The following is a 72,089-nucleotide window of genomic DNA, read 5'->3' on the forward strand; positions in this document are numbered from 1 at the left end:
ACAGTTTGGCAGCCTAGTCATTTGTGATCAGACAAGGCCTAGGGTGCACTATGCATACCCATATCATAGTCGACCTTTGATGTGTTGGGAGTGAGACAGCATGGTGGATGAAATATGGCTTGGAAGTCTCACCATGACTCTCACAATCTACTAGCTTTAAGCGGCTCCTTTGCCTATGACATTGGTGCTGGTGGCACTTATGCTTGTCTTCAAGTTTGGCTATTGGCATAGGATGGTTGTAGGGTCCTGTCTGCTGCACACGTGACACCTCTAGAGAGATGTGTGTGTGTGCAGTTTTCAGGGCATGCTGCCCACTGTCCATTAAGGCAGGTAGCTTCTCATGTTGCTCATCCTCTTAGCACTTGATCAGCACTTGGCTTAGTTTTTGGGGCCATCGATTTTTCATCAGAATCTTCATGGATTGCTGGCACTTTGTTGATGATCTTGGAGATCTTGTCAGTCAGAGTAAGGCGACCATACTCAATTTGTGCTATTTCGGTGTCTCATTTTGCTTGTGGCTATGGTTTGAGCAGTGTCTCCTGAAGATCATCTAGGATGATTATTATGATGTCTAGGCTCTTGGCCTCTCAGAATTTGACAGTTTTGTAGTGGCACTGTCATGGAAATCCAAAATTTTTTGAGGACAGTTTTGACCTTCTCAACATCTGCTTTTGAACTCTTTTTGATCAGTTCAAATAGCAGACCATAGAAAACCATCAATATAACGCCCCGAAATTTTAACCCAAATTTTTGAGGATTATATATATATATATATATATATATATATATATATATATATATATATAGCGAAAACAACTAATAATTCCAGGGTTAAGCACTTTAAAACGATACAGGAAGGTAAAAACAAACCACGCCATTTATTTTCATTTCAATAATAATAGAATCAAACATCAGAGTTTTCACATTATGAGTCTCAAAACAAAGATTTCAATCTGAAAGAAAGTAGGACCGCCAGGGAACAAGTAGATCAAGTCATGGTCAACGCCTCATCCCGCGTCGCTCGTCGGTTTACTCTTTACATGTAAATGATAAAAATTATAGGAAGAAGCTTATTAGACTGTAGCCTATTCAATTTTCCCACAATATCATGCATACAACTTGTATAAGATTACACATGATCACATGTACTTAGATATGATCAAAGCCAACATAACCACTTGAAGTCAATGCTGATGATGAGAATTAAAATAACTTTGAACTCAAGTCTAATAATAGGTAGTAAAAAAACTCAAAATTAAGCATGATAATAGGTAATGAAAACATATGTATTCATATTTGATATCAGTTATTACACCAACATTGAAATAGATTTGATATAGTCAGTAAAATGACAAATAGTTATCTTGGATATCAATCACTATAATAATATAAGAAAAATCAGATTTGGTGTTAAAACACAACAAGATATCATATAATCAACTATAATCACCGTCAGCAAACTATTAGGAAATCAGATTTGATAAAATCCACAAGATAACATATTACTCAAGTATTAAAAATGTCAAAATAATATAACATCTTTAGACTATCACGCATTTCTGATTAATTGTGTTAATATGTCAACCACAAAAACTCACAATTTACTGTTTAAACATATTATAAATTCTGATCAGCCGTTTCAACCTTGAAAATAGGCAACCGGATTTTAATTTTTTCTTGAAAGCCATGCAACATTTCCGCATAACCACAATCTGTGTTTTATTATCTGACCATTCACAAATATATTGGTAAACATAACAGAACCATAAACTGTGTGGATCCGATGCAACTTTGAACATTCTCAAACAACCAGTATTGCAGTCAATCATTGTATGTGTCAAATGCTAAGGATTTGACTTACTTCAACTTGTGATACATATACGCATTGAACAAAATGGGACTGCACGTATTATCTACTAACCAATGATATTTCATGCAAAAGTTTCCTCGTTAATCAATTGAATCCCAATATGCTCGTAATATTAACAGAAGGAACTCATAAAGAAAACAATCGATAGGCACCAACTCATCCGGTCGCATGTTCAACAAAATAACTTAATGTACACAACAATTATCTAACTTTATTAATATAGTAAAGAAAGGTGAGTGACACAACAAATTTTAAATGGTACCTCTAATAGTGATTTTCCATTCAGAAATATAAGCTTAGACAAGGAGAACTAGACATGATTCGGTTCACAAAGCTCACACCCAAATACACGACTTGCTAAGCCCCCTTAACATAAATCGAACTTTCTTGGCAAAGATCGAAAATAAACCCTTAACTGAAAAAAACCCTTTTTTTTTCATAGCAGTGGGAACCCCCAAATCGGTTGATTTGGGTTTTCCGACAACCCTCATATCCTTCTCTCATCCCCTTCATAAAAAAAAATCCGAAACCCCTAAATCAAATATTTGGGGTTTTCGGCGTGGGATTTACTGAAATCCCCCAATTGTCAAAAAACCCCCTCCTGATTTGGAGATTTTCGATCCCCCACTCACACACCCCGAGCACGCGAGCTACCTACGGAGAAGAAAAACAATAACCTACCATTCTCTGGCGAAGGGGTTGCGGCAACCACGAGGGAAAGTCGGCCTTGACAACACCACCACTAGAGGAGAGGGCAGCGTCTCCGACGAGTGCTTCGATCAGCAAGCCGCAGCTCGGAGGGCGATCCGAAAGATAGAGAGGCAGAGGAGAGTGAGAGAGGGAAAAGAGATAGAGAGAGAGTGGAAGGAAGAGGGGTTCAGGGTCCCCATTTGTAGGAGGGTGGCCTTCCGAAAAGGAAGGAACCCGCCCCCCCCTCGGCGGCTGCGCTGTGCTCCCCCACCCTCAACGTGTCAGGGTTCAAATGAACCCTAACAGATGATTTATCGGGGGAGGGGGTTTTCCCCTTCTTATTTTTATCGGGCAACCCATATTGGGTTTCCCTTTTTAACCCCCACTTCATTTCCTTTTGCAGGGTGTGGGCTGAATCCGGGTCCGAACTGCCACCCGCGACGCTGGATCCGATCACGATTTGGATCCGGATGTTTAAAATGTGGATCTGAGTTGCGTGAATAACAATGGATCCATGGGTTGGATCCACTTGGGTCCAACGGTGGATTTGACAAGTTTATAACAATAAATCTTATTTATTTATTTATTTAGTATTATTATTATATAAATACTTTAATATGCATATATATCTTCCTTTTGGATCCGGGTAACGGATCCTAGGCCCAAATCACGTTAATTATAAAATATATATATAAATATAATTTCTATGTACTGGATGAAATTTGCGATTATTACATCCTTTCATCCTAAAAAGAATTTTGTCCTCAAAATTTACCTGTAGGTGCTGATTTGAAAAGATTGGGGTACTTTTCCCGCATATTAGCCTCTGGTTCCCATGTGCTTTCATCATTGCCATGGTGTTGCCATCTCACCTTGACGAGAGGAATGGTCTTTGATCTCAAGACTTGCTCGCTTCGTTCCAATATCTCCACTGGTTTTTCTTCCATTGTTAGGTCTTCCCTTATATCTAAGTCCTCATACTGGATGACATGTGATGGATCTTGAAGATATTTTCTTAACATAGATACATGGAATACGTTATGTATCTGTGCATACTGGGGAGGTAGGGCTATTTGATAGGCCGTTTCTTCAATCCGTTCCAAAATCTCAAAAGGTCCGACATATCTGAGACTTAATTTTCCTTTCTTACCAAAATGAAACACACTTTTGGTGGGTGATATCTTCACAAAAACCCGATCCCCCACATCAAAAATGAGTTCCCTGCGCCTCTGATCTGCATAACTCTTTTGTCGACTCTGGGCTGTGAGCAATCTATCTCTTATCATCTTGATCTGTTAGGTATAATGTTGTAACACGATTGGTGATTCTACCGACTGTTCACCAATCATATCCCAATACACAGGTGATCTATAGGGTCTTCCGTACAGAGCTTCGAAAGGAGCCATGCCGATACTCGCATGGTAACTATTATTGTAAGCATAATCAGCTAAAACCACATGCTTGTCCCACTCACCTTTCCAATCCAGCATATATGCTCACAGCATATCTTCTAGCGTCTAGATAGTCCTCTCTGATTGTCCGTCGGTCTGGGGATGAAAAGCGGTACTCAGCTTCAGTCTTGTACCCAAGGCCTGTTGCAACTGCCCCCAAAATCGAGAAGTAAACCAAGGATCTCGATCTGATATAATAGAGACAGGTACTTCATGCAGTCTAACAATCTCTCTGATGTATAAGTCTGCTAAGCTCTCGAGGGATTGATTTATTCGTATGGGTAGAAAGTGAGCCGATTTGGTCAGTCGATCCACTATTACCCATATAGCGTTATGTTGTTTCTGTGTTTTGGGCAAACCCACCACGAAGTCCATGGTGATTTCTTCCTATTTCCATTGTGGAATCTCCATTTGCTGCATCATACCGCCAGGCTTCTGATGTTCCACCTTGACTTGCTGACAGTCAAACACTTCGAGACATAACTTGCGACCTCACACTTCATTCCATTCCACCCATACCCTCGTTGTAAATCTTTAAACATTTTTGTACCCCCTGGGTGTATGGTGTACTTGGACCTATGTGATTCACCCAATAGTTCTTCTTTCAATTTGGGATCACTAGGGACCTAAAGTCGCTTTTGCATCCAGATACTGCCATCTTCTTTGAGTGAGAAGTGTGAATTTTCATGTTGAGCTAGTGACTTCAGTTTATCATACTAGGGATCCTCCTTTTGACCCTCAATAATCTTTGTAAGGATCTTCGGTTGGGCAGATAAATTAGATAACTTGATACTTCCCACGACATCTGCGAACGGTTTCCAATCAATGAATTCCACCACCAAATTCCACCCTTTTGTCAATAGACTGGACACACTGCAACCAGCTTTGCGACTGAGAGAGTCAGCTATAACATTTGCCTTTTCTGGATGATAGGAAATGGTAAAGTCGTAATCCTTTATAAACTCCAACCATCGTTGTTGTCGCATATTCAACTCTTTCTGGGAGAACAGGTACTTGAGACTTTTATGATCCGTAAATACCTCAAACTGTTCCCCATACAGGTAATGTCGCCATATTTTCAAAGCGAACACTATGACTGCCAATTCGAGATCATGAGTTGGATAGTTTCACTCATGAATCTTTAATTGGCGAGAGGCATATGCTGTCACCTTAGCATTTTGTATTAAAACACATCCCAACCCAGTACCTGATGCGTCTGAGTAGACCACGAAACCACCATGACCTTAAGGTAAAGCCAACACTGGTGCGATGGTAAGCTTCTTTAAGATTTGAAAACTCTCCTCTTACTTATCTGTCCATTCGAACTTAATTCCTTTCCTCAAAAGCTTGGTCATGGGCATGACAATCCGTGAAAAGTCCTGAATGAATCTTCTATAATAGCCTGCTAATCCTAGAAAACTCCTGATATCACCGATATTTTTCGGTTGATCCCAATTTAATATAGCTTCAACCTTAGCCGGGTCCACAGCGACTCTGTCTCGCGATATGACATGGACCAAGAACATGACCTTCTCGAGCCAGAATTCGCACTTGGAGAATTTGGCGAACAACTGGTGTTCCTTGAGAGTCCCCAATACAATCCTCAAATATTCTCGATGTTGTTCTATGCTTTCAGAGTATATAAGTATATCATCAATAAAGACAATCACAAAGGTATCCAAGTACACTCTAAATACCCGATTCATCAAATTCATGAATGCAGCAGGAGCATTTGTCAGTCCGAATGACATAACTACGAACTCGTAGTGACCGTACTTTGTTCTGAAGGCTGTCTTGGGAATATCATCGTCCTTAATCCGAAGTTGGTGGTATCCAGATCTAAGATCGATTTTTGAAAACACCTTCGCCTTTTGCAGTTGATCGAACAAGTCTTTAATATGAGGTAGGGGATATTTATTTTTGACGGTCGCCTGATTCAGCATCCGATAATCTATACACAACCTCATAGAACCATCTTTCTTCTTTACAAAAAGAACTGGTGCTCCCCACGGTGACACACTAGGCCTAATGAAGCCTTGCTCCATCAACTCCTGGAGTTGTTTCTTTAGCTCCTCCAACTCTACTGAGGCCATACGATAGGGCGCTTTCGAGATCGGTGCCGTCCCAGGCACTAACTCGATATGAAAATCCACCTCACGTTGTGGAGGTAGTCCAGGCAACTCATCTGAAAACACTTTCGAGAATTCACGAAGCACTTTAAGTTCTTCTAATGGTGTGACCTTCGGCTCGCAAAAAGATACATTCACTAGGAATGCTCGACACCCTTGTCGTATATACTTATGAACCTTTAGTACCGATACCATTCAGGCTTTTACCGTAGGTCTGGAGAGTCGAAACTCAACCTTTGGTAATCCTGGTCGGGACAAGACAACTTTCCCTTGGCGACAGAGAACATTTGCATAATGTTCATATAACCAATCCATCCCCAATATGACATCATATTCTGTCATATCGAGTAGGATCAGGTTGGCTGGTAAATTCTGCCCCTCCAACATAATTGCTACATTAGGGTGTAGTTTACACATATTGAATTATATCCTATAGGATTATACACCTCTAATTCATGTTTCAGAGATTCAGTATGTGCACCTAGTAATTTTGCAAACTTTATAGATATGAACGAATGTGTATCACCACAGTAAAAAAGGACAAGTGCATAATGGCCATTAACAAGTACTGTACCATGTACCAGATTTTCCTTTTCCATCTCTTCTGTAGTGGTAGCATATACTCGTCCCTGCACCCTCTTTTGTGTATTATGTCGCGGTACCTGCTGTGGCAGAGGTGGTTGTTGCTGCTGATATCCTCCCCCGGCATTCCCCTTCTGCATATCCGCTATCTTCTTATGGCACTTACGAGCATAATGACCCATCTTGCCACAGTAGAGACATGCATCGGTGTCCCTGGGGCAAGGTTGCCCGTAGTGGGACCGGTTGCACTTCTAGCAAACCCGATTTTGTCCCTGTTGCTGCCGAGGACGAGCACCGCCATTGTACCTCTGCTTCTTATGAGGAGACTAGTGTTTCTTGCTACCCTGGTGCTGCTGCGGACCGGCTCCACGCTTCCACGGTGTGTCCTTCTGACCCTTCCTTGATCGCTCCCATTCTTCGTTCAGCAATGTAGCCACTTCAATGGCTTGTGTGAGGGTGGACGACAGATTAATCATCACTCGTGGTCGTAATCCATCCTTGAGTCCGCGGACATACCTAGTTGCCCTGACTTTATCATTCGCGAACAAATTTGGGCAATAACGCTCCAAGGTCCGAAATTTGGTAGTGTATTCTACAAAATTCATATTTCCTTGAGTAAGCTCCAGGAACTTTTGATGCTTCCGATCACGAGCGTACTGGGGAAAATATGTCTCTAAGAACGTCTCCTTGAATGCTTTCCATGGAATAAGATCCATTCCGGCAAAGTGGATGGTTCGGGCTGTGTCCCACCACTTCTATGCATCTTCCGTCAAGCGGTAGGTGCCAAAGTCTGTTTGCTTAATATCAGAAATAGACAGAACCCGAAAAGCTCGTTCTGTCTCTGCAATCCAACTCTCGGCTAGTTCTGGATCAGCCTTGTCTGAGAAAGTGGGCGGATTCAACTTCAAGAACTTCTCATATGTGATTATGCTGGTATTATGCCTTTCACTTATGGCTGCGGCTAACTCCGTCTGGTTGCGCATTTGAGTGTCCATTGTCTGAGCCAGATTACCGAGAGTTTCCATCACGAAACCCTTTTGTTCCTGCCATTCATTTGTCGTGCTCGAACTAACTTGTGATCGACGATACATCTAATAATCATTTCAATACACACAATTTTACTATCTTTGAATTGCAGTGTTTCTAATGTATATATCTATACTTATACCGAAAAACAATGCAATTATCATGATTGATAAAGAATTTATTCTTACAGAGCGCTTGCAGGGTGTGGCACGATCGTGATCCTTGATTTATTGTTCCCAGGCTCTGATACCATAATTGTAACGCCCCGAAATTTTAACCTAGATTTTTGAGGATTTATATTTACATATATATATATATATATATATATATATATATATATATATATATATATATATATATATATATGTAATAATTCCAGGGTTAAGCACTTCAGAACAATACAAGAAGGTAAAAGCAAACCACACCATTTATTTTTATTTCAATAATAATAGAATCAAACATCAGAGTTTTCACATTATGAGTCTCAAAACAAAGATTTCAATCTGAAAGAAAGTAGGACCGCCAGAGAACAAGTAGATCAAGTCATGACCAGTGCCTCATCCCACGTCGCTCGTAGGTTTACTCTTTACCTGTAAATGATAAAAATTATAGGAAGAAGCTTATTAGACTGTAGCCTATTCAATTTTTCCACAATATCATGCATACAACTTTATAAGATTACACATGATCACACGTACTCAGATCTGATCAAAGCCAATATAACCACTTGAAGTCAATGCTGATGATGGGAATTAAAATAATTTTGAACTCAAGTTTAATAATAGGTAGTAAAAGAACTCGAAATTAAGCATGATAATAGGTAATGAAAACATATGTATTCAGATTTGATATCAGTTATTACACCAACGTTGAAACAAATTTGATATAGTCAGTAAAATGACATATAGTTATCTTGGATATCAATCAATATAATAATATAAGAAAAATCAGATTTGGTGTTAGAACGCAACAAGATATCATATAATCAACAATAATCACCGTCAACAAACAATTAGGAAATCAGATTTGATAAAATCCACAAGATAACATATTACTCAAGTATTAAAACTGTCAAAATAATATAACATCTTTAGACTATCACGCATTTCTGATTAACTGTGTTAATATGTCAACCACGCAAACTCACAATTTACTGTTTAAACATATTACAAATTCTGATCAGCCGTTTCAACCTTGAAAACAGGCAACCAGATTTTAAATTTTTATTGAAAGCCATGCAGCATTTCCGCATAACCACAATCTGTGTTTTATTATCTGACCATTCACAAATATATTGGTAAACATAACAGAACCATAAACTGTGTGGATCCGATGCAACTCTGAACATTCTCAAACAACCAATATAGCAATCAATCATTGTATGTGTCAAATGCTAAGGATTTGACTTACTTCAACTTGTGATACATACACGCATTGAACCAAATGGGACTGCACGTATTATCTACTAACCAATGATATTTCATACAAAAGTTTCCTCGTTAAGCAATTGAATCCCAATATGCTCGTAATATTAACAGAAGGAACTCATAAAGAAAACAATCGATAGGCACCAACTCATCCGGTCGCATGTTCAACAAAATAACTTAATGCACACAACAATTATCTAACTTTATTAACATAGTAAAGAAAGGTGAGTGACACAACAAATTTTAAATGGTACCTCTAATAGTTATTTTCCATTCAGAAATATAAGTTTAGACAAGGAGAACTAGACATGCTTCGGTCCACAAACCTCACACCCAAATACACGACATGCTAAGCCCCCTTAACAGAAATCGAACTTTCTTGGCAAAGATCGAAAATAAACCCTTAACTGAAAAAAACCCTTTTTTTCATAGCAATGGGAACCCCTAAACCGGTTGATTTGGGTTTTCCGACAACCCTCATATCCTTCTCTCATCCCCTTCATAAAAAAAAAATCCGAAACCCCCAAATCAAAGATTTGGGGTTTTTGGCGTGGGATTTACTGAAATCCCCCAACTGTCACAAAACCCTTTCCTGATTTGGGGATTTTCGATCCCCCACTCACACACCCCGAGCACGCGAGCTACCTACGGAGAAGAAAAACAATAACCTACCATTCTCTGGCGAAGGGGTTGCGGCAACCACGAGGGAAAGTCGACCTTGACAGCACCACCACTGGAGGAGAGGGCGGCGTCTCCGACGAGGGCTTCGATCAGCAGGCCGCAGCTCGGAGGGCGATCCGAAAGATAGAGAGACAGAGGAGAGTGAGAAAGGGAAAAGAGATAGAGAGAGAGTGGAAGGAAGAGGGGTTCGGGGTCCCCATTTGTAGGAGGGTGGCCTTCCGAAAAGGAAGGAACCCGCCCCCCCTCGGCGGCTGCGCTGTGCTCCCCCACCCTCAACGTGTCAGCGTTCAAATGAACCCTAACAGATGATTTATCGGGGGAGGGGGTTTTCCCCTTCTTATTTTTATCAGGCAACCCATATCGGGTTGCCCTTTTTAACCCCCACTTCATTTTCTTTTGCAGGGTGTGGGTTGAATCCGGGTCTGAACTGCGACCCATGACGCTGGATCCGATCACGATTTGGATCCGGATGTTTAAAACGTAGATCCGAGTTGCGTGAATAACAATGGATCCATGGGTTGGATCCACTTGGGCCCAACGGTGGATTTGACAAGTTTATAACAATAAATCTTATTTATTTACTTATTTAGTATTATTATTAGATAAATACTTTAATATGCATATATATCTTCCTTTTGGATCCAGGTAACGGATCCTAGGCCCAAATCACGTTAATTATAATATATATATAAATATAATTTCTATGTACTGCATGAAATTTGCGGTTATTACAATCAATCTCCCTGAATTTAGTGAGGAGCTATGGTTTCTGGATTTCCATCCCTGCTCGACATCTTTAGGGGCAATCAACAACCTTTCTGTATGGATTGGAGCCAGAACAACCATCTAATTATGGTCTTTCATTTTTGCATGGTTTTGGTATCAACTCTATCAGGATGGGGTCCTTGTGCTGCATACTTGTTGGCTTGGTTGGTTAGCAAGTGATGTGGATGTATAGTGACAAAGTGTTAGTTTGGCACAAGGTTCGATTGCTTGGTCCATTATTCACCATATAGTCAATCCTTCAATATTTGGAGAATGATATCGACATGTGTGTTAACCGCTTGCCTTTAGCTTGCAGCTATTGACTATAATATTCCAAAAGACATGGTGGGGATCTAAGGAACATAGAACTTTGATACCACTTTGAACAATCCTTGGTCCATATCTGGTTTTGATTTGAGATTCACATTTGATTGCGGGTGCAATTCTCATACAAGTCGCTCTCAACATCAGGTTTGATTACGAGCTCAGGCCATGCAACTTGATGATAATCTCAGCCAACACCGACTCAAGTGCTTTGCTTGAGGGTATTAAATTTTAGAGTTAAGGCTTGAGTTGTCCACAGTGAAACTTGGTGCCAAACTTAACAGTTGGCCTGAGGGCACAACTTACCCTTTATGCTCCTTAAGGATAACACAAAAATCAAGACTTGATGTGTGGATTTTTGATGGACTTGTGCCTGATTTTTACATGTCTAAGATGCCAAGAGGTTGAAGTGGAAGGGTTGGCTAGTGGTGATTTGGTGGCTCAAGCCTTGACCTATTGCTTGAGTAGCCAAGGAGAGGAGAGATGGTAGGTGGGGGATGCAGGTCAGAGAGAGAGAGAGAGAGAGAGAGAGAGAGAGAGAGAGAGAGAGAGACTAGGCCAGCAGTGTTGTGAAAAGCGTTGAGGCGTAGCAAGGCGCTCTACCAAAAACCGAGGTGAGGCATAAAGGGTAAGCCTCAATTTTTTTTGAAAGCTTAAAAAAATTATAAAAAAATATCTAAAAATACAAATAAATAAAGAAATGCTTTATTGATGAAGTAACAACCAATAAGAAATAGGAAATCTCAAATCAGTACTAAAAAATATGAGATTAACATATAAAACTAACTAAGAAACTGATTACATAACTAGAAAACTAATTATATAATTGAAAAATATAATGTGTTATAAAGCAACAACCAATAAGCAATAGAAAATCTCAAATAAGTACTAAAAAATCTGAGATTAACATATAAAAAGTAAAATAAACTCATTTAAAACTAATTAAAAGCTTACTAATTACAAATAAAAGTAAAATAAACTTCTTCTTCTTCTTCTTGAGCTAATGTGAGTTTGAGGGTGGAATGAATTGGTTAGGGGGATAGTGAGTGAGGGAGAGTAGGGACAATGAATAAGGGGTGAATGGAAGAGGTCAGAAGAAAGAGATGTGCCAGGTTAGGGAAGGGGGTGGGGTGGCGGTGGGGGTTGGGCGGAACCTTTTTTAGTTCCAATTTCAAATCACCTGCACAAGAGGGGCGTAGCCTTACTTGACCTGGCCTCAAGCTGCCCGATCCTAAACTTGGCATGGGTTGATAAGGGTGCACAAACTCCAAGGTGAAATAGTAAATCTCTACCATCTTTTAGCTTAGACTCTTCTATTCTTAGGTAGACCTTAACTATTCAAAGCTTAGCCTATCTATACTTAGCTTAAGAACCCCTTTTAGTCTTGCACATTAATAGGTCTATGCTTGCGTTGGTTTGGAGTTTCCTAGGTGTTGTTATAATTCTCCCCATCTATACATCCTTTTAGATCGAATTATGCATTCAAATCTAATCCAGCTCTTAGTTATTTAATCTAAATCTAGGCTCATTAGTACTAGATCTCTAATCCAAACCCATTTACAGAAAAAATCATAGATCTGATCCAATATCCAATTATAAAATAAAAAATGACCATACTGTACGGATAATTTAACACGTTTTTTGAAATGCTCTATAATTTTTGATATTCTCCCCATGTCTAAAATCACAAATAACCAGCTTTAGAATGTCCTTTTACGCTTTGGATACGCAGAACTCATGAAGTTTCCGTGAAATGTCACTTCGTTTGTCGAGTGCTGTAAATTTCCACTTAAAATGACTGCACATTTTTTTTTCTGACTTCACGAAGTTTGCGTAATAATATTTGTGAACATCTTGTCAAACTCGAACAAAATGAGGAAGTCCAGATATATTATATGCAAACTTCCTCATTCTTCAAGTCCGCATAAAATATATGCAGACTGCCTTAAGTCTGCATAAAATATATGTGGACTTCCTCAAGTTCGCGTATATTTTATGTGGACTTGAGAAAGTTCGCATATATTTTATGTAAACTTGAGGAAGTTCGCATATATTTTATGCAGACTTGAGGAAGTTTGCATATATTTTATGTGGACTTCTTCATCTTCGCCTATGTTCGTTGTTTGCATGTTTAGGAAGAACAATCTATTTTCAGGGAATGTTTCTCTCTAACCGCTTATCAGATCAAGGTAATCTTTGTGAGCTAATGTCCTGATTTGTTTCTTTGCTTTTTTTTATTTTTCTGAATTTTTGGTGTAAGGGCCAGAAAATAGCATAAAACAGACAGAAAATATGCAACCACACTTGTTCATCTCTTGTTTTTGGAACACTGTCGGAGCTGTATCTCAGCGCCTCTTCGTCGTTTGTATTTTTGTCTAGTTTCTTTTTTCTTTTTTGTGTTTTTTTGGAATCCTTCATTTTCTCAGTTGAAACGTCAAAGATAGATTATTCGATTGTTTTAGTCTAGCGAGCATGTTTCTATTCCAGTTTTGAAACTCATAAATGAGAATCCTAGAGGGGTTTTCAGTTCTGACTCAAAATATAAAAGCCTATGTCACCTAGGTACGGGTGTAGGTACGAGCACGGGTACAGAGGACAACACAACAATTCCAAAAAATGTGGGTACGGCAACACGGCTAAATATATATTGAAAAATATATATTATGTATCTAAAATATATACTATATATCTATAATAGATAATAAAAATATAATATATATCTAAAATGTATATTATATATCGAAAATATATACTGAAAATGTAATATATATCAAAAATATGTAGGACACGACAAATGTCGTGTCCAGGTGCCAGTACCCGTGTCGACACGGGTACGACACCTAAAGTGCCATGTCCCAGTTACATAGATTAAAGTTATAGGCCTCTCAGCTTTCCAAAAACTGTAAAAACACAAGTTTTTGATGTCGGATTAGAGAGATACAAATCTAAGAATAGAGGCTGTTATGCAAAAAACAATCACATATTTGGGAGAAAGTTTGCATATATAGAAGGAAATTCACATGTGTGATGGGTAAAAAGGTCATTTTAAATCCAAATATTTGCGACTTTGGACATGGGGAGAATATCGAAAATTGTAGGTTTTTTAAGGAACATGTCAAATTAGTCGTTAAGTATGATCATTTTTTGATTATAAAATAGATCTTCTCAAAGATCCAAATCCCAATCTAGCCCCAATTTCCCAAAACTATTTCTACCTTCCTAGTCCGCCCTAAAATGGACTCTATAGCTTCAACTGGATCTTAGTAGTTACTCTATAACACTTAGACATAGGGCTGGTAAACAAGCCGAACAGGGCATGTTCGGGCTCTGCTCGTTTACTAGTAGATTGAGCTCGTGGCTCGGCTCGTGTTCATGTTTACGAGCTGAACACGAGCAGACTCATGTAAAAACATTTCATGTTATTTATACATAGTACATGCATTTTTATATATTATACTTGAAAATATATATAACTTTTTATAAATTATACTTAATAGTCCATATTTTATGTATATATTTTTTATTCATCCTTCTTTTTTATATATATATTTTATGTATTATTTCTTTTATATATTACACAATATATATATATATATATATATATATATATATATATATATATATATATATATATATATATATATATATATATATATATATATACGAGCACTATTGAGCCGAGCTGAACACCTTGTGTTCGGACTCGACTCATTTAAGCTAAATGAGCTGCTCGTGGCTCGGCTTGCCAACTATATGAACCGATCACGAACGAGTTCGTGACGAGCCGAACCTAGCCGAGTCAAGAGCTGCTCTGCTTGTTTACCAGCCCTACTTAGACATTATCTTGAGAACATCTTTACTTGCTTCGGCTACTTCTGGAGCTCTCCAAAGTTGATCAGAATATATTTGCCTTCACCTTTGACCTATTTGGAACCTACTGTCCTATGAACCCTTTCAAATCTCTCACATCTGTTTAACGATTAAGTGGATCATAGCCTTTACAAAATGGATGATCTGGTTCAACCCTGGATTACTTGGATTACAACACAGATTACGCTGTCCTATTTAAGCCCCAAATACAAAGAATCAAGTCCTAATTTCTTATTTGGATCCTTAAATACGAGTTGAGGTTCAGATATGTGTATTTTTGGTAGCTCAATCCGCTCCATTATGGTTAAGTCTGTTACACAAATTTAGCCGAGTAATGAGTGGTTTGATTCTTTTATTAGCGCTATGTCCGTTGTAAGCATATGAAACAAAATAGGATGGAGTGGTTTTGTATCATTCACCACTTCTCTCAAACAGTCTATTAGGGAAGATTCTGGCATGTTTTCCATTTTCCAGGGTCGCACTAGTAGTTTTTCTTGATTTTTAATTTTTAATTTTCTTTTTATTTCTTTTTCTTGCAGCTGTTAGGCATAGTTAACTATTATTAACCTTATGTGGAGAAAAAGGTACCTTATGTGGAGAAAAACTAGCCCTAGAATTTTTGATGTTTGTTAAAATTGAGAGAAAATCAATTTTATGGTTGTCTGAAGGAATTGACATCAAATCATAAGACAGGGCTCCAACCATATTTTCCACCAGAAAACTGGTTCTAATTTCTTTCGAATCATATGAAATAAACTGTCACATAGGTGCAGGTACGGGTGTGAGACACTTTATAAAAACTTGGGTGCGGGGAGGGTATATATATAATTTTTAACAGTTTTAAGTTAACACTATGTGTAGGTGTGTCTATATATATATATCACAGGGATTCGGCTAACAGGGTGCCGCACCAGCGTCGACACGACTCAACGCGGGTGCGGGTGCGGCATCGGGTGCGGTCAACCCGACCCTGGGTGCGTTGACCGCACTTAGGGTCAGTTTTGTCCATTTTTTTAGATTTTTTAACCCCCCCCCTCCCCCGACCCCTCTTCCTGCAAGGGCAAAAACAATGACCATAAAATGCACCCTTGAAGTTTAAAAATGACTTGGCGGTTCGATGCATTAATGGACACCAGTAGCCATTTTTGCAATTTTGTGTAAAAATAAGTTACACACTTATTAGGTGTGCATTCAAAATGCACAATTATTAATATGTTTTCCTAATAAAAATTACTAAAATGTCCATAATTGTGACAATTAATACACCTAATCACCATATCAATTTTTAAATTTGTTAGGGGCATAAAATTGTGGTGAACTTGCTAACATGCATAAATGTCGTGGACCTTAACAGCTACTAGCTTACCATATATATATATATATTTCACATTTTTGCCCCTGCCGCACCCCCGCACCCAGGTTTTTTGGAAGTGCCGAATCCTCGCACCCGCACCTGCACCCATGTGACATAGTATATATATATATATAAATGAACTTGATTAGGGTTAACTGAATCTACTTTTGGATAAAAATGGACCTTAGTGTGGTGGACTTCACCTAACACAAAGGGAGCTGTGTCCAAGTGTCGCACCGGCCTGGGTGCGGGTGCGACGCAGGTGCGGTACCCTGTTAGAAGAGTCGGTGTGACATGGGAAATAAATTGCAATGAACAGCTGGTTTATTCAGTTCTCAAAACTTAACACCTAGCATTTGAGCAGTTTTAATTGTCATTGTCCTTAAGGGTATGGCTACTAAGTTGCTTCTGTTGTCAGGTTCTGGGAGAGGCTTACCAAGTTCTAAGTGACCCAGCACAACGAGTTGCTTATGATGCCTGTGGAAAAGCTGGAGTTTCAACGTCAGTTTTCTGCTTTACTTTTTATTGTTGATGAAGTATTTAAAAACTGAACTAAATTTACCTGCTGGAAACAAATTGATGAGATATGCTAAGTTGTTCACATACGTTTTTCCTCCTTTCTAGAAAGGGGAGTGACATTTGGTAACTGTCTTCCTGTACTCAGGGAGGCTATTATTGATCCTGCGGCAATTTTTGCCATGCTTTTTGGGAGTGAGCTTTTTGAAGATTACATAGGCCAGCTTGCAATGGCTTCCATGGCTTCACTTGACATTTTCACAGAAGGCGAACCATTGGATTCAAAGAAATTGCAAGAGAAAATGAGGGTAAAGTTTGCTACATTTTAACCTGTGAATATACTGTGTGATGCATCACTGAGTATGCGTAAATGAATAATTGAGAAATTCAGTTTGTCTATTAAATATATATTACCCGTTTAATCTTTTTGACATCAGTTCTTATTATACTAGATATGTGCTTTTCAAAACAATTTTTGTTTGTCATTTCTAACCATCATTTTCAGTTAACTGATTCTTCATTATTGTGTAACAGCACTATTTGGGGGTTCACAATTTGTACTTTTTATTACAGACCTTTCACATTTATCTTTGGGATTCACACCTCATGATCTATATAGGGCTATGTCATTACATGGTTCTTCTCCAGCAAAGTTGGATGTTATCATGGGCCAAGCTACCCTAGAGAGTCATGGTTAGCTGTCCCATGACAGGGGCAACCTTGTCCAGCGGAAGCCATGCTGGTGAAATTTTCTTGTAACTAATCCCAACCCAATAAAAAACTTTTGGCAGGCCCACCAACCTGTTAAGGCATAGTCTCTCTCTCTCTCTCTCTCTCTCTCTATATATATATATATATATATATATATAGATATATAGATATATATGATTACATGGTTCTTCTCTAGCAAAGTTAGATGTTATCATGGGCCGAGCTACCTTAGAGACTCATGGTTAAACTGTCCCGTGACAGGGCAAACTTGTCCAGCGGAAGCCATGCCGGTGAGATTTTCTTGAAACTAATCCCAACCCAACAAAAAGCTTTTGTCAGGCCCACCAACCTGTTATGGCATAGTCTCTCTCTCTATCTCTCCTTTAATTATGACAATGGGCTTTCCTTGAATTGGTAGTTACTTCAGGGTCTGAGTTTAGGACTAACATTGAGCTGAAATAAACTCATTCATAATCTTTAGTAAAGACTATTTTGAGATAAGAGATATTGGCTTAGGCCCTGATTTATGTAAGCCATTTTTTATGGACCAGTTCACTCTTTAGTGCAGATTGTGCAGAAGGAGAGAGAAGAAAAGCTTGCACAGGCATTAATATGCCGGCTCAATGAGTATGTCCAGGGAGACAAAGATGGATTTATTAGTCATTTCAAAGATGAAGCTTCAGGGCTCTCAAACGCAGGTTATTTATTCCTGCTTTGTTCTGTTGCTTTAAGCATTAAACTAGTTTGTACTGTTGGTAGATGATTGGATGTAGAAAATACAAACCTTGTATCGTTTAAGGGATGCTTCAGTTTTTAACAATATTCAATTCAATAGTTGACTACTTTTGTTCAATGGGGAAAACGTAATTTCAGGTAACCGTGATGGATTCACCTTGCTCTAGGCAGTCTGTTTTGCATTCTTCCATGCGCTTCATGATAAAGGAGAAATAGTTGAGCTGTATTCAATTATCTTCAGATCATAATCCTGTTACCTATCATTCACCATGATAAAATTTTTGTCATCACAAGTTCCACGCTCTCTGGAAGTTATTTCACCTGGTTTTGAGCTTCTTCCCTTATTTAGGAGAAAAGATGCAACATATTGGAACCTTTGTCACATGGGTATGCCAAATCACCCCTTGACAACATGGCAGGGTACGGCTGTGGGTTCTTGGTGTATACCCAATGCATTTTGGGCTTGGCTTCATCAAACCTGACCCCGACTTGACCGAGGAACCAGTTTTTTTTTTTTGAGGTTTTTTTCTTTTTCAGCTTTTGTAAGGCTTGACTGGGTCAAAGGGATCCACCACTACTAATGGCACAAAGGAGGAGGGAGGAGCAAGGGAGAAAGAGAGAAGAGAAAGAAGAGGGAAAAATTAGGGAGGGTTAAAAATAGAAGGGAGGAAGAGAAAGAAGAATTAGGAGAGAGAAGAGGGAAAAAGGAGGAAGGGTTAAAGAAAAAAGGGAAGAGAAAGAAAGAAAAATTAGGGGAGAGAGAGAGAGTTGGTTGCCCTTCTCACCTGTTTTTCTTTTAATGAAATAAAAAATCTCATTTAGGCCTCTACTTATTTTTTTATTTTTAAAAAGTTTCCTTTTACCCTTTCCTGTATTCAAAATATCACCTTCTTCCTCTGTTTTTCTTAAAAATAAGAAATATGAGATATGGATCCTGACCTGATACAGATCTTTAAAACCAAACTTTAAATAAATAAGTATATATTGTTGTACCCTCATACCAACATTTTAAAAGATTGCTGTGTCTTACCACCCACAAAACCCACACCCACCGCTGTACCCATACCTATGTGACATAAGTTGAACATATTGTAGTTTCTGTACTAAATATGCTGCTGTTTCATCTCTAGTTCACTACCTGTGTGGCAGTCTATGTCACAATGATACGGGTACGGAAGCTTACGTGACAGGGGTTCAGAAAAATTTTCAAAAGATACTGCAAGACATATATATATATATATATATATATATATATATATATATATATATATATATATATATATATATATATATATATATATATATAATGTATGAAATATTTTGTATTGTTTCTTTAATTTTTTTTTTATTTAATACTTATTAAAGCATGTTGATATTAATAATATAATTAATATAAATATTTTATATCACCCACCTAAAGGGATTTTTTGTAATATTTATTGAGATGTCTCTCTCTCTCATAAATCATAATATAATCATGTGATTGATAAAATAGGGATATTCCATTTAGGGGCCACCTTTTGACCCTAATTCCAAATATGGGCCAAACTTTCCCTGAAAACTGCAAACCAAGGGCCTGCATTTAATATTATCCTTTAACTCAGGTTATATCACAAGCCAAATTACTACAATGACCTTCATTAATGAGAGTTCAAACTAATTACTTTTTCTCTTTTTAAGAGGATGAATGGGTACTTTTCAATTTTCAAAGGACGTTACAAGAAATAAAAAAGGAATCACGTTTTTCAAGATGACATGTCATCTCTCTCTCTCTCTGGACCAAGGTTGTAAGTATCTATCGTTACTTGTATTAGTTGGGCTCAAATTAAGACCATATCGTATCGTGTAAAATATTGTAAAATTTTAATTAAAAATTTATAAAAAATTAAAAAAAAAAATGAGCACAAATTCTAAAAAAATCATCACATGAAACAATAATGAATTGCACAAAATAAGACATCATAAAACATAAAATAATATATAATCATAGATAATATTGCATACATATCTCACAAGAACAACGAAAAATATTAAATATCTTGCAATTAAGAACATGCCACGAGACTCATACTTTCATATTACATAAAAAAAACAAAACAACCAAGTTTATAAACAATTAAGTGTTAAATAACAAGTTTTTTTAAAACATATTATATAAAACCTCAATAATCATAGTCATCTTCATTATCATTATCTTCTTCTTCTTCTCCTCCTTCGACATCCACATTGTCCCCAAGATACGTGGGGTCTTCATTATTTACATTCTCCTTCCACGTTGATCTACTGAATGTCCTCTTTATTAAAAAAGTCCCTGCCTCTTGTTTAACTCATGTATTCAATTCATAAAAAATGTTCCAAACTGATGGGATCAAATTGCTCTTTGTGCCTCCTTGATGATAGCTTTTCGATTTTCCTAAAAAGATGTCACGAAAAAATTAAAATTAGTTGAGTTTTGAATTATTTATTTATTTTTTAGATAAATACATGAAAATAACAAATAAACTTTAGAATTTTATATACCTATACCCCATTCGTAAGTTGTAGCGAATGTAGACGAGGTCATTGAGCATTTTGTGGTCCGATCTGTTTCTTTTTATATGGATTTGCTCAAAGACACTTTAATTTCACTCGCATTCACTTGCACTACACATTTGACTAAGAATGCGAATGACAAAAGCTCTCAAATTTGGAACATCACTTCAAAACCTAGGCCACCACATGTATGAAAAAAAAAAGAAAATGAGAAATCAGTAAGACAATAATAGATACAATCATATAAAACATTATAACTAAATAACAATATAAAATTAAAATTGAAATAAACAAAATAAATTACCTAGACGCATTATGACACGGTTTCGTAGTGTTGTAGGTCTCCCCATATCATATAATGTATTATCATAAGTTTTCATTTCCTTATGAATTTGATCTTGAATGCTATACTTATGGTTCAACATTTCGTTGCAATCCATAAGTCATTTATTGACTTTCCTGTCCATTTTAAACGTTGGAGAGTATCTAAATACAAGATTTAAATAATATGCTGCAACATAAAGATGTTGATGAAGTTACCTAGTCTACTTATGGTCAATGATGTTCTATATAGGTATGTACATTTTTTTCTTTTCCTTCAAATTATCTTTAATGACCTCTTTTACCTTATTCATAGCCTCATATAGATAACCCATAGCTGGTCTGTCTTCATTGTTAACCAATCGAAGCACCTTCACTAAAAGTATAGTTATTCTCAAAAACTTCACGCATGAATTCAAGAATTCACTTATGAATACAATATCTACAATTTCTCTTAGGCGTTCTTTTTTGTGCATGAGGATATGCATTTTACTCATCTAATGAAAACAAAATTTTTAGTGCAACTCTATTCTTTACTAGACTTTGCACTGTAAAAAAACCCGTAGCAAATCTAGTAAATGCACTATGAATCGACTTAGCACCACTAGTGTACTTTTTGATTAGGCTCAAAACTCATTCATGATTGTAAATAAATTTAATAATTTCAACTTAGCACCACCAGTGTACTTTCTGATTAGACTCAAAAACCATGCATGATTGTAAACAAATTTAGTAATTTCTTGGTAGCATTTAACTGTCTACTTTATCTCATCCATGCTGTCGTTGTCTTTAAGCATGAGGTCTATGCAATGGGTAGCACATAAGGTCCAACATAATGACTCAAAATTTTTTGTCAATTGTTTTTCTGTTACTCTATAATTTGCTGCATTATCAATAATAAATTGTATAATATTTTGAGGTTAAACCTTTTCCACAACCTGATCAACAACTTCGAGCAATACGTTCGCTGTCTTGGGCATATCAGACATATCAATTGACTTAAAAAACATAGTTACTTTGGGACAATAGACAAAAAAATTTATCAAGGTCCTTGACTTTCTGTCTGCACACCCATCTCCCATGAAGCTACACCCAGTTTCTCTTCATAACTGCCTCATCTAATCACAATATGACTTTACTTCTTTCACATTAGTATCTAAAACTTTTTCTCTCAAAGCATGATATGAAGGCCTAATTATATCTAGACTTGATATTGGTTATGACATCTGCCATTACCTGAAAATAAAAAAAAAATGTCGCATTGAAAGGAATACAGGCATCATAGAAACATTTCTCAACCGCGACATTGGCCTGCTTGACTAAATGTTGAGTGGTTGTAGCAGTACGAATGTCGGGTTGCGCCCCAAGGGCAGTCCTAGAAGGGAAAATTCTCCAAACAAAGCCTCTAGATCTACCTCCTTTTGAATAACTCTCTCATCTTCTTATTTCTCCTCATCATCTTCTTTTTGTGCTCGCGATGACATTATTATTGGCATTAGCTATACCTTTCTCCTTCGCTGCAGAACTTTCTATTTCTGATCCTATGCTAGGGGTTGTAAGATCAGAAGTAGAGAGCTCATCTTCATCATATACATCCTCTCAGAGCTCCACATACCCTATTTGTGCCTCATTCATCTCTTTTTCTTGTCTTTTTCTTCTCAGGCCATCAAGTAATTGCCGACATTACCATTTCACAACATCCGACAATTTCCTTGACGTGCATGCAACAACATTAAGATGTGTCACAGCTAAATGATGCTTCAACTGAGAGACATTACTCGAAAAAGTATTTTGGTAATAGTTGCACTTGATTTTAAATCATTTTTCACTCATTACTTGAGTGCTCTATTACCATGCCGGATACTCTGATACCATCTTTTTCCAAAAAAACTCAATAAGAAGCAAATAATAGGGATTTTTTATATTAACCCACTTGAGTGAAAAAATAGTAGAAATGCACTCTTATTCGAGCCAATCACAAAAATCCTCTCTAGCGCACAAATCGGTCCCTAAATCTCTCTCACGGCTCATAGGGTGCATGAGTTCCCCTTTACTGGCCAAATGAGGGAGTTGGCCCTCAAAAGGTATGTAAAACCCAAAAGTTAAAAAGTTTCAACCCCTTAAGTGTGTCGATACCGTATCGAGCGATACAAGGGTGTATCGTACTTATCAAAAACCTCAATAGTAATGATACATATCGTATCATATCGTACGATACAACACAATACTTACAACATTGCCCTGGACAAGTATCTGCAATGTCTGAGACATGGAGTTGGACACGTTTTGGAGCGTGTCACCAGCGTGTCGCACTTCGTGTCCGAACATGTCATCTGTGACACAAGCTCATTTGGGAGTGCCATTGTGACATAGGTGGCAGTGCTTTAAGAGGTGTAAGTCTCAAGTTATTGAAATGAAACAATACAAATACAATAGAATGCTACTAAGGGTTACAAGAGATCACAATTACAATAGGGCTACTAATGGTCTAATCACAATCTCAACAAAAGAGAGAATCACCAAACACAAGTCACTATAAAATGTATTGAACCAGAACAATGCTTAGAAAAACACATATTCATACAAGAGAGAGCTCTATTTATAGAGCCAAAGAGGAGAGAAAAAAGGAGGCAGTCCATCTAGTAGTTGGACTGCCTCCAACAGTCTACTAGCCTGTCCCTATTACATGATGTGAAATGACAAAAAATCCCCTTATATATATAATAGAAGGAGAAAAGAAAATAAAAAAAGGAAAAAAAGAAATGAAGAAGAAAAATGAGGGGAGAAAAAAAGGAAAGAGCGAAAATGAAGACCCTGACTCCTAGTTGCCTAGGCCTAGGCAATGGGCCTCAACTAGCCAACTAAGCACCTAGTCAATGCGTTTGACTACATAGGGTGCAATTCAGTATTTGTCCATTATGAGGTCTAATATTGCATTTAACATGGGATCAAGTATACCATTATTGCATTTAACATGGGATCAAGTATACCAATTTATGCACTCTCCGGTAGTGGTTAATGTGGGAGCACTTAAAGGTACTATGAGGTATGCCAAGGGCACTCTGAATCAAGGGTTAATTCATTTCAGAATGATCCCAAGGATATGCATATACATCAAATGGTTGGTTTCTCTGATGCGGATTGAGCTAGAGATCATGATCAAGGAGATCAATTTCAGGCCATGTGTGTTTCTTGATAAGAATTTGATTTCCTAGAAAAGTAACAAGCAAAAAAGTGTGGTAAGATTGAGTACTGAAGCTAAGTAAAGAGCTCTCGTAGATTTGGTGGCTGAGATTATGTAAATAACGGGTCTTATGAATGTTTTAAATATCAGCAAGAGTGACCTAGCATTAATATACAATCCGGTTTTACATGACAGAAGCAGGCACTTTCAGATTGATTATCACTTTGTTCAAGAACAAGTGGAGCTCGGCAAACTAAAATTGAAATTTGTGGCCTCACAACATCAAATTTCTGACATATTCACAAGATGATTATATAAAGAAAGGCATGATATGCTGAAGAACAAGTTATGCATGTTCAATAACCATGCACAACTTTAGGGGAAGTGTTAACGTGAAGATTATATTTCACAAGGGAATTTTTGGCATTTTATTTATTCTTTATTTGGGTCTTCGTATGGACTTGTATGCAATTTTATTTGGGTCATGTTTGTATGGCATATGTTGTAATTTCTTTTAAGTTTTAATCATTGCTTGTATTCTGTCCTCTTAAGGAATCATTATATTAATGAAATATGATTAGGTGCCACCTCTCACCTTGAGAAGCAGATGGGTTTTCTGTTCCTTAAGACATTGCAGTTGCATGGTATCCAATCTCCATGAAATATAGTAGCTAACTTGAACACAAGGAATCCATAAGCTGCTACTGTAACCTGTTGGCTGTTACACAATCGAAAAGTACACAGATACATGAAAAATAGAATGGTTAAAATTGTAATTTCACTCGACAGTTTCCATTCAAGATTTGGACGTAGGCTGACTTAGGCACTTATTTGAGGCATTTCATAAAAGGTTAAGTGTGTCATTTCAAAATTTTGAAATGTCAGGTGGTCAGGCGTTCATATGTAAATTACCCCTCTAAAAACGCATGCACATGATTTGCATGAAATGGACTATGTTAAATCCATTTGTGCAGTCTGATCTACTTGAAAATGCATGAACAGGTGAGATTCCACTCGTTGACGCATTTTTTCCAATTTCAGTTTGTCTAGTTTTTCTGTTACTTAGACATGTATTTTTGAACAGCTATTGGAGTTGGTATGTTGAACACTATCGGCTACATATATGTAAGACAGGCTGCAAAACAGCTAGGAAAGACGGTAAAATATCTGGGGGTTCCATTCATTGCTGAATGGTTCAGAAATAAAGGCCACTTCATCAAATCTCAAGTGACAGCTGCAACTGGTAAGGGCTTTTTTGAACTCTTTTAGATATTGCCATATCCAACACGTGGAAACAACTGCCAGTTTAATTTATTTTTTTCTCCCATTTCAGGTGCAATTGCTCTGATCCAGCTGCAAGAAGACATGAAGCGTCAATTGAATGCAGAGGGAAACTATACAGAAGAAGAGCTTGAAGGGTACCTAAAGGAGCACAAAAAAGTTATGATAGATTCTCTGTGGAAGCTTAATGTGGCCGACATAGAAGCAACACTTTCTCGTGTCTGTCAAATGGTGTGTTCTATTTTATTTTTTTGTGCTTAATGAAATGGCCCTGTATTTGTCTGCTGAAATTGGCCATCTATGTTTAAGAACAGGTGCTTCAGGACAACTCTGTTAAGAAAGAAGAGCTTCGAGCTCGTGCAATGGGTTTGAAAGCTCTTGGAAAAATATTTCAGGTGGTTTCTTATGGTATCTGTTAGTAGGAATTACAATTAGATTAAGGCAAATTCTTCCATTACCAACATCTGGATCTGTTGCTTTGCAGTCTGCAAAATCAGCCAATTGCAGGGATCCTGATGTTACATTGAACTTTGGACGACAGAGATTGAATGAAAATGAGCAGAACAATGATTCAAGTTCTCCAGATTCATCACCCAAGGCTTCATATTCAGAATATCCATCTTATATGGCTGCTTCAGCCTCCTCTCAGGTGCACTTGAGATCTATCTCTAATCTTCAGTGCTCTTAGAAATTCTGGGAGCATCCTCTGCATAGTTTGTATTCATAATGTACTGTTTTGTTGGTAACAGAGCCCGTATGTGAAAAGCCCACTTGCTTTTGAATCCCAGAATAGTTTCCCAATATCGGTTGCACCTCCTGGTGCTCAGAGGCAGCCTTTGTCAACAAGGAAGGAGTGAGTGTGCTTTCTGTATTATTTCTTACTGTACATCTTGCCTCGTTTCAGTGGAAAGATTAGTCTGTAAAATGGAAGGGTATTAGGGTAGTCGATTGTGGAGAGGTAGGTGGTGGACAGGTATAAGCAATTTTAGTAGTGACCTTATGGCCCTGCCTGTATCTCTTGTTTGTTAATGAGTGAGATCTCTCCTTGCTTCATCAGGGTTGAAATTGGCATCGTGCGTCCAACTTATCGATGATTTTCTTCATCTATTTGTAATATTTATTATCTGCATGTGTTTTATAGAAGAATTCTTCATTTCTTTTTTCTGCACTGATTGTTATGTTGCCCTTGGGACTATATACGTATCTGAACAGCTGGTCAGCGTAAAACCAACATTTGAGCTAGCAATTTTTATTTTTTGGGACTTGCCTTGGATAAAGTTGTTTGTGGACATTTTGATTTGAATTAGGGGGAATTGCAATTCTTCATGATCAACTCACGCACCAAAAGGAAAGAGAAACAACTTTTGATTTTTTCACCCTTGAAGATGCTTGGACCGATGAATTTTTTGGCTATGGGTGTGAATATCTTGGACCTCAGATAAGTGAATTTAATCTGTCGTGGGCTCATACTTGGGTTTGAGATAAACACACTTTATCTTCACCAACCCAGATCAGCTTCATTAAGCACCACTGGAGCTGATCCCATTAGGTTCAGACCGGATCTATAACCATACTGTGCCAACCTCTCTAGGGTTGTCAATTCTTAATGGCTTTCAACTCCTTGAGTAGCGAATTGAGCATGTTGTCGTGGTGATGGAAAAAATGATTGAAAGTTGGCACTCTAAATAGGGGAAGAGCTAGAAATCTAAACTAGGGTGGTCACAGATGCACTGTAAAAAAGAAAAAAATATTTAAAAAATCAAAAAATTATTGTAAAACTTACTTTTGCCAATTATGCATATCGACACAATTAATGACGAGCCTCATTGATCTAGTCTTGTAGGACCTTTTGATAATTGAAGTCCCAAGTTCACACCAAGTATGCAATATCAATCTAATATTTACATTGTAGAAATATTTGAAAGGGAAAACAACCTCCATAAAAGTATAGCAATATGAAAGTCCAAAAAAAATTAAACAAAGAAAAAAACCTAAAATCACAACAGAATTAAACATGCAGTTATGAATATTACTAATTGAAAACACAATGAAAACCCTAAAATTTGAAAATCCTAATAAAAAATAAAATAAAATCAACGTTATTGCTAATTGAAAAGAAAAAAAAGCAGAGAAAACGATAACCCTAATTAGACATTCATGTCATTTGAGACAATGCAAATAAAAAACCTAAATCCTAACAAAAGTCATAGATCTCTCATCTATACGAATTTATTAAAAAAACCTTAATATTCTAACAAAAAACCAAGCACTCATTATTGATGGTTTATGCTTAATGCTAATTGAAAAAGAAAATCACAATAAAACCCCAAAACCATGATTAAACATTTATGTCATAAAAAAAACAAATCAAAACCCTAATTTCCACAAACATCATAAATTATGAATTTATGCTAATTGATAAAAACTCTCTAGTATTCTAACCAAAATCAAATCACATAATAGTCATTGATTCTTACCTAATGCTAATTAGAAAAAAACAAAAAATCCTTAAAATAATAACTAAACATTTGCCATTCTGAAAAAATCAAATCAAAACCTTAAATCCTAACAAACATCATACATAGATATGCTAGTAGAGAAAAAAACCTAAGTAAATGTTTATGTCAATTTTTTTGAAGGAAAATATTTGTCATTTAAAAACTAAAATAAAAACATAAATATAAAAAAAATCAAAGATTTAAGGGTTTGATGACCAAAATCAGACACTCATTAATGGAATCATGATTATTGATAATTAAAAATAAAAATACAAAAAAAACCGTAAAACCTTAATTAAATATTCATGACATTTGAAAAAAAAAACTACCCTAAATCCTAAAGTAAATTATAGATTTATGCTAATTGAAAAAACAAAAAAACCAATATTCTAACCAAAATCAAGCATTCATTATTCATGACGAATGCTAATTGAAAAAAAATAAACCCTAAACACTAATCAAACTTTCATGCTATTAAAAAAAATTAAATCAAATACCTAAACCTAATAAACATTAAACATTATGCTAATTGAAAAAAAAAACTCATAAGATCAAAATCTTATCAAGAATTCATCCATGATTCATGGAATACTTAAAAAAATAGAAACAACTAAAAAGACAGAGAACACCGAAAAAACCTAATTCAGCTCTACGAAGACCCGGCCACTGAGCCACCAGGGAGTGCATCTGAGAAGGCATTGGATGTTGAACAGCCAGAGGCAGCTCGGCAAAGAGAGAGAGAGAGAGAGAGAGAGAGAGAGAGAGAGAGAGACGAGTCGGGAGGGGGGGGAGGGCATGCTGAAAACATTGGGTCAGGGCGGGTGGGAAACAACCTGACCTTTCAAAGGGTTAGGGTGGGCATTGCCACCCAGACCCAACGTTTGACATTGTCACTGTGGGCACTGCCCACCTTCACTGTCACCCCTTAATGGGGAAATTTCTGGGTCAGGGTAGGCACGTGCCCACTATGACCCTAATGTGGCTCCGCCCCTGCCTCTAAATGCAACGGTATTATTTCTTTTTTCCCTGGAATGAGTAGTGGTGACGGTCTCAGCCGTTATTTTTTAACGTTCTCAATTGAACTAGTGACGGCTATAGCCACCACTGTATATCTATCTATAATATATGAGTTAGCATGACAGCTAAAGCCGACCCCATAAGTAACAGTGATCCTTTGAACCGTGAAGAACATCGGGCCATGACTAATCAGGGCCAGCTGGCCTCATTGATATTTGACGCCACCGCCTAGGAGAGGGTGGTGTATGTTCCCGCTGGAACACGGGGCCGCGTGTTCAGGGGTCCGAATGAGTGCCACGTGGCACTCATTCGGCTGGTTATGTCCGAAGGAAGATCTTGGGTTTCACAATATATCTTCCTCCGTACACAACCAGCCCAGCCGAATGAGAACACGGGGTAACATACAACCTGCTCGGACCGCCTAGGGCCTCAAATGAAAAAAAAATATAACACTTATATTTCACATGCATGAAAAAAAAAATGAAGAAATATGGGCTTTCAATGAAATATGCATAGTGCCTCAACTTCTCTTGAGCCTCCCGTCACTGATTGAATTGGTGACAACTCCGAGCGTCTTCTATGACGGCTCAAGGCCATCCCTGTTTCCTAGTTATGGTGCACTGAGATCTCAATCTAAAGGGAAGTTCCACAAAAATGTAAATTTGGTTCCTGAATTAGAGAGAGAAGAGAAAATCTCATATACTGGTTGTAATCATCATTCCAACTTATAAATGGAACCGCACTTACTCTAAAGTGGAGAGAAAGAGAGAGAGAGAGTAACTTTGGTTGGTACCTTTGTAGGAATGTAGAGTGTGACGGGAAGGAAGAAACAAAGGAACTGGGCCAGAGAGAGAGAGAGAGAGAGAGATGCCATTTTCAGAGCACCACCACAAAGAGAGCCAAGTCTCAATTTCTATTCCAAAACATTATCTCAAATGAAAAGGTTGAGCCCGATCTATAATTGAGGCTATTTAGTTCTCAAGGTGGCCTTGGTATAAAATGTAGGCAGGCTAAGAAAGGAATGAGGTGTGCTCAAACCATCCCTAATCCATAATTTGAGATCCAACATGATAACTCAATCCAAACAACAAACAAATATCCATGTTAAATGGGTATGGGCACGTCTGCTCATTCAAGTACATTAACCCTCCCAACACAATAAGGTCGCACTGCCGCCCAATAACCGATTAGCCCTGGAGTTACAAAGTTGATTCCATGAACCAATTTACAAAAAAATATGAGAGCCCTTTTTACAGATCGGAACTCTAAGTCTAAGTTCTAAATAAGTATTCAATGCTCCAACAAGGTCCAATTTTTGGGTTCCGATCTGCACGATCCAGGGCCCACCGGATCTACTATACTGGGTGATAATATCGAGTGCATTGGTTCTATTATTGCAGAGTTTATTGTTATCCAGATGATGACTACCATTATTGATTAGATTTTAGTCGTTCATGGATAGATGTTTAGGAAAAGACAATGTGTTGCCATATGGAACCTTGTCATTTTCTTATATTTAGGATTACATCTAGTAATGATGAAGTGTTACACTATTCGGGTTCAATGTAGTGTTCCAACTATAATACCTGCACTTTTTCATGAATATTTTTACAAATAATAAATGGATAATGATAATAAGAGGTATGAAATAAATAAATTAGATTTCAGAAAAAAATAAAACAACTAAGTTGTCCTGCCAACCCTAGTGAAAATCACACTCAAAACCAATTTCAGTAAAAATGTCATTTCTAAGAAGAAAATTTAGATAATTACGACAAATTAGCATTCGAAAGAATTTCATATGAATTTGAAATAATTTGGTCTACATGTAGTGTCATTCCATTTAAAATTAAAATTTAATTTTAAAAATTTTGAAATCCAAATTACCAAATAAAGTTAATTAATAAAATAAATATTATGGAATAGAAAATTAGATTTAAACAAATTAAATAAATTAATAGAGGTCCATAGGTGGGGAGTCCCCTATGGGGCCCATCCTACATGGCACCTCAAGTTAAAATTGAAACTTTTTAAAACTTAAAAAAGACAAAAGAGGATTTTAAAAGTTTTTAAAAACCAAATAGGAGAGGGTAAAGTCAAAAGTTTCCAAATTCCATGGAAACCCTCCCAAGGAGGGCCGTCCCATCCTAGAAGATTCTAGGATGGGATGATAAGCCAAAGAAAAAAAATAGATATGGAAAGTTTGAAAGAAGGAAATAAAAATAAATAAATAAAAGAGAACAAAAAGAAAATAGACCAAGTTAAGTTGTTTGCCAAGAGGTCTAGCCTTGTGGACCCCCTTGCTTAGCATCCAAACTATATGATATACATTAATGTATATCATATGAATGCTAGAAGTAATTAAGTAAAGAAAATAATATATTACGTATAAAAAATAAATAAATGCTTAAGGAAATTAAGGAAGAGAAAAGAAAGAAAGTAGAAGGCTTTATTCAAGGGCTGAGATTTAATCTCAGCACCTTGGAAAGAGATAGAGGAGGTAGGGCTTTATAAAAGAGAGGGAGTGGCTCACGCCCCGCCTATTTGCCCTTTTTGAAAAAATGTATCTCTTCTCTCTATCTCCATCTTCTTCTTCTTTTTCTCCTTCTTTATTGAGTTTTTTCTCTTTCACATCATAAGGAGGGCTATACCACACGTTGAAGTGAGGCCGAGCATCAGGCTAAAACCACCTTACGAAGTGGAGGAGGTGAATCAAGTAGAGAAACCGGTCTCTCGATGATCGAATTTGGGTTTTTTCGTAAAAAGGTAGGGGTTTTTATTCTTTACGCGTAGATTGAAACTCGTATGCATGAGTTTGTTTTAATTCTAAATAGATAAACCCTGCATCAAACCTCTCGTATGAGTATTCAATGTTGGATCTATCATATTTAGAGTAGAGGCAATTTTAGAGATTTATGACCATTTCAAACACTCGATTTGCACTTGAATCGATTTTAAGGATTTAAAACAAAATCAGGTTGTATACACATATGCGTGTATACATATCGAATCTGATATGTATACACACATATACGTGTAAGAAAGACTTTGGTTTAGAGTATTAGCCAAAAAAAAAATCATGTATATGCATTTTAGCCGAATATGGGCAAATCAGGAAAATCGATTAGCCCGAATTCGATGCATGAAGGGTTTTCGAATGAAAATCCTTTGTGGATCCAAAAGGGTGTTAAAGAAGTAGGGACTGATCAGATCCCACAGTGGGGGTCGGTTCAGTTCCTAGAAAAAAAAGGAGAATTTTGAAAATGCCTAGGTTTTATACAAAACGTGTGTATTGGATTAATTGAAAAAAAGAGGCTTTCAAGTTCTATAGGAGGATAGGTAATTGTTTTTTATAAAATAAATTAGCATCCTTGCTTTATTTCTCTCATTCATGGTATATACTATTAATAATTTTTTTTTGAAAATATACAATATTTCCTGTGAAAAAAATATCATGAATGCATGAAATTAAGAAAACTGCAGAAAACTTTTATAAGGAAATAGTTTTCAGAAGAATTGATCAATTTTCCAATTTAATGACTGTGGAAATGAAATTTGTTCGCAATGGAATATGTATTGTTAGGAGTTAAAATTTTTATAATGATGTATGACATGCTATTAGTGAAAAATAACAAAAATTTTAATTCATTTTTTTTTCTGCTCACCCGAATGCATCTTACCCATTTTTATGCATATCTAGTCTGACATCCGTCCAGTAAATCATGCGTATCTCCTCCGTTTGGAGTTCTCATGAACATTTTGCTGCATTGGATAGCTAACAAAATTTTACATAACCTATGAAATTTTGGACTCTGTTCCCATAATGTACACAAAACAATGACAGTCGGAATAGAAAAGTATAGGGGAACACTAAACCGATCGTATCTCCCTCATTCATAGGAATTATTTTGAATGGTTTATGGCATTGAAAAGTTGACAAAATTTCCTACAATCCATCAAAAATTGAGCTCTATCCACAAAGTGTACATAGTTCTTTGACAGTTATAACAGTTAGATAGCTTGAGGGTCCGACGGATCAGGAACTGGCTAAGGACCAGGTTAGCGATCTATGTGATACCTTGCCGATACTCAAATATGGTTTTATGCTGAAGTGAAAGGTACTGCATATGTAATTCCATATATATTGTATGCAGGTATTGAGTGTCCACATAGGGGCACAATTTGAATATGGTGCTTATGGCACAAATGACTTTTATTGCAAATTGATATCAAAGTAAATGAAATATGCACAAAATGTGCATGTTTGTAGATGTATCTATTTATGTATAACCATTGTTTATTAATGAATGAATGTTAAAGTCAAAAATTTATAAACGAACATTGATACATTACTATTAATTTGTATTTGAAATATATACATCCATGATCTCAGAAGAGGCCCAAATCTTTAAATTGGATTCATAGTGTGAGTTGCATGGACTTAATGCATTAAAAAGGTTAACCATGTGACACTAAATTATGATGCTTACAAGGAGAGTGTCAGCAGTAGGCCTGGCTTTACAGATAATGTTTTTAAGCATGAAAGATTGCTCCTCCCCAGCCATAAAGATAGGGAAAACCTCCATAGTAGATTGCAGGGTGGATGGTAAGAAACTCGTGAGTTGGAAATTGATGCATCAGTATGACGGTGTTGGGAGCGCTCTCTCAATATGATCATCTCTCACCCATAGGACTGATGAAAGGTAACTAGCTAGGTCCACAACCACAATTGTATGAATACACTACCTGCACCATGGTTCTGATCCAGGTTTAATCCTGTGTTCGTACCCACAGGACTAAGAAGTGAGAACTTAAATTGATTATGCATTTAGTTACTCATGACATGCATCATTTAAAAAGAGAATCTAATAAAAAATAGTAAAGAAACTGAGGCATAAATAGCTGCTCATTCTACAATGGTAAGTGCTTGCATTTTTAACTACTTATGCATATTTAAATATTCATGAATATGTAACTGCTTATGATTAAAAAAAATATACAAGTATGTATGATTGATAATCATGTAAAGCATTGCATTTTATGTATCCTTAAATTAGTGATTGATGTCTGCATGTGTGAGTTGTAGGAATATCCTCTTGCATGCTTGTTTGAATTTACGAGTATCAAACAACATATTCCTACTGATGACTTGTTAAGTTTGACCCTATTATTGAAGAAACTACAAGAATTGATGGACAAATGATTTATTAGGCGGAGCATCTCACCGTGGGGTGCTCTTGTGTTGTTCGTTAAGAAGAAGGATGGAACAATGTGCTTCTGCATTGATTACCGCATGTTGAACCAGGTAACGATCAAGGATAAGTATCATCTTTCATGAATCGATGATTTGTTCAATCAACTCTGAGATGCCAAGGTTTTCTCAAAGATAGATTTCTGATCTGGATACCACCAATTGAGAATCAAGGATTCAGATATGCAGAAGACAACCTTCAGGATGCGGTATGATCACTATGAGTTTTTGGTGATGCATTTTGGGCTAACCAATGCTTCGATGACATTTATGGACCTTATGAATAGGATTTTTTGTCCTTATATGGATGTATTCGTGATAATATTAATTGATGATATTTTGATTTATTCAGAGAGTTAGGAAGATCACACAGAGCACCTGCGAATTATTCTCGAAACACTTAGACAACATCAATTGTATGCAAAAATTTTCTAAGTGCGAATTTTGGTTGAAGCATGTGATGTTTTTGGGACATGTGATCCCAAAAGATGGGGTGTCAATAGACCCTACTAAGGTAAATTCATATCAATGAATATGTTTTAAGGAAAATCTTAAGATTTTTACACTAGTTTAAATCTTGTGTTTTAAATTGGAATCGTATTAGGTGGAAGTAGTCTTAGACTAAAAACAATTGAAGAGCGTGTCAGATATCCACAATTTTCTTTGTTTTGTGGGATATTATAGAATTATTTATTTAGGACTTCTGTAAGATAGCGACACTGATGACCAAGCTGCTTCACAAAAGAATAAAGTTTGTATGGATTCAACAGTGTGAATAAAACTTTCAGAAGCTAAAGAGGAGGCTTACTTCAGGCCCAATGTTCACTCTACCTTTAGGTCATGGAGGATTCATCGTTTATAGTGATGCATCAAGTACAAAACTTAGTTGCATACTGATGCAACATGGCAAGGTCATAGCGTATGCTTTTTGCTAATTGAAAGTGCATGCTTATGAGTTGGAACTAGTAGCTATAGTTTTTGCACTTAAGGTATGGTGACACTACTTGTACGATGAGCAGTTTGAGGTTTTCTCTGATCGCAGAAGTCTCAAATATATTTTCTCATAGAAAGTTTTAAACATGAGACAAAGGCGGTGGTTAGAGTTCTTGAAAGATTATAACTTTTTCATATCCTACCACCCAAGGAAAGCCAATGTAGTGACCGATGCATTGAGCAAGAAAGCTGGAAGCCTAGAAAACATGATTAGCAATGAGTGGAGACTATTCAAGGACCTGATCGATTGATGAACCTTTGACATAGATACAAGTAGCATTCGGATCTTAAGTCTCACTGTGCAAACCGAACTCATGGATCGTATTATAGCCCAACAGAAGAATGACTCGAGCTTCTCAAAGATGCTTGCAACGTGCAAACAAGATAAGTCAGCCCTACATCTAAAAAGTATGGTAGCATCTGGTATAATAAGAGGATATGGGTACCAGAGGATCAACAACTACGAAAGGAGCTACTTGATGAGGTACATAGAACTAAGTATACTATACATCCGAGTGTCACCAAGATGCATAAGGATATGAAGCAGAACTACTGGTGGAACAGGATAAAAAGAAAATTTGTAGAGTATGTGTCAAGGTGCTTAATATACCAACATGTCAAGATAGAACATCAGAGACTTGGTGGAACACTACAGATGATTGAGATTCTCTAGTGGAAATGGGAAGACATTACCATGGATTTTTTGGTAGGTCTACCCAAGACACGACACCAATATGACACTATATAGGTAATTGTTGATCACCTTACAAAGTCAGCAAACTTTTTGCTGACTAGGGTGAATCAGACTCTAGAGAGTCTAGCAGATTTATATGTAGATGAGATTGTCAGGTTACATGGAGTACTTGTCTCGATTATTTCAGATAGAGATATGATATTTACGTCCAAGTTTTGAGAATAATTACAGAAGGCTTTGGGGACAAAGCTTAAGTTTAGCACAACCTTTCACCCACAGACAAATGAACAGTCAGAGAGGATGATCCAAACGCTAGAGGACATGTTGTGTGCTTGTGCATTATAATGGAAGGGTGATTAGAGTAAGGAATTAAAGCTACCAGAATTCACCTATAATAACAGTTATCATTCGAGCATCAATATGGTTTCACATGAGGCTGTATATGGGTGACCTTGCAGATCTCTCGTATGTTGGAGCGAGGTTGGTGATCGATCTATCATGTCACCAATAGTCCTGCAACACTACACTGACCAAGTGCAATTGATACAGAAGTGACTTCTGATCACTCAGAGCCATCAAAAAAGCTATGCAGATCTAAAGCATTGCGAAGTCACTTTTGAAGTCGAGGATCACATATTTGTTAAGGTTTCGTCAACCAAGAGTGCATTTCAGTTTGTCAAAAAGGGTAAGCTCAGTCCAAGGTGTGTAAGACCTTTTCTCATCCTCAAGAAGATTGTAGGCACAACATACAGATTGGCACTTTCGCTTCAGTTCTCAAACATCCAGTATGGATCCGACATATATCATCCAGTACGAGAAAATAGAGATACATAAGGATCTCAAGGTTAAGGAGCGTCCGATAGAGATTTTAGACCGACGAGAACAAGTGTTGTGAAACAAAATCATTCTCCTAGTTAAGGTACGATAGTAACACTAGGAACTTGAAAAATGTACATGAGAGCTAGAAGTAGAGATGAAAGCGAAATATCCAAGCCTATTCGGTAAGCAACCCTAGTTAAATTTTGAGGACAAATTTTTTTTAAGGGGGGTTGAATGTAATAGCTATGATTTTTCATGAATACTCTCACAAATAATAAATGGATAATGATAATAAGAAGTATGAAATAAATAAATTAGATTTTAGAAAAAAGAATTAAAATGACTAAGTTGACCTGCTGACCCTAGTGAAAATCGCACTCGAAACCAATTTCATTAAAAATAACATTTTTGAGAAGGGAATTTAGATAATTATGACAAATTAGCATTTGAAATAATTTCATATGAATTTGAAATAATTTGGTTTACATGTAGTGTCATTCGATCTAAATTTGAAATTTAGTTTTAGGTATTTTAAAATCCAAAATACCAAATAAGGTAAATTAGTAAATAAATTATTATGGAATAAAAACTTAGATTTAATCAAATTCTATAATGAAGTAGAAGTCCATAGGTGGGGTGTCCCCTATGGGGCCCATCCTATGTGGTGCCTCAAGTTAAAGTGAAACTTTTTAAAACTTTAAAAATAATTGATTTTAAATTTTTCCAAAAATATAAAAGAAGGAAACCAAGTCAAAGCTTTCCAAATTAATGAAAACCCTCCCAAGGGTGGGGGTGGGGGGGTGTTCCATCCTAGAAGATTCTAGGATGGGCTGATAAGACGAAAAAAAGAGACATGGAACGTTTGGAACAAGGAAAAAATAAATAAAAGAGAAGAAAAATAAAATAAACCAAGTCAAATTGCTTGCCAAACAAGCAAGTTTGGATTTTGGAAATTGGAAAGTATCTACACAAGAGGGAGGCGTACATTAATGTATATCATATAAATGCCTAAAACTTAAAAAAACTAAGCAGAAAAAAAATACATTGCACATAAAAAAATGCTTAATAGAATTAAGAAAAAGAAAATAGAAAGAAAGTAAAAAGTTTGTCTCAAGGGTTGAGATTTAATTTCAGTGCCTTAGAGAGGGTTAGATGATGTATGGCAATATAAAAGAGAGGGAGGGGCTCACACACACCCCCTATTTGCCCATTTTGAGAAATTTTCTCTCTTCTCTCTATCTCCGTCTTCTTCTTCTTTCTTGGGTTTTCCTCTTTCATATCACAAAGAGGACCATACCACACATGGATTGAGGCTGAGCATAGGGATACAACCACCACACAAAGGGGAGGATGCGAATCAAGTAGAGAAACTAGTCTTTTGGTGAGCGAAGTTGCTATTTTTGCAAAAAAGGTATGAGGGTTCTATTCTTTACCCGTAGATCAGAACTCGTATGCATGAGTTTGTTCTCATTTTAAATAGATAAACCCTGCATCAAACCTCTTATATGAGGATTCAATATTAGATCTATCATATTTAGAGTAGAAACGGTTTTCAGGATTTAAGACCGTTTCAAAAACTCAATTCACACTCGAATCAGTTTTAAGGTTTTAGAATAAAATTGGGTTGTATACACATATGCGGGTATGCATATTGAATCTGATATGTTTACACATATATACATGTGCGAAAGACTCTGGTCTAGAGCATTAGCCAAAAAAAAATAACACGTCGATGTGTTTTAGCCAAATACGGGCAAATCAGGCATAGCCGATTAGCCTGAATTTGATGCACAAAGGATTTTTGAATGAAAACCCTTCACAGATCAGAATGGGTGTTAAAAAGGTAGGGACTGATCAGCTCCCATAGTGGGGGTCAATTCAGTCCCAAGAAAAAAAAGAAATTGAAAATGCATAGAATTGTGCAAAACATGTGTGTTGGCTTAAATTGAAAAAAAAAAACTAGTTTTCAAGTTCAATAGGGAGACATGTAATTATTTTTCATAAAATAAGCTAGTATCCTTGCATTATTTCTCTCATTCATGGTATATTCTGTCAATACAAGGAAATTTAAAATATAAAATATTTGCTAAAAACAATAAATGCATCATTAGTAAAAATACCAATTTTTTTTTGAGGAAATAATTTTTGGGAGAACGCATCGATTTCCCGGTTTAACGGTTGTGTAAATGAGATTTGTGTGCAAGAAAATATGTATTGTTAGGATTTATTTTATCATGATGTATGACATGCTATTGGTGAAAAATAATGAAAAATTCAATTCGGTTGCTTTTTTTCGCTCACCTGAATGCATAGCTAGCCTGACATTCGTCTGCTATATCGTTTGTATCTCCCTCGTTCAGAGGAGTTTCGTTTGCTACATCGTTCGTATCTCCCTCGTCTGAAAGAGTTTTTATGAAAGGTTTGTTGAGTTGGAAAGCTAATAAAATTCTACATAGTTTATGAAATTTTGGACTTTGTTTCAAGAAGGTGCACAAAACAGTGATAATCGGAACATAAAAGCATAGTCGAATACTAAACAGGTTGTATCTCCCTTGTTTGGAGGAATTTTTATGAACGGTTTATGACATCGAAAAGCTGACAGAATTTTCTATAACTTTTCAGAAATCAAACTTTGTCTACAAATTGTACACAATTCTATGATAGTCATAACTATAAGATAGTTTGAGGGGATGATGAATCTTGAGCCGACTAAGGATCGGGATAACAATGAATGTGATACCCTACTAGTATTTGAATATGATTTTGTATTGAAATGAATGATACTGCATGTGATTCCAGCATTGATTTTATGCATGTATTGAGTGTCCAATTAGGGGCACGACTTGAATACGGTGCTTGTGGTACCAAAGGGCTTTCATTGTAAATTGATATTGAAGTGAATGAAATATGCACATAATGTGAATGCTTATGGATGCATCTATTTGTGTATGACCATTACCTATTGATAAATGAATGTTGAAGTAAAAAATATATAAATGAGCATTGATGCATGAGTATTAATTTGCATTTAAAATATATGCATGCATGAGCCCGACATATACCCAAATCTTTAAATTAGATTCATAGTGTGAGTTGCATAGACTTAATGAATTAAAGAGGTTAACCATGTGACACTAAAATATGATGCTTATAAAGAGAGGGTAAGCAGTACATTTGGCCTCGTGGATAATGTTTTTTAGCATGGAAGCTTGCTCCTCCCCAGCCACAAAGATATGGAAGCCTCCATAATATATTGCATGATGGTTGGTAAGAAACTCATGAATAGAAAACTGATGCATTAGGATGACAGTGTTGGGAGCGCTCTCTCAATACAATTGTCCATCACCCATAGGACCGGTGAAAGGTGCCCGGCCAAACCAAAACCATAATTATATGAATACACTTCCTTCGCCATGGCCCTGATAAAGGCTTAAGTATGTGTTTGTACCCATAAAGCTAAGAAGTGAACACTTAAATTTATTATGCATTTAAATAGTCATGACATGCATCATTTAAAAAGAAAATCTAATTAAAACTAACAAAGCCACTCATGCATAAATGACTGCTTGTTCTGCAATGGTAAGTACATGCATTCTTAATTGCTCATGCATATTTAAATGTTCATGGATATGTAACTGCTTATGAATGAAAAAAATATGCAAGTGTGTATAATTGGTAATCATGTAAAGCATTACATTGTATATATCCTTAAATTAATGATTGTTGTTTGCATGTGCGAGTTGTAGGAATATTCTCTTGCATGCTTATTTTAATTTATGTGTATCGAATAACACTTTTCTACTAAGGACTTATTAAGTCTGACCCTATTATGAAAACTTTTTTTAGGTAATGAATAGATGACTAAGGCAATGGCGGGAGGTTGCGGCGGGACCTAAGCCAAATCTTTTCCACTTATGTTAGTATTTGAGATTGTGGACATTTACATTTTTTTATAGACTTTGAAGAAACTCTGATATTATTAATTTAAATTTGTAATGGACTTTTATTAATATGTGGATGTTGAGATTTAAGTTGATATGTCGAATGGACTGATGGTTTTGTAACTCACCCAAACCTTTTATCCAATTTTTGAAATTCTGTTGTGATTTCTAAAACCATTTAAAAAAAATCCATGATTTTTTAAATAAAAATTTAGAGCATTACAACTTTTAAACCAAGTTGTAACACCCCAAATTTTTGACCCAAAATTTGGGGTGTTGCAACTTTTATACCAAGAGAATTTTAAAAGTTTCCAAAAACCAAATAGGAGAGGCTAAAGTCAAAAGTTTCCAAATTCCATGGAGCCCCTCCGAAGGTGGGGGGGGGGGGTCTCCCATCCTAGAAGATTCTAGGATGGAATAATATGACAAAGAAAAAAAAGAGATGTGGAAAGTTTGGAAGAAGGAAAGAAAAAAAAGAAAAGAAAAGAAAAAAATATCAAGTCAAATTGCTTGCCAAGCAAGCAAGCAAGCTCGACTATTTTCGAAAATGGAAAAAATCTGAACAAGGGGTGGACATCCAGCCTTGTGGACCCCTTTGCTTAGCATCCAAACCATATGATGTACATTAATATATATCATATGAATACTAGAAGTAGATAAGTAAATAAAAAATATATCGCATATAAAAAAATAAATAAATTCTTAAGGAAATTAAGAAAAGGAAAAGAGAAAAAAAATATCAGACATTTTTCTAGGGCTGAGATCTAATCTCAACAACCTAGAAGATATAAGAGAGAGAGGAGAAGGGTATAAATAAGGGGAAGGAGCTCACCCCCCCCCCCCCCACTATTTGCCTTTTTTAGAAATTTCTCTCTCTCCTCTTTATCTCCCTCTTTCTCTCTTCTTTATTCTTGTTCTCCTTCTTCTTCATAGAGTTCTTCTCTCTTTTACAATACAAGAAGGACCATACCACACATGCAGTGAGGCTGAACATAGGGCTGCAGCCACCGTATGAAGGGGAGAAGGTGAATCGAGTAGAAGAACTGGTCTCTGGGTGATGGGAGTTGTCATTTTTATAAAAAGGTAAGAGGTTCTATTCTTTACCCATAGCTTAAAAATCATATGCATGAGTTTATTCTAATTCTAAATAGATAAACCCTATATCGAACATCCCATATAAAGATTTTATGTTGGATCTATCATATTTAGAGTAGAAATGGTTTTTGGGATCGAAGACCGTTTCTAAAACTCGATTCTCACTCGAATCAGTTTTAAGGAATTAAAATAAAATTGGGCTGCACACACATGCGTGTATACACATCAAATCTGATATGTATATACACATATACATGTGCGAAATACTCTGGTCTAGAGTATTAGCCAACAAAATAACAATAATAATAATGTCTATGCGTTTTAGCCAAATACGGGCAAATTTGGTATAGCCGATCAGCCTGAATTCGATGCAAGAAGGGTTTTCGAATACAAATCTTTTGTTGATCCAAAAGGGTGTTAAAGAAGTAGGGACTGATCAAATCCCTAGGAAAAAAGAACTTTGAAAATGCCTAGGATTTGACCAAAACATGTGTTGGATTAATAAAAAAAAAACTTTCAAGATCTATAGGGGGATATATAATTATCTTCATAAAATAAATTGGAATCCTTGCTTTATTTCTCTCATTCATGGTATATGTTGTCAATAAAAGAGAATTAAAAAGATACAATGTTTGTTGTAAAAAAAAAATAATGTAAATACATGAAATTAGAAAAAATACTGAAAACGTTTCTAAGGAAATAGTTTTCGGGAGAACGAACTGATTTTTTGGTTTAATGACTGTGGAAATGAGATTTGTTTGCAAGAAAATGTGTATTGTTAGGATTTGAAATTTTTACCATGATGTATGACATGCTGTTAGTGGGAAATAATAAAAAATTTCAATTCAGTTTACTTTTTTTCTTCTCACCTAAATGCATAATACCCATTTTGTGCATATTCGGTCTGACATCCGTCTGGTAAATCGCTCGTATCTCTTCCGTTTGGAGGAGTTTCTATGAACAATTTACTGTGTTAGAAAGCTAACAATTTGACATAATCTCTAAAAGTTTTGGACTCCATTCTCAGACTGTGCACAAAACAGTGACAGTCAGAATAGAAAAGTATAGGTGAACACTAAACCAGTCTTATTTTCCTCATTTCGAGAAATTTTTATGAACTGTTTGTGGCATCGAAAAGCTGACAAAATTTTCTATATTTTTTCAGAAATTAAGCTTTGTCCACAGACTGTACATGGTTCTATAATAGTCATAACGGTAATACAACTTAAGGGTTCGACGAATCCTGAATTGGCTAAGGATCGAGTTAGCGATGTATGTGATACCTTGTTGGTATTTAAATCTGATTTCATGCTGAAGTGAATGGTACTGTATATATAATTCCATATTGATTGTATATAGGTATTGAGTGTCTACATAGGGGCACTATTTGAATATGGTGATTGTGGTACAAATAACTTTCATTGCAAATTGATATCGAAGTAATGAAATGTGCACAAAATGTGAATGCTTATGGACACATCTATTTGTGTATGACTATTGCCTATTAATGAATTAATGTTAAAGTTTAAAATGTATAAATGAGCATTGATGCATGACTATTAATTTGCATTTGAAATATGTGCATCAATGAGCCCGAAAGAGGCCTGAATCTTTAAATTTGATTCATAGTATGAGTTGTATGGACTTAATGAATTTAAAAGGTTAACCCTGGAGCACTAAAATATGATGCTTACCAGGATAGGGTAAGCAGTATGTCTGACTTCATAGATAATATTTTTGAGCATGGAAGGTTTCTCCTCCCCAACCACGAAGATAGGGGAGACCTCTACAGTAGACTATAGGGTGGATGGTAAGAAACTCATGAGTTGAAAACTGATGCATCAATATGATAGTGTTAGGAGTGCTCTCTCGATATGGTCATCTCTCACCTTTAGGAATGGTGATAGGTATCTGGCTAGGTCAAAAGCTATAATTGTATTAATATACTACCTACACCATGGCCATAATTCAGGTTTAAGCATGTGTTCGTACCCACAGGGCTAAGAAGTGAGAACTTAAATTGATTGTACATTTAGTTAGTCATTGCATGCATCATTTAGAAAGAAAATCTAATTAAAGATAATTAAGTCACTCATGCATAAATGGCCGCCCAATGTGCAATGGTAAGTGCATGCATCTGTAACTGCTCATGCATATTTAAATGTTCATGTATGATTTAAAAAATTACAAGTATGTATGATTGATATTTGTGTGAAGAATTGCAATGTACACATCCTTAAATTAATGATTAATGTCTTTATATGTGAGTTGTAGGAATATCCTTTTGCATGCTTGTTTTAATTTGTGTTCTAAATAGCATTTTCTATCACGCTTTCAAGAGTCTGACATATTTTATGGGTTTCAGGTAAAGTATGATATGCAACTATGGAGCAGATGCAGAATGCTTGGGCGACATCGAGAGCTAGTCTTTTCCTTTCTCGAGGATAGTGTTGAAAAAAATAATTTTGTTATTTTGGATTGAAAAGACTTTGATATAAATTTTAAATTATTAGAACTGAATTAAATTTTAATAGTGAATGCTATTCATATTTTAATTCAGTTTGATGATTGATCATATTATAACCCGCCCATAATTTTTAACCCAAAAAGAAGTTTGTTTCTGTTGTGTTTAAAAGAAAAAATAATTCTTGAAATTTTGGGATGGAATACCCATGATTTTTTAGATAAAAATTTGGGGCGTTATAGCTTTGGTATCAAAGTAGATGGAAAAATTTGGCTCAAAGCATCACTTGGTGAGTGTATTCTTTTTTATTTTTATGTTTTGTTATGAAACTTGTTCCTAAAAAGTTTAATTTTTGTGTTTCGTGCAAAATGTAAACTTAGATGCTAAATAAGAACATTAATAGAAAAATTTGGTTATGCAAACATAAAAATTTACATAGAATTTGAAATTCTTGTAGATGGCCACACAACAGCTAGTGGGTTGGATCGCACAAAGCAATTTGCTCACAAATAATGAGGCCAATGGCAATGGCAACGGCCATCACCCTGATGGTAATGAGGCACCACATGCACCGAATCATGGGGTGAGCTATATGCACTTCATGGAACTGAGTCCCCCATCCTTTATTGAAAATGAGGACCTTGACACAAATGAGGAGTGGATCTACGCCATAGGTGAGATCTTTGACATCCTCAAGGTTTTCGTAGAAAGGCAAGTTGCCTTTGCCACCTAACAACTAAAGGGTGATGCCATGAGTTAGTGGAAGACAGTATGAGAGGTGCGCTTTATGCCATCATAACGACAAATGCTTACTTGGGCGCAATTTTCTGAGGTGTTTCTAGACACCTATTTTCCCCAATTTGTAAGAGATTGCAAGATATAGGAGTTCCTAGACCTCCAGTAGGGTAGCATGAAAGTGGCAGAGTACACAACTCAGCTCAGGCATTTAGAGAAGTACTACCCGAACACATACACCACTAATGAGACTCATGCAAAGAAGTATGTGCATGGGCTACAAGATGGACAAAGGACTCAAGTTCAGACAAGTCAACCCCAGAACCTCAACCATGCCATTGATATGACTACAGTACTTCATGTGGAAAAAATAAAATAACTCTTTTTATAACCCTAAGATAACCCCAACAAATAATAATGACTATTTATGCTTCACAAGATGATTGAGAGTCTTCTAAGAAGACTCAATCTAGGTGTTTTGATAGGTCAAAGGGTAATGGAAACATGACCCAAAGACCTACAACTGAGTCGAGCAAGGCACCACTTACTAAGAATCCCAAGGTGCAACAATGTGGGACTAGCTACCGACAACAAACTATCTTGGTGTGTTCTTTCTGCTAGAAGCTGCATAAGGGAGTTTGCCACAGGGCAATAGGAGCATGCCTACTGTGTGGGGAGATGAGACATTACATCAAGAATTGTTCAAAGAGGCTAGTAAAGGAAGAAACAAACACAACATCACAATGGTAGCAACAACTGCATTTTCAGGCATAGTGACAAAAGAAGGTGACATGCAGGGTTTACGTGACTTCTATAGATGAGTTGCAATAAGAAGTTGATATCATTGAAGGTATCATTTTCATTGCCAAATTTGATGCTAGAGTACTTATTTATACTAGCACTACACACTCTTTTGTGTCCACGTGATTTGCTAAAATGATTGATATGACATCAATTACATTGGGCTATATTTTGGAAATTATCACACCTTTAAGCAGTAAGATCATCGCTCACACTTACTTACCAAACATGGAGGTTATGGAAAAACCTCTCTACCAACCTAATCGTATTAAATATGATTAAGTTAGATGTAATTTTGGGTATGGATTGGATGTATGAGCACTATGCTTGTATGAAATCTCGTGAGCGATGAATACACTTTAATAATCCTGATCAGCATGTTCTTGAGTACAAGACTAGTAAGACTGCGAGAAAAGGGAAAATAATCTCAGCATTGAAGGCCTAGCGCTATATGGAGAAGGGTTGTGAGGCCTTTTTGGCCAGTGTTTCCTTGGTAGAAACCAACCCAACCCCAATCGAGGACCTGGACATGGTTCATGAATTTACAAATGTATTCCCTAATGACTTGCCAGGCCTACCACCTGCAAGAGAGATCGACTTTGTTATAGAGTTGGCACCTAGCACCACCCTAATCTCTAAGGCTCTCTATCGCATGGCCCCCACAGAGTTAGAAGAATTAAAGAAACAACTTCAAGAATTGATGGACAAAGGATTTATTAGGCTGAATGTCTCACTGTGGGGTGCTCCAATGTTGTTCGTTAAGAAGAAAGATGGATCAATGCACTTGTACATTTATTACCGCATGTTGAACCAGGTAATGATCAAGAATAAGTATCATCTTCCATGAATCAATGATTTGTTCGATCAACTTCGGGATGCCAAGGTTTTCCCAAATATAGATCTCCGATCTGGATATTACCAATTGAGAATCAAAGATTCAGATGTGCAGAAGACAGCGTTTAGGATGCAGTATGGTCACTACGAGCTTTTGGTGATGCCCTTTAGGCTAACTAATAGTTTGGCGACATTTATGGTCCTGATGAACATAATTTTTTGATCTTATCTAAATTGTTTTGTGATAGTATTCATTGACAACATTTTGATCTATTCAGAGAGTGAGGAAGATCATAGAGAGCTCCTGAGGATTGTTCTCGAAATACTTAGACAACATCACTTGTATGCAAAATTTTCTAAGTTCAAATTCTGGTTGAAGTAGGTGATGTTTTCGGGACATGTGATTTCAAAAGATGGGGTGTCAATAGACCCTGCTAAGGTAAATTCATATCAATGAATATGTTTTGAGAAAAATCATCCTTAAGATTTTTACCTTAACTTGTTTAAATCTTGTGTTTTGAACTGGAATTGTATAAGTGAAAGCAGTCTTAGACTGAAAACAATCGAAGAGCGTGTTGGATATCTACAATTTTCTTGGTCTTATGAGATGTTATAGAAGATTTATTCAGGACTTCTCTAAGATAGCGACACTGATGACCAAGCTGCTTCGCAAAAGAATAAAGTTTGTATGGATTCAGCAGTGCGAAGAAAGCTTTCAAAAGCTAAAGAGGAGGTTTATTTCAGCCTCAATGTTCACTCTACCTTCAGGCCATGGAGGATTCATGGTTTATAGTGATGCATCGGGTACAAGACTTGGTTGCGTACTGATGCAACATGGCAAGGTCATAGCATATGCTTCTTTCCAATTGAACATAATTACCTTACATATGCTTTGGAACTAGTAGTTGTAGTTTTTTCACTTAAGGTATGGAGACACTACTTGTATGGAGGGCAGTTCGAGATTTTCTCCAATCAAAAAAGTGTCAAATATATTTTCTCACAAAAAGATTTAAATATGAGACAAAGGCGGCGGTTAGAGTTCTTGAAAGAATATGACTTTTCATATCCTACCATCTAGGAAAAGCCAATGTAGTGGCCAATGCATTGAGCAGGAAAGCAGAAAGCCTAGTAAGCATGATTAGCAGGGAGTAGAGACTACTCGAGGACCTGATCGATTGGAGAACCTTTGACACAACTACAAGTAGCATTCGGATTGCAATTCTCATTGTGCGAACCAAACTCATGGATTATATTATAGCCCAATAGAAGAATGACCCGAGCTTCTTAAAGATGGTTGCACCATGAAAACAAGATGAGTCAGGTCTACATCTAGAAGAGGATGGTAGCATCTGGTATAATCTGAGGCTATGGATGTTAGAGGATTAGCAACTACGAAAGGAACTACTTGATAAGGCACATCGAACCGAGTATACTATACATCCAGGTAGCACCAAGATGTATAAGGATATGTAGCAGAACTACTGGTGGAATATGATGAAAAGAAAAAATACAGAGTATGTGTTGAGGTGCTTAGTATGACAACAAGTCAGGATAGAACATCAAAGACCTGGCGGAAAACTACAGATGATCAAGATACTCCAGTAAAAATGGGAAGAAATTACCTGGACTTTGTGGTAGGTTTGCCCAAGATGCGACATTAGTACGACAATATAGGGTTATAGTGGATCGCCTTACGAAGTCGATACACTTTTTACCGACTAGTATGAATCATAGTCTATAGAGTCTAGCAGACTTATATGTAGATGAGACTGTCAGATTATATGGAGTACCTGTCTCGATTATTTCATATAGGATTCGAGATTTACATCCAAGTTCTGGGGATAATTACAGAAAGCTTTGGAGACAAAGTTTAAGTTTAATATAACCTTTCACCCGCAGACAGATAGACAATCAGAGAGGATGATCCAGATGCTAGAGGACATGTTGAACGCTTATGCATTGGAAAGGAAGGGCGATTAGAGTAAATATTTAAAGCTAGTGGAATTTGTCTATAATAACAACTATCATTTGAGCATTAGTATGGCTCCATACAAGGCTCTATATAGGTGACCTTGCAGATCTCCTGTATGTTGGACCAAGGTTGGTGATCGATCTATCAAGTCACCAATAGTCTTGCAGCACCACACCGACCAAGTGAGATTAATATGGAAGAGACTTCTGACCGCTCAGAGCCGTCAGAAAAGCTATACAGATCCAAAGCATCGCAAAGTCACTTTTGGAGTCGGGGATCATGTATTTGTTAAGGTTTTGCCCACCAAGAGTGTGTTCTGATTTGGCAAAAAGGATAAGCTGAGTCTAAGGTATGTAGGATCTTTCCTCATCCTCGAGAAGATTGGAGGTGCAACACACAGATTAGCACTTTCATTTCAGTTCTTGAACATCCACTATGTATTTCATATATCAATGTTGAGAAAATATGTGCTAGACCTGACACATATCATCCAATACAAGGAGGTAGAGATACAAAAGGATCTCACAATCAACGAGCGTCCGATATAGATTTTGGACCGACAATAACAAGTATTGCAAAACAAGACCATTCCCCTTGTGAAGGTATGATGGCAACACCATGGACTCAAAGAATGTACATGGAAGCCAGAATCGGAGATGTAAGCAAAATATCCAAGCCTATTTAGTAAGTAACCCTAGTTAAATTTTGAGGACAACTTTTTTTTTTAAGGGGTGTTGGATGTAATACCGTTGATTTTTCATGAATATTTTCATAAATAATAAATAGATAATGATAATAAAATGTATGAAATAAATAAATTAGATTTCAGAAAAAAAATGAAAACGACTAACTTGTTCTGCCGACTATAGTGAAAATCGCACTCAAAACCAATTTCAGTAAAATGGCATTTTTGATAAGGGAATTTAGACAATTATGACAAATTAGCATTTGAAAGTATTTTGTATGAATTTGAAATAATTTGGTTTACATATAGTGTCATTTCATCTAAAATTAGAATTTTATTTTGGAAATTTTGAAATCTAAAATACCAAATAAAGTTAATTAATATAATAAATATTATAGACTGGAAAATTGGATTTAAACAAATTGAATAAATTAGTGGGGGTCCATAGGTGGGAAGTCCCCTATGGGGCCCATCCTATGTGGCACCTTAAGTTAAAATTGAAACTTTTTAAAACTTTAAAAAAACAAAAGAGGATTTTAAAAGTTTCCAAAAACCAAATAGGAGAGGCTAAAGTCAAAAGTTTCCAAATTCAATGGAGACCCTCCCAAGGGGGGGGGGGGGGGCATCCCATCCTAGAAGATTCTAGGATGGGTTGATAAGCAAAAGAAACAAAAAAGAGTTATGAAAAGTTTGGAAGAAGGAAAGAAAATAAAATAAAATAGATCAAGTCAAATTGCTTGCCAAGCAAGCAAGTTTGGATTTTGAAAATTGGAAAGTATCTACACAAGGGGGGGTGTTCATCCTTGTGGACCCCCTTGCTTAGCATCTGAACCATATGATGTACATTAATGTACATCATATGAATGCTAGAAGTAGCTAAGTAAAGAAAAAAATTCTATTGCATATAAAAAAAATGGAAAAGAAAAAAAGTAGAAAGTTTTATTCAAGGGCTGAGATTTAATGTCAACACCTTGGAGAGAGATAGAGGAGGTAGGTCTTTTTAAAAGAGAGGGAGGGCTCACAACCCCCAATTTGCCCTTTTTGAAATTTTTATTCTCTTCTCTCTATCTCTCTCTTCTTCTTCTTCTTTCTTGAGTTTTCCATCTTTCACATCACAAGGAGGGTTGTACCAGACATTGGAATGAGGCTGAGCATCGGGCTATAGCCACGTTACGAAAGGGAGGAGGAGAATCAAGTAGAGGAACCGATCTCTCAGTGATCAACTTTGGGATTTTTGCAAGAAGGTAGGGGGTTCTATTCTTTACCCATAGATCAAAACTCGTATGCACGAGTTTGTTCTGATTCTAAATAGATAAACCCTGCATCGAACATCTTATATGAGGATTCAATGTTAGATCTATCATATTTACAGTAGAGACAATTTTCAGGATTTAAGACCGTTTCAAAAACTCAATTCACACTCAAATCAGTTTTAAGGATTTAAAATAAATGTGTTGTATACACATATGCGTGTATACATATCGAATATGATATGTATAGACACATATACATATGAGAAAGACTCTAGTCTAGAGAATTAGCCAAAAAAATAATAATACATCTACGCATTTTAGCCGAATATGGGCAAATTGGTTATAGTCGATTAGCCCGAATTCAATGCACGAAGAGTTTTCGAATGAAAACCTTTTGTGGATCCAAAAGGGTGTTAAAGAAGTAGGGACTGATCAGATCCCATAGTGGGGGTCAGTTAAGTCCCTAGAAAAAAAAGGAGAACTTTGAAAATGCCTAGGTTTTGTATAAAACGTGTGTATTGGATTAATTGAAAAAAAATGGCTTTCGAGTTCTATAGGAGGATAGGTAATTATTTTTCATAAAATAAATTAGCATCCTTGTTTTATTTTTCTCATTCATGCTATATACTGTGAATAAAAGAAGATTGAAAACATACAATGTTGTGAAAAAAAAAATATCGTAAATGCATGAAATTAGGAAAAATACTGAAAACTTTTTTGAGGAAATAGTTTTCAGGAGAACAAATCAATTTCCCAATTTAATGACTGTGGAAATTGAATTTGTTTGCAATGTAATATGTATTGTTAGGAGTTAAAATTTTTATAATGATGTTTGACATGCTGTTAGTGAAAAATAACAAAAATTTCAATTCGGTTTACTTTTTTTTCCAGCTCACTCGAATGCATGTTACCCGTTATTATGCATATTCAGCCTGACATTCATCCGGTAAATTTCTCGTATCTCCCCCATTCAAAGAAGCTTTTATGAATAGTTTTCTGCATGAGAAAGCTAACAAAATGTCACACAATCTATAAAATTTTAGACTCTATTCTTAGACTGTGCACAAAACAACGACTGTCAAAACATAAAAGTATAGGCGAACACTAAAGTAGAGATATCTCCCTCATTTAGAGGAATTTTTATGAATGGTTTGTGGCATCGAAAAGCTGACAAAATTTCTTACAATCTGTCAAAAATCAAGTATTGTTTGCATAAACAGTTCTTTGACAGTTATAACAGTAAGATAGCTTGAGGGTCTGACGAATCCTAAACTGGCTAAGGACCGAGTTAACGATGTATGTGAAACCTTGCTAGTATTTGAATTTGATTTTATGATGAAGTGAATGGTACTACATATGTAATTCCATACTGATTGTATGTAGGTATTGAGTGTCCACATCGGGGTACAATTTGAATATGGTGCTTGTTGTAGAAATGACTTTCATTGCAAATTGATATCGAAGTGAATGAAATATGCATGGAATATGAATGTTTATGAATGCATGTCTTTGTGTATGACCATTGCTTATTGATGAATGAATGTTATAGTAAAAAATGTATAAATGAGCTTTGATGCATGACTATTAATTTGTAATTGAAAAATATGCATCCCTGAGTCTGAAAGAGCCCTGAATCTTTAAATTGGATTCATAGTGTGAGTTGCATGGACTTAATGAATTAAAATGGTTAACCATATGACACTAAAATATGATGCTTCCAAGGAGAGGGTAAGCGATACGTTTGGCTTCATGGATAATGTTTTTGAGCATGAAAGGTTGCTCTTTCCTAGCCACAATGATAAGAAAAACCTTTATAATAGAATGTAGGGTGGATGATAAGAAACTCATGAGTAAAAAACTGATGCATCAATATGACAGTGTTGGGAGCGCTCTCTTGATACAGTTGTCCCTCACCCGTACGATTGCTGAAAGGTGCCTGGCCAGGCCAAAGCCATAATTATATGAATACACTTCCTGCACCATGACCCTAATCCAGGTTTAAGTTTATGTTCGTACCCATGGGGCTAAGAAGTGAGAACTTAAATTGATTGTGCATTTAGTTAGTCATGGTATGTATCATTTAAAAAGAAAATGTAATTAAAGATAATTAAGCCACTCATGTATAAATGGCCGCTTGTTCTGCAATGGTAAGTGCATGTATTCTTAACTGCTCATGCATATGTAAATGTTCATGGATATGTCATTGCTTATGATTGAAAAAATATGCAAGTGTGTATAATTGGTAATCGTGTAAAGCATTGCATTATGTGTATCCTTAAATTAATAATTGATGCCTGCATATGTGAGTTGTAAGAATATCCTCTTGCATGCTTGTTTTAATTTACATGTATTGAATAGTACTTTTCTATTGAGAACTTGTTAAGTCTAACCCTATTATGAAAACTTTATTTTCAGGTAATGAATAGATGACCAAAATGATGGTGGGAGGTTGCGGTAGGACCTGAGACGAATCTTTTCTACTTATGCTAGTGTTTTGTATTGTGGACATTCACATTTTTTTTATGGACTTTGAAGAGATTCTGATATTATTATTTTAAATTTGTAATGAACTTTTATTAATGTGTGGATGTTGAAATTTAAGTTGATATGTGAATGGTATGATGAATCTGTAACTCGCCCAAATCTTTTATCAAATCTTGAATTTCTGTTGTGATTTATAAAGCCATTTAAAAAAGAAATCTGCAATTTTTGGGATAAAAACTTGAGGCGTTACACCAACTACTACTAACAACAAATTAGTTGTTTTTCTTATATTCAACGAAGTTGGGGTGGTTGCGAGAATATTGAGATGGAGGCACCAGATCAAACCCCATTGGTGCACGAGTGTGTCTGTAGCTTTCTGATGTGAGCCATGTAAGCCAGGGTAGTCATTGGGCCTCATGAGGGGTTTTCCTTGCTTCAATGAGGGTTCCATGTCATAAAAATAGTCATAATGGTCAATAACCCCAATAATAAAACTGGAAGTGATTGCATCGTTGTAAAGCATGACACCAATGGTCCTACTTACTAGATCCATAATTATGATGGGAACGATGATCAAACACTCACACATAGGGGAAAACACACACACACACTCACGACAACCAATGTACGTGATTCGGTTATGAATAACCTATGCCCAACTTGGCACAGGACCCCGCTCGCCACATGGGATACCTAGGTTTGAATCCCTCTACCACATGAGGCTTAAGAGATATCTGGTAGGGGTCTGCCTAACCCCAACTTTCCTATAAAAAAAAGAATAACCTATGTCCACAGAAGCCTCTATTCTCAATATTGAATATAAACCTTGTTTCTCTTTTCAATCATATAGTGATTACACAATTTGTATTGCATAATTAATTCATGATTTCATGTTATTTTTATGTCTCTTGTGATTTTTGCATAGATGAAATCATATTTGAGATATTCCATAAAGGTTTTGTAATTTTTGGATTATGTTTGTTAATGTTTTAACAAGATTAGACTAAATATGATCAAAGATGTTTTGTATGATATTGTAAATGTGTTTAGAGCATTCAAAAATCGTGATTGTATGAGTTTTACCATGTTTTTTGTTCTTGCTTAATAGATCTTGCATGAGTTTGATCTTGGCTATTCTGTCCTCATTTTTTGTTTCGACCAGTCTCAGAAAAAAATTGTTATGTTTATAAAAATGAGGTCAATAAATAAAAATAAAAATAAAAATACTGGAGTGTTTTACATGTCTAGAGCTTGAATTTAGAATCTTGTTTCATCCCGTTTGGTTTTGTTTTGAGTCTGAAACATATATTTCAACAAAGCATAGAATTTTCTGCCCTGTCAGTAACACTATTCCGACCAAAGATTTTGAAAGCTCTAAAACCCTAATCAAAATAAATTATAAAAAATATGGGTGAAAGGTATCATGTATAACAAGATTTTGTAAAAACAAATTTGTCAAAAGATTTTTTTGTAAATATTAAGAAATTCTTCAAACCGGATCAAATTTTTGTAGTTACCAGGATCTATCTGATATTTTTTCTGAACAAGGTTTAGTCCTAGAATTTTCTTGATTTTATTATAATAAATTTTGTAATTTTGTTTCTTACTATATTCCTAAGATGATAGAGAAATCCAAATAAAATTATTAGAGTTAAATTTGGTTCCTGTGATTTTTGGTAGGTTGTCCAAAATTGGGTTAACAAGGATCTAAACTGCACAATATGACATGTGTTAATGCCAGGTTATATTTTATTTTTTGCAGCAGCATGTTTGTTGATGCTTAAATGAGATATTCGACTGATATGCATGTTAAATGAATGCATTTCATTATTGATTGAATTGAGCATCATAAATATCAATGATTAGTCTACCTTGACTGTATGAATGCATATTGATTGCATTATTGTATTGATTTTATGGTAGAGACTTATCAAAAGCATGCATTGAGTGCCATAAATATTGTTATATTTGAACCCTAAATATGGTTGCATGTTTGCATTAACATGATTAACAAGAGAGTTAATAAAAAATTAAAATAAAATTAATTCTCTTGAGGCTTATTGAGAGAGTAAGCATGGTACTGATGGTTATGTGGGATATTTGGCTAAGCATGAAAGCTTGCTTTTGTCCCCCATCCATAGGACCAGTAACCGGAAGAACTACCATGATTTATCCACGGTGTGGTAGGTAAGACTCATGAAGAAAATCTAATATATCGAGATTATAGGAGTTGAAAACTCTCTCTATAAAATTATATTTCCTCTCTAGAGTATGCACAGTTGGGGCATCATGCAGGTTAATAAGGCATAATTGCTTGAAAATACAAACCTGGGTCGTACCTCCATCTGGGAGAGTCTGAGTTATACCCACAGACATATATTAGCAAGTGAAACAAGATTGTGAATTACATATAAATAGAATATGGCATGCATCATTTAAGCAAGAAAATAATAATTGAAGATAAGAACTCATTCATGCATAAATGACTCACATCACTGAAATGGTAAGTTCATGCATCTTATATATGTTCATGCATTTTGTAAATGTTCATGCATATGCATAATTTATTATGTTGATGCAAAACTTAGCATGAATGGATGTGCATATAACTGATCTGTTATTTTAATTGTGAGCATGATTTTTATATTATAGTATGCTAATATGTGTATTACATAATTGATATATCTGAGGTTGTGTTTGAATGTATTCTGATATCGTGCATTTATTGCAAGTATGTTATTTTCTATCAGGCTTTCACGAGTCTGTCCCATTTTATAGGGTTTTAGGTAAATTATGATATACAACTGCGAAGCGGATGCAGAATGTTTGGGCGGCGTCGAGAGCCAGTCTTTTTCTTTTCCGAAGATAGTTTTAGAAAAATAATTATTGCTATCAAAATCCTCTGATATATAAATTAAATCTCAATGTTCACATTTTAATTCAGTTATGATGATTGATTATACTGTAACCCACCTAACATGTTTAGCCCAAAGAAAAAGGTTGTTTTTGTTGTTTTAAAAAGAAAAAAAAATCTTTGAAATTTTAGGGTTAAAATTTTGGGGCATTACATTTGGAATCCTGTTTAACTACCTTAGATTGGGGTTTGGTTTTTGGACTTTCTTCTATGGACGCTTTTACCTTGTTGATTTCATCATTGGAATTAGATAAGTAGGTGAGTCCTTGAATCTTTCTCTTTTGTTTGAGTTTGCCAAAGATGTCATTGCTTGCCTCTTTAGTAGACATCCTTTCTTGTAACATCTTACCATAGGTGTTACCTTGTATAATGGATTTGGATATGCTCTCATTGATGGAACGTTCCAGATTCGTATTTCTAATAGCACCCCGCAAACTCAATGGTCTAGAGAAAATATTGAGTTTGTCCTGCAAAAGAGAAAAACGTTGAGAAGATAGAGGTTTAGTGAAAATATCAGCAAGTTGGTGTGTAGATACTGAACTTGAAGTTCTTTCTTGGCCACTTTGTCTTGATGTAGTGGACATCGATTTTGATATGTTTGGTTTGGGAGTGAAAGACACGATGGGCATCAAGATAAGTGGCACCAATGTTGTCACACTAGATAGTAGGAGAAAGGCCATGCAGACCCAATTCATGAAGGATGTGAAAGACCCAGATGACCTTGCGACAGAATACGAGAGAGCGTGATACTCTGCTTTAATGTAGAAATGAGAAGCAGCTCCCTACTTTTTGGAGCTCCAGGATACCAAATTTTCACCAATGAAAACTACATAGCCTCTAGTAGACTTTCTGTCATCAGGGCAACCAGACCGGTCAGCATCTATAAATAGAGAGACATCGAGATTCATAGACCAAACCATTCTCAACTCATAATGAATTATAGCTTTGAGATAAAGTAAAATCCTCTTTACAATTTATTGATGCTCAACAGTGGGTTGGTGCATGCAGTGACACACTTTGTTAACAGAAAAAGAAACATCCAGCCGAGTAAGGGTTATATATTGAAAGGCATTGGTGTCCATAGGAGTGCTAACCAGTTTGGATCCAAGCATTTGAATCTTGGTTAGGAGATCCAAAATATATTTGTGCTGAAATAAAAGGAGAACAGTTGGAACTGGAAGAACTTTAATGCCCAAAAAAAAAAATACAGAACCCAGATCCTTAAGGGAAAACTCATCAGCCATGTGAGTGATGAGAGAACGAACCCGAGATTCAGAGTTTCCTATCACTATGATGTCATTAACATAGATAAACATAAAAATAATCATAGAGGAGTTGTGATAGAGTTTGCGAGGCATAAATCTTTGAGCCCAAGAAATAAAGTCTGAATAGAAAAGTACTAAGCTATTAAAACCATGCTCTAGGGCTTGCTTAAAGTCCATACAATGCTCTCTAAAGCTTGCAAATATAATTAAAAAAGCGTGGATCTTGAAAATCAGGAGGTTGCAACATATATACTTCTTCATGTAGAATGCTATGGAGAGAGGCATTGTGAACATCAAGTTGTTGAATGGAGCAATTATTTCTAATGTCCAGGGCAAGGATAGTCTGAATGATAGTGGGTTTGATCCCAGGGCTAAAAGCTACGAAACTGACTGAAAACCATGGCAATGGGACATGCCTTAAAACATTTTAAACTGCCATTAGAACAACTCTTGACTTTATAGATCCATTTATAACCAATGACATGATATTAGTGAGGAGGGACTAAGGCCCAAGTTTCATTTTGGATAACCACATTGAATTATATAGATGGCTTTCCTTCAATTTGGATCTTTGTTGGCAATAGAGAAGGATGTGGTCTCACTATCTTGAGGAAGTTCTGTTAGAAGAAACATAGGGATGGGGTATTTCGTGGAGAGGTAAATTTTTGGCTTTCATCCCTTAACAGGACCACAATCACGATGGAAACGATGATCAAGCACTCACATACAAGGGAAAACACACACACACTCATGACAACCAATGTATGTAGTTCGGTTATGAATAACCTATGTCCATAGAGACCTCTATTCTCGATCTAGAATATTGTTTCTCGATCTTCACAAATATATAGTGATTAAACGATTTACAGTTCCTTCTATTTTCAGCATTCTCAATAGATTAGGAAACCTACTTAACCTCCTTAGATTGGGGATTGGCTTTTGGACTTTCTTCTTTGGACGTTTCCACCTTGTTGATTTCATCCTTGGAATTAGGTAAGTAGGTGATTCCTTCTTGAATGTTTCTCTTTTGTATGAGTTTTCTAAAGATGTCACTACTTGCCTCTTTAAGTAGACGTCCTTTCTTATAATATCTTACCATAGGTGTTACCTTGTATAATTGATTTGCATATGCTCTCAGCGATGAAATGTTCCAGATTCATATTTCTAACAGCCCCCACAAACTCAATTGTCTGGGGAGAAAATTGAGTTTTTACCAAAGGAGAGAAAATCAGTGAGAAGATAGAGGTTTAGTGAAAATATCAGCAAGTTGGTCATTGGTGTGTAGATACCAAACTTGACGTTCCTACTTGACCACATTGTCCCGGATGAAGTGGACATCAATTTCAATATGTTTGGTTTGGGAGTGAAAGATAGGATGGGCATCAAGATAAGTGGCACTAATGTTGTCACACTATATAGTAGGAGGAGGGCCATGCAGGCCCAATTCATGAAGGAGGTGAAAGATCCAGGTGATCTTTGTGATAGAATTCGAGAGAGCATGATACTCTACTTCAATGCTGGAATGAGAAATAATGCCTTGCTTTTTGGAGCTCCAAGGTACCAAATTGGGTCTAATGAAAACTATATAACCACCAATAAACTTTTTGTCATCAGGGCAACCAACCTAGTCAGCATTTTTAAACCCGGAGACATCAAGATTCATGGAGTAAACCATAGACAACCCATAATGAATTGTAGATTTGAGATAACGTAAAATCCTCTTCATGATTTGCCAATGCTTAAGAGTGGGCTGGTGCACAAACTAACACACTTTGTTAATGACAAAAGAAACTTCTAGCTGAGTAAGGTTGATGTACTCTAAGGCACCAACAATGCTCAAATATAGTGTGGTCTTCAAAATTAGATCGAGTGAAAGCCAATAGAGACATATTGGTGGCCATAGGAGTGCTAACCAGCTTGGATCCATTCATTTGAACCCTGCCTAGGAGATCCAAAATATAATTACCCTGACACAAAAGGAGTCCAATTGAAGCTTCAAGAACTTCAATGCCCAGAAAAGATGCAGAGGACCCAGATACTTAAGGAAAAATTCATAACCCATGTGAGTGATGAGAGAACGAATGAAAGATTCTGAGCTTCCTATCATTGTGATGTCATCAACATAGATCAACACAAAAATAATCATAGAGGAGTTTCGATAGAGAAAAGACAAGGCATAAACCTTTGATCTCAACAAACCAAGGCCCAATAGAGAAGTAATGAGCCAGTAAAACCATGCTCTGAGGGTCTGTTTAAGTCCATACAATGCTCTCTGAAGCTTGAAAACATAATTGGGAAAGCACAAATCTTGAAAACCAGACATTTGAGATATTTTTTTCTTCATGAAGAAAGGCATTCTAAACATCAAACTATCAACTGGGTCAATTATTTCCAACTGCTAGGGCAATGATAATCCAAATGGCAGTGGGTGTGACACTGGGCTAAAAGTTTCAAACTAGTTGATGACTTCTTGCTGACTTAAAACCTTGGCAAAAAGATGGGCCTTAAAATGTTTTAAACTGCCAAACATTTGACTTTATAGATCCATTTACACTGAATGACATGATGTTGGTGATGAGGGACTAAGACCCAAGTTCCATTTTGAATAAGTGCATTGAATTCAGTGTACATAGCTTTCCTCCAATTAGGATATTTGTTGGCAATGGAGAAGGATGTGGGCTCACTATCCTGAGAAAGTTCTATCAGAAGAACCATAGGGATAAGGTGTTTTGTGGGGAGGTAGATATTTGACTCTCATACCATAACAAATCCATAATCATGATGGGAGCGATGATCAAGAACTCACACACAAGGGAAAACACACACAATCATGACAACCAATGTATGTGATTCAGTTATGAATAACCTACGACCTCGGAAACCTCTATTCTCAATCTTGAATAGAGACCTTGTTTCTCTCCTAAAACATAAAGTTCCTTTATTTTCAACATTCTCAATAGATTTGAAAACCTATCTAACCTCTTTAGATTAAGGATTGGTTTTTGGACTTTCTTCTTTGGATGTTTCCACCTTGTTGATTTCATCCTTGGAATTAGGTAAGTAGGTGATTCCTTCTTGAATCTTTCTCTTTTGTATGACTTTGCCAAAGACAACATCGCTTGCCTCTTTATTAAAAGTCCTTTCTTATAACATATTGCCATAGGTGTTACCTTGTATAATGGATTTGGATATGCTCTCAGTGATGGAATGTTCCAGTTCTGTATTTCTAACAACCCTACAAACTCAATTGTCTGGGGAGAACATTGAGTTTTTACCGAAGGAGAGAAAACCAGTGATAAGATAGAGGTTTAGTGAAAATATCAACAAGTTGGTCATTGGCGTGTAGATATTGAACTTGAAGTTTTTTCTTTGCCACTTTGTCCTGGATGAAGTGAACATCAATTTTGATATGTTTGGTTCAGGAGTGAAAGATAGGATGGAAAATGAGTTAAGTTGCGCGGATGTCACACCAGATAGTAGGAGGAGGGCCATGCTGACCTAATTCATGAATGAGGTGATAGACCCTGGTGATCTTTGTAGCGGAATTTGAGAGAGCACAATACTCTGCTTCAGTGTTGGAATGAGAAACAATGCCCTGCTTTTTGGATCTCCAAGATATCAAATTTGGACCAATGAAAACCGCATAGACTCTAGTAGACTTCTTGTTATCTAGGAAACCAGCCCAGTCAGCATTTGCAAACACAGAGGCCCCGAGATTCAGAGACCGAACCATAGATAACCCATAATGAATTTTGGCTTTGAGATAACAAAAAATCCACTTCACGATTTGCCAATTCTCAATAGTGGGCCGGTGTACGGACTGGTATACTTTGTTAACAACAAAGGAAACATCCGGCCAACTAAGGGTGATGTATTGTAAAGCACCAACAATGCTCCAATATAGAGTGGGGTCCTCAAAATTAGACATAGTGAAAGCCAAGAGAGAGGTATTGGTGGCCATAAGAGTGTTAACGAGTTTGGATCCAGTCATTTGAACCCCGGTTAAGAGATCCAAAATATATTTGCACTGGCATAAAAGGACACAACCTGGAACTAGAAGAACTTCAATGCCCAGAGAAAAATCTCAGATCCTTAAGGGAAAACTCATGACCCATGTGATTGATGAGAGAACGAACCTGAGATTCAGAGTTTTCCATCACTATGATGTCATCAACATAGATCAACATAAAAATAACCATAAAGGAGTTGTGATAGAGAAAAGGCAAGGCATCAACCTTTGAGCCCAGGAAACCAAGGCCCAATAGAAAAGTACTAAGCCATTGAAACCATGTTTTAGGGGCCTATTTAAGTCCATACAATACTCTATGAAGCTTGTAAACATAATTGGGAAAGCCTGGATCTTGAAAACCAAGTGGTTGAGACATATATACTTCTTCATGTAGAAGGCAACGGAGAAAGACATTCTAAACATCAAGTTGTCGAACTAGCCAATTATTTCGAACAAACAGGGCAAGGATAATCATAATGGTAGTAGGTTTGACCAAAGGGCTTAAAGTTTCAAAATAGTTGATGCCTTTTTGCTTACTTAAACCCTTCGCAACAAGACAGGCCTTAAAACATTCTAAACTGCCATCAAACTGATGCTTGATTTTATAGATTCATTTACACTCACTCAATGACATGATGTTTGTGAGGAGGGACTAAGACCCATGTTCCATTTTGGATAAGCACATTGAATTCAATCTACATAGCTTTCCTCCAATTAAGATCTTTGTTGGCAACGGAGAGGATGTGGGCTCACTAGCTTGAGAAAGTTGTCAGAAGAACCATAGGGCTAGGGTGTTTTGTGAAAAGGTAGATTTTTGGCTACGATACTATAACAGATCTACAATCATGATGGGAACAATGATCAAGAGCACTCACACAGAAGAAAACACACACACACTCACGACAACCAATGTACGTGGTTCGGTAATGAATAACCTACTTCCACGAAAGCCTGTATTCTCAATCTTGAATAGAGACCTTGTTTCTCTTCGCAGATATATAGTGATTATACGATTTACAGTTCTATTTTCAACATTCTCAATAGATTCGGAAACCTGTTGAACCTTTTAGCTTGGGGATTGGTTTTTGGACTTTCTTTGGACGTTTTCACCTTGTTGATTTCACCCTTTGGAATTAGGTAAATAGGTGAGTTCTTGAATCTCTCTTTTGTAGAGTTAGCCAAAGACGTCATTGCTTGCCTAGACGTCCATTCTTGTAACATCTTACCATAGGTGTTACCTTGTATAATGGATTTGGATATGCTCTCACAGGTGGAACGTTCCAAATTCGTATGTCTAATACTACTATTCAATCAGTGACTGCTCTTACATGAGCAAGCCAACTCTGATCATCTGCACAGATCAACACACCGAAATCCTGAAGCTGAATCTTAGAGAGAGACATAATTCAACAGCATACATTTCTGGAATTCCGATTGCCTTTCTTTCAGAAAAAACAGCCTACATTTCAGGAAACCCATCACCTTCAGCTTGTATATAACCCCCAATCATAGTCACCATGAGCATCCTGAACTGCAAAGACTTATATGCATCCATAGCGGCCCATTTACTGAACTGAATTACAATATGAGAGCGTATCATGTTAGGGTTACCACTGACGTTTAGCTGTTAGGGGTCCCTTTGATTATCCATCATGATAAACGGTATCAGATGCCCTAAATGGGCCTCATAAAAAAATTCACTGCTACAGGTGAATGGCACTTAAAGCTTCTGTGATGGACGGCTGAGCTTAGGCTCCAGCCATGGTTGTTGGATGCCGTTCATCAACTGATTGAACGATATCCAAGGGACTCCTGATGATTTATCAGAGGCACACGTGGCCCTGACCCGATCTACTCTCTTATAATAAAGGCCTAGACCCAATTAACTCTTGACTCACTCTGGAGAACTTGGACTGACTTGAACTTTAGCCTAGCTAACTCAAATGAGCAATTTACAAATCATGTGGTTCATGAGCATGGAATATCCATGACCACCAAATTTAATTTTAAGAAATGGCTTTACTAGATATGTCACAGGGTTACTCCAACTTGCCCCATGTCGTCCAACCTTATATACTATTAATAAACAAAATTGATGTATCTGGTGTCCTTTACGCCGTATCCTTGTGACAATGAACAAAAGTTGTTGATTTCAAGACATGTTTTCTGCTTAAAAAAAAAAGCAGAAAAATTGTGATCCCTAGTTGTGTGTAGAGAAAGGATAATTCCAGGTATGGTCCCTTCTTTTGCCTGATATTTCCAAAAGAATCCCTTTTTGTCGAAAAGACATTTGGGGACCAACTTTTCATTGACATTGTCAAATTGGGGCATAAATTTAATTTCATGGTTAACCATTTTTAAGCTTCAGTTTGAGAAGGTGTGTTTTGTTTACTTGTTATGCATTAAGGGTAGTTTAGTAATTTTATCATACATAACATAAGTTACAACATATGGATCTTTATTTGACAATTTCATTAAAAAGTTAATTCTTGAAAGGTATTTTTAAAGAAACACGGGACCCTCCTGTGTATCTAGCAAAGTGTGATTATCTAAGTTTAGGGGTGTCAACAGGTCGGGTTTGGTTCAGACAGGTGAAACCACCAGATTTTTGGGTATGATATTGGGTTAGACCCAGGTCTAATCGAGTCTACAATAAGAGAAATCATACTCGGACCAAATAAAAACTACATGAACCAGACCCAGACCATACTCAATAAAATAATATTTTCTATTATTTTTACATTGAAAATTTATGGGTCTTAATCGAAACTCGGGTCAAGCTCGAGTTTGGTATAAAATTTTAAAAACTATACTCGGATCTATGTATTAATCGGACCTGTAGGTTCAGACCCGGGTCTTAATTGAGTCTTCTTATTTGTCACTGTATGGACTTTATGGGGTTTGGTTGAAGTTGGGTGCCGGTAAACCCGACCCGTTGACACCCCTGGTAAGTAGGGATTTGTCAGTGACCATATTATGGAACTTGTCTTTTGGCATTTATTCAATTATGGAGCATCTATTATCGGTCAATAAACGGTGGCTAAAGACAAAGGACAGTCCATGTTTTTTGAAAAGTAAAACTATAGACATGCACGTACCTGTCACTTAAATGGCGGGGACTAGACGATCCTTCACTATGACTAGATGCTTTTTCCCTCAGAAGAGGACAAAAGAAAAAAATTAATACGCTTTAAAAGTTTTATTCAACATCAAAAAGTAGGAAAGTGACGGTGGATGTCTGTTAGTGATTAAGCATGACAAAGAAAAAAACAAAATTTGTCATACCGTTTTCAATTTATTGAAAATGCTAGATATTTGAAAAGATAGATATTGTGGAAGAGTAATGGAGACATGACGGTACACTTTGATACCAACAACTCTTTCTTGAGAAAGAAAGAGATGAGCAAGAAAAAAAACGGTCACAAAATTTTAGGTCTGATGTCTTAACTTCAATTTGAAAATTCATAAAGTTTTTCATTTTGACTAAATTCTAACAGTCACAAAATATAACCTTCACAACATCAATTTGGAAATACACAAGGTTTTATTTTGACTACTGCCTAACAGTCATAACAGTTAACTGCCCTAATGTCAATTTTTAAAATACACTCATCAAACTTCATTTTGACTGAATTCTAACGGTCACAAAATTCAAAAGATAAATATCCTAATGTCATTTTGAAATCAGACTCAAAATTTAAGGTAAGAAAAATAGAAACTAGTACAAGGGGAAAACATTTTTCAAAACAGTTGACTTGAGAAATCTTATAATTCGACTGAAAATGAGGCAAATTTTAGGTTTGGAGGTTAATTTAGTTATGACAGTCGGTTTAGGCAAAAAGAATGATTAGGTCTGAGACACAGATTTTCAGGCTCTTTTACATACCATATAACATAAGACAAAATATATTTGAGCCTTTATTACTGACCCTTGATCATGTCCGAGCTAGCATTCATTGCTGACCTTTGAGCATGTCCTTTTAACAATCTTCATGTCCTTATTTGAACTTCTTAAGAATGTCCATGTGTGCATCAAATTGACTTCATTTCTATATAAATTAGTGCGTTGCTTCTTTTTATATATGTTTGGAATCATCAAAACTTAACTAGGTGGTCATGATTTTCATGACTGAATAAGATTTTCTCATAACTTGGGCCATCAATTTACATCAATTGGTATCTAAGCCAAAATCCTAATCATCTTTAGGATGTGGAAAAGCGAAGAAAATATAAAAGAAATCAAGTTTGAGCACAAAGATGCATCAATGGAGTTGTGGATAGACATGAAGTCTTTAACAAAAGATTTTTCTTCTCCTGAGTGATTACGTGGCATCAATGAGCAGAATGATGAATGCGAAAAAAGATAAGCAAGATGCACAAATGGCATCATTGGAACAACAACTTGATGGTCGCATCGTAACATTGGAACAATGGTGACCCAACAAGCAACCTATCAAAGATAACTCTATTATAGACATTCACATTGAGAATCTCCTTTAAAACAGTGGTGATGTGGCATCAATAAATGTAGGGCGGCAGATGCAACCATCTCCCACCTGCCCGTGAGGCTCAACCAATGAGGCCGATGGGGTGCAGTAGTTCATCGTCGGGCCTATTTCCATGGAGGTAATTTCCAAACACCCCTCTCCTTTCCACCACCACCATCCTTTATAGAAACCAAAAGAAAGGCCACAACCAGTCATGGGTCATTCGACGACCTTCTACTGGAGGCCCTAGGGTGGTGGAGGCCCTCCTACCTATTGGTGATCGCTAGTGGTGAGCCGTCACTCACCGCTCCAATTAAACCACCATTGGTGGGGCACTCCAATGTTGGCCCCCAAACATCGTCGGTTCTTAGCATTGTGTGTTTGATTTGATAACACTTGTAATTTTTAAGGATTATTAATAAATAAATAATTCAACTTCATCATTGAGTTAGAAATGTGTTTCTATTTTTTTATTTTCAATTATTGGTATTTTACACGCTCAATTACTCATTTCGAGTCAATAAGGGTAAAATTGGTATTTTTAAAATTATTTTAGAAAAAATTACTATTAAAATATTAAAATATTTATTTTAGTGAGTCATAACTCATCTAGTTATTTTCAAGGTGTTTTGAACTTAACTAGATTCATTTTGGTGGTTTTCAGAAGAAATTCTATCAAAGAACATTTTGGCCATTTTAACTAAATAGCTATTGTTATTTTGTCAAAGTGCTTAACAAATTTTTGTCAAAATAAATATGTTTGAAAGATTTTACAAGTCCTAAATACATTTTGAAGTTTTAAAACAAATTAAGATTTTAGTAGAACTTGTTTTACATGTGGGTTCAAATCTAAACGGATTGACCCAAATTAGGTTTTATGGTTTTTAAATAAATACATAAAGTCACATTTAACTCTAATTTGAATGTTTAGACAATATTCATATAAAAATAATAATAAATTTTATTAGTTGTTTTAGAGTTAAATTTTTTTTTTCAAAATCGAATTTAGGGTTTTTATTGTTTTGGTTTAAAACCAGATCTAATTTGGACCCGGTTTGTTTTCGCGCTCTAGGGGGCGTATTTGGGGTCAGGTGAGGCCCACTAGGGCACATGACCTCCCTTGGCATCAATTTTCCTCTCCCTTCTCCCTCTTCTCTCATTTCCCTCTCACCCTCTCTTTGTGTTTTCCCTATTAAAGAGACCCAACTCACCACTCGGTTTGGGAGCACCCACCTTTGTCGGACAGCCATCCTCGGCCTTCCTCCTTCTTTTGGAGAGCCAGAGCTACAACCCCTCTGGTTTGTACCTTTCTGTTACTGTGATGTGAGTGGGGGCATTGAGCACTCCTCCCCTCTTCCTCTATTGAGAATATATCAAACAAAGGCCCTAGGTCGACCCTCCTACTATAGATGCCTTGACTCCATTCGAGTATGCTGCTACCTTTTGTTAGAACCTAGCCAGTCGTCGCCACCTCCAATGAATCTAGTCATCATCTTTCTACGCTCTGTTTGCTGGAGCTGAGCTCGACTCCGTCGAGTACTTCACCATCAGCCCTGCAGCTTGACACTGTTTCATCAATTGCACCAGTGTTAATTACATAACCCTTGTTGATTTTAGGTGAGTTCATCCATACCCATTTGCTTCTCCTTCCTCTCTTTCTTTTTTATTTGAGGGGTTTCTTATAGTCAATTCTTCCTAAAATAGGTTTTTCTCGTTCATTGTGCCAAATCCTACATTGGGAATCATGTCCCAACCAGTCTCGACCCTCTCGCAGCCTCGTGGATAAGAATAGGTATGATTCTACCATTTTTTAATGTTTTTCCATCTCATTTTTCATTTTTAGTTGAGATTACTTCTAGCTGATTTACCCTAACTAGGGTTTTCTTTGATTTTTATGCATTTTTCACCTCATCCACTAGGCGTGAGGTAGGTGTTCCTCACTAATTTAGTGTATTGCTTTTTTTATTTTGGGGTTTTTCTTGTCAATTGTCATTGATTTTGCTTTTCTCATTTTTGCGTACTCGATTCCCAGCATTGGGAAACATGCCTTGCAGTTGATGCCACCTCTGTCAGCTTGTGACAATGTGGATCTCATCTGCTTCACTTTCTTCTTCTTTGAATTCCTCTCTTTTGGATCAAATTTCCAAGGGGATTTAACATTTGCTTTGGATTAGGAGTACCTTGAGATTCATGCAGCCACCGTGGATCTGCATTGGATAGCGTACAACACAGAGCAGATGCCCAGCACAACCATCCAACTCTACTCCAAAATTTAGGTATATGTATTTTTGTTGTTTTTGAAAATTTGTTTACCGATTTGCATGATTTTCATTATTTTTTATGTAGATTCATATTTTGATGAGTTTCTCGTAATATGTGCAGTGTTGCAACGCTCTCCTATTGTGAGAAGATGCCCATCTGAGCGATAGTGATATGTTTGATTAGTGTTTTATGCCACACACCAAGTGTTGGTGAATGGCCTAAGCGGCAATTCATTGCAGTTTTCGTAGGACCTCTTGGTTTTTTGGGTTTCGCTATTTATTTTCATCAAATCGCTAAGGTAGGATTCCTAAACTGAATTTATAGAATATATAATCATGTTGTTTGATATTAATCTAGTGTGGTTTAGCGTTATGGTTATTTAATCATTGTAGCGTAGCGCCATTTTTAGTAAATTAGATTTAAGAATGCTTAATTCGATGATTTTGCATGAAATCAATTAGTAAATATATTGATTATATTATTAGCATGGTTAGATTAGCTTATTAATATTGTTAAGCATGTTTTATAATTCTAAAAATTTAGATTATGCTTTAAAAATTTTACCGCAAACTAAGTGTTCGGTAAAATGCCTAAGTGAGACTAAATTTTAGATTTGAATGTGTTTTCAAACAAGAATTCAAAAATGTTTTCAAAAGTCAAATACTGAAGTGAGTTTTATACACTTTATAAATATTCTCTTGATTGCATAGTTTTGCGTCATAAACATGCACTTGAGTGTGCGCGAATGTGTATAGTTAACCATTTTAATGCACACATCGTTAGTGTAGTCTTCACACATGCACGTGCATAGTTTATATTCGCAAATAAAAAGTGCTTAGAGGCACTTATCAAATTAGTTGTAATAACATAAATGCTTAGAATTATATATATATATATATATATATATATATATATATTACAATATGAAAATTGATTTAGAGGTACAAAAATAAAATAAAATGATACTGATATGCCATTGCTCGCGGCTAGAAAAGCCACTTGCATTAAATGCTATGCAGAATGCAAATCGGGTAAACATCTGTAGTAAGTGTTTATAATGCAAATGCATCATATAAAGAGTTATTTTATTGTATGCAATACCTGTATGCGCACATACACCACTTAGTTACGAATATCTAGGACTGTTGTGATTGTAGTTCGAAGATCATGTTGAGCATGATTTGAATGCATAGGAATATGGATGTTATTCTTGTTATGGTTAAGGAGATCATGCTTATCATGATTTTAGATAGTTGAAAATGAAGTGTGTTTGCTGCAGGTATATGTTTGAGCATGCCTTTTTTATGAAATGAATGTTGCATGATGGCTATGATGAAATGGCTGAAACATATGCTTGTACAAAACAATGTTTTTGTGCAACATATCATGAATGCTATCAATGAATCATGCATAGGAGCATGCCTTTATTTTGATATGTACCTTATTTTTTAGCATATTTTTGATATGACATGTATCATGCATGATATTTTGAGTTATATGTGACATGAAAACATGTGTGACTGAATTCATGCATATATGAATGTGTGAATGAATCCATAATAGAATAGGTTGAAACTAAATCATCTATGATGGTAATGGTTAATGAATCATGCATATAGCATATCATATTATGAGTCATGTATAGAGCATATTATATTTCAGTCATGCATATGGGCATGGACTGTTTAGTCATGCATGTGGGCATGGACTATTGTATCATGTATGAGAGCATGAGTGGGTTATCCTGTGAGATTATGACACTCGAATGTAACCTATAATTAATAATAAAGATAACCCTAGGACCATAGATCTATATGAGGCATCGGTGAAGCCAGGCAGTCAGAGATGGCTAAGTTTGTCCTGATCTCCTGAAATAGATGGGTTTGTCCCTATCTCTTTGTTCTCTCAAGAGAGGACATATGATGGTACAAGCCTCATGGGGTATATTGAGTTTTTGAGGGCTGAAGGCGCCTCTTGTCGCTGTCCCACGGAGGTTAGAGAACAAGTCTACCAATGAGTCTTAGGTGGTAGTATCATAACTCTGCATAGTTATTGATGTATGCCCGATTTTAGCTCAACGATATTGATTTGGCATAGGCTAAAACTTGGGGCCACGGGTCCGTTATTCCAACCACTACATTGCAGTATTGAATCGCTTAGGATAAACCCAATTAAGTTATATGAAGATAAATAAAATACATAAAATAATAAATACTCTTATGATTATTTCTCGGTGGCTATACCCTTTTTTGTACCAGATGAGTCTAAATAATCTAGAGAAACAATGCATTAGATTTTTGTAATCAATGATAATGTTTGCATAAATATATAGATCTGAACATATAGAGATTTTTAATATTTTCACATGTTATTGCATATGAATTATTTCAGGTGAATGAAAAAGACATGGTTAGGGTCATGTAATTGACCTATTGATGCAAGTCACAAACTTGTTTGTGGCACGTGAGGTACTTGTGTGTGCATGACACACAGGAAAGGTCGAGTTATATAAGAGTGCATTGATGTACTGAGAATAGACTGATAATTTGATAATTTTAAGAATGCATACCTTAGTCATGAGTTGGACATGTGTATATTTTTTTAAGAAAAAAAATGTTAATGCTTACATTTTTATAGATTGTTGTATCTTATTTCACTTTAAAGCATGTGCACATCAAGTACGCTGAGATAGCTGAATGAAACTTCAACTTGTCATATGCATTCTTTTTAGAAGCATATGCTATATTGTGAGGAACTCTAATGTCCTGAATTGCTGAGAAGCATGTGTGTGTGTTTCACGCTGGACATGGTCAAATAAGATTTGACCTAATTATAATTATGGATGAATGTGAATGAATGCTATGTAAATTGTAACTCCCCAACATTTTGGACGTGAAATTTTTGGATAATTTTTTTTTTTGAAATAGCGGAAGTGAGAAATCCAAGTGTTAAGCGAATTATAGATGAGACAGAAATACTGAATAATTCATTACTTAATCAAAAGTATCAATTACATCACATAAATGAAAATCAAAACAACTAATCAGAGTCTAAACATAAAATACTGAAATAAATGAGATCCCTTAGCCACATCCAGAAGACGCACTGATGCTCCGATTTACTCGCTACCTGAAAAGATTTTAAGCAGAAGGGTCAGACTCTCCTATCTGCGTAAGAAGTATTATATTCATATGTTGTGCTTAGTGTCCCGTGTAAAAATATGTGCATCAATTTAAATTCTGAACTATCATGCACTTGAAGGAGAATTCTACTAAAATTTAGGCATGCTTTTTACGTTACTATTAAACAAGGAACAATGATATATTTAAGTTCATTCACACAAGCATGATCTTGTTTATATCATTTTTATAATTCCATGTCACTAATTACAACATTTACTGAGAGACTAATTATTAGAACAATTCAACACTCTTACTCTGTGGGTACTCACAGACATTCGACATCGTATCAGACCGAGACCATATGCGGGTCTATTATTTAGTAACCCACATGACTAGTTGTACAAATATCCAAATGGGACGGTCTGTGATCGAGAGAGAACTCCCCAGAGGCTAGAAACTAGAGTTAGGATGCACCCTTGACACTTTAGTAGAAGACTTGGATCTACCACCTAGGACACACTGGTAGTCTTGGCCCCAAAACTTCGTAGACTGGGGACCCGGTGAGACGCCTAGATCTCATGAAAACATGAACATCCATGAAGCTTGTACCACCTACCCTCTCCAAGGTACACCATGGGTCCAGTAACATACACCGTCTTTCAGGTGTACCTAGAGTCCAGAGAATCCAATAACATACATCGTCTTTCAGGTGTACCCAGAATCTTTAAAGTTTTATGTTTATGTTTTTATTTAACCTTTTCTTTATAAGCACGTGTGAGCTATCGCACCACGAGGGGTCCGGTAACATACACCATCTTTTCGGTGTACCCAGAGCCTCACGACTTTATGATTTGGCATTCATTTTACTTTTTTTTTCTATGTGATCCATCACACCACAAGAAATTCTCAGAATCCAGAACCCGACTTAGGGTTATGATCATTGCAAAATTTGTCCTCTTGTTCCTCTTTTCCTTCTTTCTAACCTCTATACTCTCTTTTGAAGGAAAATAAAAGATAGAAAAGAAGAGAGAAGAGAAAAGACAAA

General features: G+C 36.3%; 1 protein-coding gene across 1 annotated transcript; it reads left to right on the forward strand.

Annotated features, from left to right (window-relative positions):
- The first annotated feature begins 16,550 nt into the window (after positions 1-16,550).
- LOC149828838 (chaperone protein dnaJ 10-like) lies at positions 16,551-26,617 on the forward strand. The gene is made up of 8 exons (XM_090016987.1): positions 16,551-16,670; positions 16,834-16,993; positions 17,965-18,094; positions 25,253-25,411; positions 25,502-25,680; positions 25,764-25,844; positions 25,934-26,098; positions 26,199-26,617. The coding sequence occupies exons 2-8, from the start codon at positions 16,868-16,870 to the stop codon at positions 26,304-26,306; spliced, it is 948 nt and encodes a 315-aa protein (XP_089873113.1). The 5' UTR covers positions 16,551-16,670; positions 16,834-16,867; the 3' UTR covers positions 26,307-26,617.
- Positions 26,618-72,089: the final 45,472 nt, after the last annotated feature.

Source organism: Nuphar pumila, chromosome 9 (genome assembly GCF_984573655.1).
Source record: "Nuphar pumila chromosome 9, dmNupPumi1.hap1.1, whole genome shotgun sequence".
In the NCBI taxonomy this organism is placed as follows: domain Eukaryota; kingdom Viridiplantae; phylum Streptophyta; class Magnoliopsida; order Nymphaeales; family Nymphaeaceae; genus Nuphar; species Nuphar pumila.

Coding starts and splice junctions, on each gene's coding strand:
- LOC149828838 (XM_090016987.1), top strand. CDS start 16,868: ATGCTTTTTGGGAGTGAGCTTTTTGAAGATTACATAGGCCAGCTTGCA. Junction 16,994..17,964: donor AATTGCAAGAGAAAATGAGG/GTAAAGTTTGCT, acceptor TCTTTAGTGCAG/ATTGTGCAGAAGGAGAGAGA. Junction 25,412..25,501: donor TCAAGTGACAGCTGCAACTG/GTAAGGGCTTTT, acceptor CTCCCATTTCAG/GTGCAATTGCTCTGATCCAG.